At 43.9% G+C, this 70,086-nt stretch overlaps 5 protein-coding genes across 7 annotated transcripts; 2 read left to right on the top strand and 3 right to left on the bottom strand.

Annotated features, from left to right (window-relative positions):
* Positions 1-15,528: 15,528 nt before the first annotated feature.
* Positions 15,529-29,794, bottom strand: uba6 (ubiquitin like modifier activating enzyme 6). Its single transcript, XM_056279989.1, has 32 exons — positions 29,781-29,794; positions 29,107-29,192; positions 28,769-28,863; positions 28,560-28,588; positions 28,290-28,384; positions 27,621-27,732; positions 27,162-27,242; positions 26,922-27,044; positions 26,219-26,342; positions 25,265-25,368; positions 25,012-25,074; positions 24,845-24,921; positions 24,509-24,575; positions 24,279-24,422; positions 23,953-24,099; positions 23,779-23,859; positions 22,785-22,862; positions 22,244-22,425; positions 21,852-21,957; positions 21,607-21,696; positions 21,395-21,475; positions 21,162-21,290; positions 20,353-20,404; positions 20,170-20,233; positions 20,012-20,081; positions 19,828-19,899; positions 19,150-19,273; positions 18,789-18,982; positions 18,145-18,272; positions 17,977-18,064; positions 17,716-17,810; positions 15,529-17,302 (listed from the first exon to the last, which is right to left on the bottom strand). Exons 2-32 carry the CDS (start codon positions 29,145-29,147, stop codon positions 17,155-17,157), a joined length of 3,084 nt encoding a protein of 1,027 aa, XP_056135964.1. The 5' UTR covers positions 29,148-29,192; positions 29,781-29,794; the 3' UTR covers positions 15,529-17,154.
* A 955-nt stretch (positions 29,795-30,749) lies between these two features.
* On the top strand, positions 30,750-36,893 carry grhprb (glyoxylate reductase/hydroxypyruvate reductase b). The gene is made up of 9 exons (XM_056280266.1): positions 30,750-30,991; positions 31,382-31,515; positions 31,610-31,682; positions 31,853-31,969; positions 33,068-33,156; positions 33,257-33,361; positions 33,570-33,705; positions 33,833-33,963; positions 34,169-36,893. Exons 1-9 carry the CDS (start codon positions 30,819-30,821, stop codon positions 34,288-34,290), a joined length of 1,080 nt encoding a protein of 359 aa, XP_056136241.1. The 5' UTR covers positions 30,750-30,818; the 3' UTR covers positions 34,291-36,893.
* Positions 36,894-39,067: 2,174 nt separating this feature from the next.
* Positions 39,068-44,095, bottom strand: LOC130113295 (zinc finger and BTB domain-containing protein 5). The gene is made up of 4 exons (XM_056280875.1): positions 43,606-44,095; positions 42,800-43,013; positions 41,716-42,525; positions 39,068-40,803 (listed from the first exon to the last, which is right to left on the bottom strand). Exons 2-4 carry the CDS (start codon positions 43,007-43,009, stop codon positions 39,646-39,648), a joined length of 2,178 nt encoding a protein of 725 aa, XP_056136850.1. The 5' UTR covers positions 43,010-43,013; positions 43,606-44,095; the 3' UTR covers positions 39,068-39,645.
* Positions 44,096-44,236: 141 nt separating this feature from the next.
* polr1e (RNA polymerase I subunit E) lies at positions 44,237-52,946 on the top strand. Of its 2 annotated transcripts, none has more exons than XM_056280786.1 (13): positions 44,237-44,308; positions 44,668-44,870; positions 45,370-45,473; positions 45,605-45,681; positions 45,797-45,882; positions 49,470-49,525; positions 49,666-49,810; positions 50,249-50,356; positions 50,958-51,054; positions 51,150-51,280; positions 51,379-51,460; positions 51,635-51,766; positions 52,260-52,946. In XM_056280786.1, the coding sequence occupies exons 2-13, from the start codon at positions 44,807-44,809 to the stop codon at positions 52,426-52,428; spliced, it is 1,251 nt and encodes a 416-aa protein (XP_056136761.1). In that variant the 5' UTR covers positions 44,237-44,308; positions 44,668-44,806; the 3' UTR covers positions 52,429-52,946. The 2 variants fall into 2 exon arrangements, with proteins under 2 accessions (XP_056136761.1, XP_056136762.1); XM_056280787.1 differs by having other exon boundaries at positions 44,249-44,323.
* Positions 52,947-53,817: 871 nt separating this feature from the next.
* On the bottom strand, positions 53,818-61,444 carry fbxo10 (F-box protein 10). Of its 2 annotated transcripts, none has more exons than XM_056280807.1 (11): positions 61,355-61,444; positions 60,054-60,694; positions 58,578-59,402; positions 57,918-58,067; positions 56,909-57,045; positions 56,546-56,616; positions 56,231-56,383; positions 55,742-56,068; positions 55,105-55,415; positions 54,746-54,933; positions 53,818-54,231 (listed from the first exon to the last, which is right to left on the bottom strand). In XM_056280807.1, the coding sequence occupies exons 2-11, from the start codon at positions 60,636-60,638 to the stop codon at positions 54,048-54,050; spliced, it is 2,931 nt and encodes a 976-aa protein (XP_056136782.1). In that variant the 5' UTR covers positions 60,639-60,694; positions 61,355-61,444; the 3' UTR covers positions 53,818-54,047. The 2 variants fall into 2 exon arrangements, with proteins under 2 accessions (XP_056136782.1, XP_056136783.1); XM_056280808.1 differs by having other exon boundaries at positions 55,105-55,412.
* Positions 61,445-70,086: the final 8,642 nt, after the last annotated feature.

Below are 70,086 nucleotides of genomic sequence, written 5' to 3'. Positions count from 1 at the left end.
TCAAAAAACAGAATAAACTGAAACAAATATAGAATATACTATATTTCTTAATCAATTCACACAGAAAGGTATGTCAATAGTCATAGATTGTCATAACCTTTTTGTGTGAAATGATTAAGAAATATCATATATTCTATATTTGTTTGATTGTTTTTTGGAAAAACTTGAAAATATGACTTAGGCCATTATTCCAAGGTGACGATATATATGTATATGTGTGTATGTATATATGTATGTATACATGTATGTGTGTGATGTTCTCTCTGTAATGTTTTGAATTGTATTTAAATAATTGTTAAAAAAAACATTACAGCACAAACGTTAAGTTTTTACGGCACAAACGCAGTAATAACGAATGATAATATTTTTATTCACGTTCTGCAAGTACGTCTTTGCTTGTTTTTTTATTTTACTTTTTTGTTGTTTGCAATTACATTTAGCGTTAGCTGACTAATTTGCAGATGAATCATATAACCGGGATAGGGTGCAGCATCCCTCGGAATAAATATTGCCGTAACTAGCGAGAACTATGAAGCCACCATCTTGTATCTTGAAAGGCCACGACGCCATCTTGGGCCTCGTGGCCTTTAGCTTAAGTAATGCCCGATTTTGGTCTTCCCATGGCTCAGTTTGCCAATTGTGGCGACGATTGACAATAAAATCTAGTAACTTTTTATTATATACTGGACAAAATCGAAGACATACTTGAATCTACCAACTCTTATATAACAAATGTGTGTCGGCCATGTGACGGACTGGCAGCATCCCCGCGACCCTAAGGATACGCGGTTTGGATAAGAAATTAATTGATGAAAAATACAAACCTTTGCTCTGGTCTCTGCATACAGCGCTGGAACAGCCTTTTCAGTTAAATGTATTCGACTCGGTAGTGTTTAAAGCATTCGGCGAAAACCTTAATTTTCGACTACACTGTTTGGGCAACGGCCCTTGCAGCAAATAAACCCAGCTATAGACTTACTAACACTGGTAGCCCTCCCGGGAAGCTTTGCTTTAAACATCGCATTTATTGCAGGCTGACTTTCAGCTGTGGTCACGTTAACCGTTTTCTCCACAAGATCCGGATGACGATGTTGACGACGAGCTAGGTGGCTGCGATGCCTTTGACTCGCTTCCTCCCGCGGTCCGCCAAGGGCCCCGTTTCTTCTTCTTCTTCGTCACCACAAGTTTAACCTCACTCATTTGATGAGCGCCACCACGAGGAGCCATGAAGTAGTGACTCTGGTAAGTCAAATTAGTGGGGGAATCAGTTTATAGCGCCTGCATATTTTAATAAGAAATATCAATATTTGGCGCCAGTGTATCGATAACGTATCGCAAGAGGAAGTAATACAATATATTCCCGTATCGATATTTTGTCCCTACCCCAATTCGGAGAGTAAGAGTTCGGGGGATCCTTTACTTTGCTTCAAAACAGTCGCAAAGCGCTCGGCAAGCCCTGCTGATAATTACCAGTCATATTGTGCTTCAGAAAAACCAAACTATTACACATAGGTCCTTTAATAACTGGGAATCAAAACAGAGAATTAGTCAAGTCAAACTTATTCATAGAGCACATCCAAGTACAACCCACATTGACCAAAGTGCTGTCAGGTAGCTAAAACACAAATACAAGAAACCTCGACATAAGAGAGCAAGGCACATAGCTCATAGGCACGAATAAACAACACATGGACATAGGTACAAGCCAGAAATCAGCCACATCAGGGGGATTCAAACGCTAGAGAATAAAAGTAAGTTTTGAGCCGGGATTTACGTCGATGGAGGTAGCAGGGGAATGCTGTGTTCAACAGCCCAGGCCGGGCTGCAACCGCAAAGACACGGTCACGACAGCCAGGAGTCCCATTTAGGGCTTTATAAATAAACAGGAGAACCTTAAAATCATGTCTGAAGCTTAAAATGAAATGTGAAAACTGTCAACCATTACTTTGTCAATTTCAGAGTGAAACATTATAGCCTGGAAATGCTGTATAAATGACGGAATTGTTACAAAATCAGCCTGATAAGCTGTTAAAAATTGCTGTGTGGGTGTGTCAGGTGTTGAATGGAGGAGCAGATATCTTTTGCTATATTGCTGCCGGGTGAAAGAACATCAACAGTCTGTAAATGACAGCCTCGGACAAGGCAAACATTTTTTATTGTTTTTACAAACAGTAATTTTACACAAAATAGGTTCGTAATTTGTGTAAAATCATTGTTACTATACAGTAAAAATAGTGAGCCATATTCTTATCTGTTTTTAAGCTCAGCAAGTCTTCTGCCCCTGTTCATACGTTTTTAAAATTTCTATTCATGTTCCCCCCATGACAAAAACCCCACTGTTTCAAAAGAACACTGTCATTCTGCCCCCACTCGATTGCAGTAGTAAACCGAGTCACTGACGATGGAAAGCAGTCATTGGTTGGAGAGGGTGCTTGTAACTGAGGCCAAGTAGTCATTGGTTGAGTACAGAAACAATGGCAAGTGGTCTTACTTTCACATTTAACTCATTCTGTAGGCTGTATTTCAGAGCTGAGTACCAATTTACATGATTATTCCCACAAAAATCAGTATTATCAAGTTTTCACAGTTCAGTAAATGTAAACAACCCAGAATATTAGTAAAGAGCTTTTCGGGTTTGCTACACTACAGTCTGGTAGGGGTGGGTTGAGAAAATGATGGTCAGATAATATTTTAGAAATGGTCATGTTGATTTAACAACTTAAGACTGAGCTTTTCTTTGGGACCTTGCATCATTGTGAATAAGATACTAAAATGTATTAACATTTAATGTAATTACCATTCCTTGCTTGTTCAGGGGTCGACATCACGTGGCATCTAGGGCTGCTTCCACCTCGCGAGTCTAGCAGGAAAAACAAAAGTGCCTCCATCAGAGTGACTATTAAATAAATTGTCCGTGAAAAAGCAAATTCAAAGGCCGTTTTGTGAAAGTCTCAAAATGTAACGTAATTTGAGCTCCACTTACCATGAAAGTATTGGTCTGGCAAACTGCACTCTCCGTAGAATGATTCTGAACAAACAAAATGAACAAAATTAAACTTATTAAAGACAGTGGCCTTCTGCACTACATTAATGCAAACTGTGCAAAGAATTTCTGCCAGGAAACTTATGGTGGGCTGATGTTCAAAAGAGTTACATGTTGCAGAATCAATCAATAGGGAGAGGGTGGGGGAAAAACATTAACACTAGGGTTGGCATCAATAAGATAATTTCAGTATTGATAATCGTTACGTTTTTGCCAATAATCGGAAAAAAAAAATCGCTTTGCAGAAACTGTCAGTTTACATTCCAAACACAGACCGAAAATGACAGCATAAATGGGGTAAAAATAAATACATAACTCAAATGGCAAGGTACGTTTAAAACGTTTAAAAGCGTTTACTCAAGAACTACACTGCTCAAAAAAAAAAAAAAGGGAACACCTAAAAACACAATATAGACCTCGATGAATGAAATATTTCAGCTGGAAATCTTTATTTATTAGACAGAGGAATGTGTTTAGAGCAAAATAACCTAAGAATGATCAATGGAAATCAAAATCATTAGCCCATTAAGGTCTGGATTCAGAATCATACTCAAAATCAAAGTGGAAAATGAGAACATAGGCTGATCCAACTTCTGTGGAAATTCTTCAAGACGATTCAAAATGAGGCTCAGTAGTGTGTGTGGCCTCCACGTGCCTGTATGCACTCCCTACAACGTCTGGGCATGCTCCTGATGAGACGACGGATGGTCTCCTGAAGGATCTCCTCCCGGACCTGGATCAGGGCATCGGTCAACTCCTGGACAGTCTGTGGTGCGACATCGCGTTGGCGGATGGTACGAGACATGATGTCCCAGAGGTGCTCGATTGGATTCAGGTCTGGGGAACGTGCAGGCCAGTCCATAGCATCAATGCCCTCGACATACAGGAACTGCTGACACACTCTGGCCACATGAGGACGAGCATTGTCATGCATGAGCAGGAACCCAGGGCCCACTGCACCAGCATATGGTCTGACAATGGGTCTGAGGATCTCATCCCGGTACCTAATGGCAGTCATGGTACCTCTGGCTAGCACGTAGAGGTCTGTGCGGCCCTCCAAGGATATGCCTCCCCAGACCATCACTGACCCACCACCAAACCGGTCATGCTGGAGGATGTTGCAGGCAGCAGAACATTCTCCACAGCGTCTCCAGACTCTCTCATGTCTGTCACATGTGTTCAGTGTGAACCTGCTCTCATCTGTGAAGAGCACAGGGCGCCAATGGCGAATCTGCCAACCAAGATGTTCTCTGGCAAAGGTCAATCGGGCTGCACGGTGTTGGGCTGTGAGCACAGGCCCCAATTGTGGACGTCGGGCCCTCAAACCATCCTCATGCATTCTGTTTCTCACTGTTTGAGCAGAAACCTGCACATTAGTGGCCTGTTGAAGGTCGTTTTGTAGGGCTCCGGCAGTGCTCCTCCTGTTCCTCCTTGCACAAAGGACCAGAAAGCGGTTCTGCTGCGGGGTTGTTGTCCTCCTGCGGCCCCCTCCACGTCTCCTGGTGTACTGGCCTGTCTCCTGGTACCTCCTCCATGCTCTAGACACTGTGCTGGGAGACACATCAAATCTTCTTGCCACAGCACGCATTGACGTGCCATCCTGGATGAGCTGCACTACCTGAGCAACTTCTGTAGGTTGCAGATACCGCCTCATGCCACCTCTAGTGGTGAGGGCACTAGCAAAATGAAAAACTAACCAAAGATCGGCCAGAAAAGATGAGGACAGGCAAATGGTCTGTGGCCACCACCTGCAAATCCATTCCTTTTATAGGGGTTGTCTTGCATATTGTCTAATTTCCACCAGGTGGAAATTAGACAATTTACCAACAGGTGAAATTGATTCACAAATCAGTGTTGCTTCCTAACTGGACAGGTTGATATCTCAAAAGTGGGATTGACTTGGAGCTACATTGCATTGCTTATGTGTTCCCTTTATTTTTTTGAGCAGTGTAGTTGCTTAAACACCTGCTTTGAGTTGCCTTGATGCTGAAATGTGCTATACAAATAAACTTGCCTTGCCTTAAACAGCCTCATTTAGGTTATGAAAATAATAAATTTTTTTTAAACCTTTTAGGACATTCCTATCCGTCACACATTGTCTCGCAATATCTTAAGTTTTCCCCGCATTTGGACTGTTTGCATCTGGTCACCCTATTTGTACACAATATTGTAGCGAATTCGGGGGACAATGCAACCACAGGAATTGCCGCGGCCGGGAAGCGAACCCGTATCGCCCGCACCGCAGGAGACATCGCTAACCGCTCGACTAAAGGGTCAGACCCGCCAGCCAGGGGCCAGCGTGTCTACTTATCCATGCACGTTACAATATATACTCACTGGCCACTTTATTAGGTACACCTTGCTAGTACTAAGTTGGACCCCCTTTTGCCTTCAGAACTGCCTTAATCCTTCGTGGCATAGATTCAACAAGGTACTGGAAACATTCCTCAGAGAGTTTGGTCCATATTGACATGATAGCATCACGCAGTTGCTGCAGATTTGTTGGCTGCACATCCATGATGCGAATCTCCCGGTCCACCACATCCCAAAGGTGCTCTATGTGATTGAGATCTGGTGACTGTGGAGGCCATTTGAGTACAGTGAACTCATTGTCATGTTCAAGAAACCAGTCTGAGATGATTCGAGCTTTATGCCATGGCGCGTTATCCTGCTGGAAGTAGCCATCAGAAGATGGGAACACTGTGGTCATAAAGGGATGGACATGGTCAGCAACAATACTCAGGTGGGCTGTGGCGTTGACACGATGCTCAGTTGGTACTAAGGGGCCCAAAGTGTGCCAAGAAAATATCCCCCACACCATTACACCACCACCACCAGCCTGAACCGTTGATACAAGGCAGGATGGATCCATGCTTTCATGTTGTTGACGCCAAATTCTGACCCTACCATCCAAATGTCGCAGCAGAAATCGAGACTCATCAGACCAGGCAACGTTTTTCCAATCTTCTATTGTCCAATTTTGGTGAGCCTGTGCGAATTGTAGCCTCAGTTTCCTGTTCTTAGCTGACAGGAGTGGCACCCGGTGTGGTCTTCTGCTGCTGTAGCCCATCTGCCTCAAGGTTCGACGTGTTGTGCGTTCAGAGATGCTCTTCTGCATACCTCGGTTGTAATGAGTGGTTATTTGAGTTACTGTTGCCTTTCTATCAGCTCAAACCAGTCTGGCCATTCTCCTCTGACCTCTGGCATCAACAAGGCATTTTCGCCCACAGAACTGCTGCTCACTGGATATTTTCTCTTTTTCGGACCATTCTCTGTAAACCCTAGAGATGGTTGTGCGTGAAAATCCCAGTAGATCAGCAGTTTCTGTAATACTCAGACCAGCCCGTCTGGCACCAACAACCATGCCACGTTCAAAGTCACTTAAATCCCCTTTCTTCCCCATTCTGATGCTCGGTTTGAACTGCAGCAGATCGTCTTGACCATGTCTACATGCCTAAATGCATTGAGTTGCTGCCATGTGATTGGCTGATTAGAAATTTGCGTTAGCGAGCAGTTGGACAGGTGTGCCTAATAAAGTGGCCGGTGAGTGTATATGTGTGTATGTATATATGTATGTATACATGTATGTGTGTGATGTTCTCTCTGTAATGTTTTGAATTGTATTTAAATAATTTTGTTAAAAAAAACATTACAGCACAAACGATAGTTTTTACGGCACAAACGCAGTAATAACGAATATTTTTATCCACGTTCTGCAAGTACGTCTTTGCTTGTTTTGTTTTTTTAAACTTTTTTGTTGTTTGCGATTACATTTAGCGTTAGCTGACTAATTTGCAGATTAATCATATAACCGGGATAGGGTGCAGCATCCCTCGGAGTAAATATTGCCCTAACTAGTGAGAACTATGAAGCCACCATCTTGTATCTTGAAAGGCCACGACGCCATCTTGGGCCAACTTGGGCCTCGTGGCCTTTAGCTTAAGTAATGCCCGATTTTGGTCTTCCCATGGCTCAGTTTGCCAATTGTGGCGACGATTGACAATAAAATCTAGTAACTTTTTATTATATACTGGACAAAATCGAAGACATACTTGAATCTACCAACTCTTATATAACATGTGTCGGCCATGTGACGGACTGGCAGCATCTCCGCGACCCTAAGGATACGCGGTTTGGATAAGAAATTAATTGATGAAAAATACAAACCTTTGCTCTGGTCTCTGCATACAGCGCTGGAACAGCCTTTTCAGTTAAATGTATTCGACTCGGTAGTGTTTAAAGCATTCGGCGAAAACCTTAATTTTCGACTACACTGTTTGGGCAACGGCCCTTGCAGCAAATAAACCCAGCTATAGACTTACTAACACTGGTAGCCCTCCCGGGAAGCTTTGCTTTAAACATCGCATTTATTGCAGGCTGACTTTCAGCTGTGGTCACGTTAATGCGATGCCTTTGACTCGCTTCCTCCCGCGGTCCGCCGAGGGCCCCGTTTCTTCTTCTTCTTCGTCACCACAAGTTTAACCTCACTCATTTGATGAGCGCCACCACGAGGAGCCATGAAGTAGTGACTCTGGTAAGTCAAATTAGTGGGGGAATCAGTTTATAGCGCCTGCATATTTTAATAAGAAATATCAATATTTGGCGCCAGTGTATCGAAAAACGTATCGCAAGAGGAAGTAATACAATATATTCCCGTATCGATATTTTGTCCCTACCCCAATTCGGAGAGTAAGAGTTCGGGGGATCCTTTACTTTGCTTCAAAACAGTCGCAAAGCGCTCGGCAAGCCCTGCTGATAATTACCAGTCATATTGTGCTTCAGAAAAACCAAACTATTACACATAGGTCCTTTAATAACTGGGAATCAAAACAGAGAATTAGTCAAGTCAAACTTATTCATAGAGCACATCCAAGTACAACCCACATTGACCAAAGTGCTGTCAGGTAGCTAAAACACAAATACAAGAAACCTCGACATAAGAGAGCAAGGCACATAGCTCATAGGCACGAATAAACAACACATGGACATAGGTACAAGCCAGAAATCAGCCACATCAGGGGGATTCAAACGCTAGAGAATAAAAGTAAGTTTTGAGCCGGGATTTAAGTCGATGGAGGTAGCAGGGGAATGCTGTGTTCAACAGCCCAGGCCGGGCTGCAACCGCAAAGACACGGTCACGACCAGAGTCCCATTTAGGGCTTTATAAATAAACAGGAGAACCTTAAAATCATGTCTGAAGCTTAAAATGAAATGTGAAAACTGTCAACCATTACTTTGTCAATTTCAGTGTGAAACATTATAGCCTGGAAATGCTGTAATTGTTACAAAATCAGCCTGATAAGCTGTTAAAAATTGCTGTGTGCGTGTGGGTGTGTCAGGTGTTGAATGGAGGCGCAGATATCTTTTGCTGTATTGCTGCTGGGTGAAAGAACATCAACAGTCTGTAAATGACAGCCTCGGACAAGGCAAACATTTTTTATTGTTTTTACAAACAGTAATTTTACACAAAATAGGTTCGTATTTTGTGTAAAATCATTGTTACTATACAGTAAAAATAGTGAGCCATATTCGTATCTGTTTTTAAGCTCAGCAAGTCTTCTGCCCCTGTTCATACGTTTTTAAAATTTCTATTCATGTTCCCCCCATGACAAAAACCCCACTGTTTCAAAAGAACACGGTTTACTACTGCAATCGAGTGGGGGCAGAATGACAGAGTCATTGACGATGGAAAGCGGTCATTGGTTGGAGAGTGTGCTTGTAACTGAAGTCAAGTAGTCATTGGTTGAGTAAAGAAACAATGGCAAGTGGTCTTATTTTCACATTTAACTCATTCTGTAGGCTGTACTTCAGAGCCGAGTACCAATTTACATGATTATTCCCACAAAAATCAGTATTATCAAGTTTTCACAGTTCAGTAAATGTAAACAACCCAGAACATTAGGAAAGAGTTTTTCGGGTTTGCTACACTACAGTCTGGTAGGGGTGGGTTGAGAAAATGATGGTCAGATAATATTTTAGAAATGGTCATGTTGATTTAACAGCTTAAGACTGAGATTTTCTTTGGGACCTTGCATCATTGTGAATAAGATACTAAAATGTATTAACATTTAATGTAATTACCATTCCTTGCTTGTTCAGGGGTCGACATCACGTGGCATCTAGGGCTGCTTCCACCTCGCGAGTCTAGCAGGAAAAACAAAAGTGCCTCCATCAGAGTGACTATTAAATAAATTGTCCGTGAAAAAGCAAATTCAAAGGCCGTTTTGTGAAAGTCTCAAAATGTAACGTACTTTGAGCTCCACTTACCATAAAAGTATTGGTCTGGCAAACTGCACTCTCCGTAGAATGATTCTGAACGAACAAAATGAACAAAATTAAACTTATTAAAGACAGTGGCCTTCTGCACTACATTAATGCAAACTGTGCAAAGAATTTCTGCAAGGAAACTTATGGTGGGCTGATGTTCAAAAGAGTTACATGTTACAGAATCAATCAATAGGGAGAGGGTGGGGGAAAAACATTAACACTAGGGTTGGCATCAATATGATAATTTCGCTATTGATAATCGTTACGTTTTTGCCAATAATCGGAAAAAAATCGCTTTGCAGAAACTGTCAGTTTACGTTCCAAACACAGACCGGAAATGACAGCATAAATGGGGTAAAAACAAATATATAACTCAAATGGCAAGGTACGTTTAAAACGTTTAAAGGCGTTTATTCAAGAACTAGTTGCTTAAACACCTGCTTTGAGTTGCCTTGATGCTGAAATGTGCTATACAAATGAACTTGCCTTGACTTAAACAGCCTCATTTAGGTTATGAAAATAATATTTCTTTTTTTTAAAAACCTTTTAGGACATTCCTATCCGTCACACACACTGTCTCGCAAAATCTTACTTTTTTCCCCGCATTTGGACTGTTTGCATCCCGTCACCCTATTTGTACACAATATTGTAGCGAAATCGGGGGACAACGCAACCACAGGAACTGCCGCAGCCGGGAAGCAAACCCGTATCGCCCGCGCCGCAGGAGGCGTGGCTAACCGCTCGACTAAAGAGTCAGACCCGCCAGCCAGGGGCCAGCGTGTCTACTTATCCATGCGCGTTACAATATAGACGCAAATACGCAGTAGCGCGTTTTGCTCAAGCAACGTGGAATGACAGCCAAAGAGAGCGATAGATAATTTGGTTGCAACCGTGTGATCAGCTGATGTTTTTATTAATATTAAAGAACATTTTAGTTGTGTTACGTGTTCTTTCCTCTAACTTTTTTTTTTCAAACGATATCACTAAAAAATGTTTAGGCTCAACCATCCAGCTAGGGTCGGTCGAGTAACCGGAAACTAACTTATTTTTATTTCGCCTTAGCAGGGACCCACCTTGTAATAGCGAATAGGGTATTCACTATTACACGGTGCTTAGCCATAGCTAAGAAAATGGCGACTGCACAGCAAAACTAGCTCTGGTCCAGGACGTTATTGAGTTTTTTTTTTTACTGAGACTAGAAACGCATACTACGGGGGAAAAAAACTCAATAACGTCCTGGACCAGAGCAAAATCGATAGCTAGCTAACCAGCGTCTCACCTTAATTAACTTAGCTAAGTTAGGTAACGATAACCAACTATTAAACGTATAGTAGCTATCCATCACGCTACAAACTGAGCTAGCTAGATGGATGAAAAGTAGCTAACGTTAGCTAGCTAGCTAATAGGAAAGCTTCGATTTCGTAGCCATCATGACATAACCACTGAACTTTTAGTGAGCGGGCAAACTGGCCAGCTAACGTTAGCTAGCTAAAAGTGGCTAAACTAACCAGGTAAGCTCGCTAGCTTGCTAACATTAACTAAAGAAGTTGGCTGGCGTCTTACCCGCTTGGAAGCGTCACAGGAGGACGAATGGCGGGACTCAGCTGGTTGCTGTGACGTACGGACACTTGAACTTGAGCGAGGCGTGTCATAGCTACATGAACGAACCTCATTGGCCGAATACTAGGTTGGTTTGATTGGATTGGATGTGCCGGCAGCGCAATGGGCAGTCAAGTAGCTCGGGTCAAATGAGACGATTAATTAATATCAATTAGTTTTAGCCTAATTAAACAAATTAAGCCCTACATTCATTTTCTACCACCAGTGCTACTTCAAGTATTAAATGCGCAGTCCACGTCTCGCTGAACATCTGCATATGGAAACATCCATATTTTAAGTATATCTCATATCAACATATCAACCTGCCAAAATAATGGAAATACTAGTTTTCCATGGAAAATAAAAAAAAGCTGCTGCTGAGCAAAACTTCTGCTCTGTTCTGAACCTGAACATTTTCAGATATTTATAAATCCCACCCAGACTGATATTTTAGGTCCAAAAAAGAGGACATGTCTGGGAAAGAGAGCGTATGGTGAGCCTATTATACATTATAAATTTTCTTAAAAAGAGCCTGTCAAATCATCATTGGTGAAATATCAGTGCTGATTCAATGTCTCATTTTCAACACAAAGAGACATTTAGTGATTCAACAATGACTGATAATGATTCAATGTTGATTTTCCATCATCAGCCAAAATGATGGAGTTGACCATAATTCAACGTTGATTCAATGCCACTTTGCTATCTGGGAAGCTGGGAAGTGACCTCTTCAGTCTCAACTGACTGCAGGTATCCCCACCCTTACAAGCAACACAGTGACATAATGACCGAAAACATTATGCCACTAAAGCACATTGTAAAGTACTTTTAGTTACCACTGTGTATGAAAATGTGCTATACAAATAAACTTACATTGCCTTGCCTTTATCTATGCTAGCATCACATTTGACCAGTCCAGGTAGCCTAACTTTACTACTCACCCACTTCATTTTGTTTTCAGGAGAGAATTTGAGGAGGATGATGCACTTACTCTGGCTCAACTAAAGGCAGGAGTCCAGTGCAAATGGAGCTGATCCTGGCTGAAGCTAGGATAATGGATAATGTGTTACCACTGTCACAGTTTTTAAGAAAACAGAGAAACAGCTTGTATAGAAAAATGTAGCATGCATCATGGGAAGGGGCCTGGGTGAGAAACATTGATTATTTTCTTAATTTTCAGGCAAAAAAAAAAAGTTGGGCCATCACCAGTTTGAACCCGTGATTAATCTTCATCGGGCTGGTTGAAAGTGTGCTAGCCAGTGAAATGTGGGGTTGGAATGTAAACCTGCATTTACATGGCCCTCCATGGCACATGACTGAATACTAATGCCTTAAAATACTACTACGACCAAGATGGTCATTATGACCATTTTGGATTTTCAAAGTTTAATAACATTGTGGGGAAAAAAGATACAAACATGCTGCTCCCCGAATCACCCTAAAATTGCATATATTTGCATTTAAAATGAGTTTTAGATCAATTGTACAAAAAAGGCTATGATAAGAGCTACCTAAAACGAACATGAGCCCCTAAAGCCTTGTAGCTCCTCTCCATTAATTTGTTCATGCTATACTTGCTGCCGAGATGTTGTTGGCTCCATTTGCAATGTTGGTCATATTTTGAAGTGTTTGCATATAGAAGCGTAGGATTTTGAGATTTACAATGCATCCAGAAAGTATTCACACCCCTTCACTTTCCCCACATTTTGTGATGTTACAGCCTTATTCCAAAATGGATTAAATTCCTTTTTTTCTCATCAATCTACATACAATACCCCATAATGACAAAGTGAAGAAGGTTTTGTAGAAATTTTTGCAAATTTATTAAAAATAAAAAACGGAAATATTGCATGTACATACCTGAGTATTCACACCCTTTACTCAGTACTTGGTTGAGGCGCCTTTGGCAGCGATTACAGCCTCAAGTCTTCTTGGGTATGAAGCTACAAGCTTGGCACACCTATATTTGGGGTATTTCTCCCATTCTTCTCTGCAGATCCTCTCAAGCTCTGTAAGGTTAGATGGGGAGCATCGCTGCACAGCTATTTTCAGGTCTTTCCAGAAATTTTCAATGGGGTTCAAGTCTCGGCTCTGGCTGGGCAACTCAAGGACATTCACAGACTTCTCCCGAAGCCACTCCTTCGTTGTCTTGGCTGTGTGCTTAGGGTCGTTGTCGTGTCGAAAGGTAAACCTTCACCCCAGTCTGAGGTCCTGAGCGCTCTGGAGCAGGTTTACATCAAGGATCTCTCTGTACTTTGCTCCATTCATCTTTCCCTCGATTCTGACTAGTCTCCCAGTTCCTGCCGCTGAAGAACATCCCCACAGCATGATGCTGCCACCACCATGCTTCACTGTAGGGATGGTATTAGCAAGGTGATGAGAGGTGCCTGGTTTCCTCCAGACGTGACGTTTGGCATTCAGGCTAAAGAGTTCAATCTTGGTTTCATCAGACCAGAGAATCTTGTTTCTCGTGGTCTGAGAGTCCTTTAGGTGCTTTCTGGCAAACTCTAAGTGGGCTGTCATCTGCCTTTTACAGAGCAGAGGCTTCCATCTGGCCACTCTACCATAAAGGCCTGATTGGTGGAGTGCTGCAGATATGGTTGTCCTTCTGGAAGGTTCTCCCATCTCCACAGAGGAACACTGGAGCTCTGTCAGAGTGACCATCGGGTTCTTGGTCACCTCCCTGACCAAGGCCCTTCTCCCCCGATTGCTCAGTTTGGCTGGGCGGCCAGCTCTAGGAAGAGTCCTGGTGGATCCAAACTTCTTCCATTTATGAATGATGGAGACCACTGTGCTCTTCAGGACCTTCAAAGCTGTAGACATTTTTTTGTACCCTTCCCCAGATCTGTGCCTCGATACAATCCTGTCTCAGAGGTCCACAGACAATTCCTTTGACTTCATGGCTTGGTTTCTGCTCTGACATGCACTGTCAACAGTGGGACCTTATATAGACAGGTGTGCGCCTTTCCAAATCATGTCCAATCCATTGAATTTACTACAGGTGGACTCCAATCAAGATGTAGAAACATCTCAAGGATGATCAGTGGAAACAGGATGAACCTGAGCTCAATTTTGAGTGTCATAGCAAAGGGTGTGAATACTTATGTACATGCAATATTTCAGTTTTTTATTTTTAATAAATTTGCAAAAATTTCTACAAAACATTTTTCACTTTGTTATTATGGGGTATTGTGTGTAGATTGATGAGAAAAAAAGGAATTTAATCCATTTTGGAATAAGGCTGTAACATAACAAAATGTGGGGAAAGTGAAGGGGTGTGAATACTTTCTGGATGCACTGTAACTGATGGCTTGAATGGAAAATCTATCCTGAAAAACCCTAAACCTTTAGATCTATGTTTGCACAGCCAAAGACATTCAAAGTGTCAAGTGCACTTAGACTATGGTGTCTTAGGTCATTGAGCTAAGGGAGAACATTACACACTTGCCTTCCATTACGATCCTGTATACTGTAGCTGTTCTGAGTTACTATACCTGTAACTCTGCTATGTTGCGATGCTTGGACAGGCTGCTGCTCTGCCACATTTTGAAATCCGTGTCCATCATCGAGAAATGTATGGTTGATTGTGCGGTTGGGCGGCACAGTAGCCCAGTGGTTAGCACTGTTGTCATACAGCAAGAAGGCCCTGGGTTTGAATCCCGGGGTTGTCCAATCTGGGGGTCATCCAGGTCGTCCTCTATGTGGAGTTTGCATGTTCTCCCTGTGTCTGCGGTGGGTTTTTCCCCAGGTGCTACAGTTTCCCCCACCATCATCAAAAAGACATGCATGTTAGGGTTCATACTCCTGTCTATGTCCCTGACCGAGATATGGCAAGACAAAACCGGAGTTGGTCCTCAGGTGTTGCATGGCAGCTGACCACTGCTCCTAGCTACACAGCTAGGATGGGTTAAATGCAGAGCATGAATTTCCACTCAGTAATTAATAACGTAAATCAAAACACAAAAAAAAAAAATCAAAAATCCTAAACATTTATTAGAACTAGTACGGGCAGTAGCAGAGCAGGACCTACTTTACGACTCCCCTAAAACAATACTGAATGATGAATATAGGGGACAACAACAGATCAAACTAGAAATGAATTGCAGCGGTCTTTTCCGTTGCCAACCAACACACGGGGATCATTGGTTCGAATCCCCGTGTTACCTCCGGCTTGGTCGGGCGTCCCTACAGACACAATTGAACGTGTCTGCGCGTTGGAAGCCGGATATGGGTATGGTTCCTGGTTGCTGCACTAGCGCCTCCTCTGGTCAGTCGGGGCACTTGTTCAGGTGGGAGGGGGAACTGGGGGAATAGCGTGATCCTCCCATGCACTATGTCCCCCTGGCTTAACTCCACACCGTCAGATGAAAAGAAGTGTCTGGCGACTCCACATGTATCGGAGGAGGCATGTGGTAGTCTGCAGCCCTCCCCGGATCGGCAGAGGAGATGGAGCAGAGATCGGGACCGCTCGGAAGAGTGGGGTAATTGGCCAAGTACAATTGGAAGAAAATGGGGGGGGGGTGTCTGGGTTGGGCTTTTTTTCCTCCGAGAAAATGACTTTTGCTGTATTTCTTACACTTTGTTTTTATGAAGTCACAAAGCCATTTGTCTTAAGGATATCCTGAAAGCTTACATTTTATTAGATTATTCATTGAATTGTCCTTCACAACAAGAACATGGATCATCAGACACGTCATCATCTTTTTAGTTAGAACATCATTCATTGCACATGAACTATTGTCAGCATGGTACACTTTGTGCAAAATAAACTGGCCAGCTCTGGGTCTAGGGGAAAGAATGAATGTGGCTGACAGCCATTTTAAGACATCGGTCATCGAGACTTCTAGATGCTCGATTTAAATGTGAACTCTACGGCAAAAAATTGCTCCTTAAGGTGGATCAGTAACTTCCATACTAGAGGGTTTTTTTCCCAAATGGACCAAAGATGGTGGCAGTCCCCTTTTACCTCACTAAACACTGTTAAATCAGATTCTTTTGGGAATCTCCCACTCAAACAAAAAGGAAGAGAAGCAACTTTGGCAACTCAAGAAGCAACTCGAGTTGACGTGATTCTGTTTCTTTAACTAACCAGTGCATCATAACTCAGAGCTCAAAGCAGGCTCAATTTCACATAAAAATAACATTGACGAACTAACAAATAAATATGTTTAATGGACAGACATCCCTTAAAGTCAAACACTGTAAATTCAAATAATTTTTTTAATGCTTTAGAAAAAAAAGTGTGATTTCAACTGTGTGTGATGTCAACTGTTGCTACAGATGTTTTGTTTATGTAAAACCGCAATTTTTTTTTCCTTTGCGAAAGACGTAAAATCCAGGCCAGTCAGTCTATTCAAGTATGTTCCTACTGTTCTCCCCCTCCCCAACTGTGATAAGAGAGTCTTTCCTAGCAATCACCAAAATCTTCCATACCGCAGTTACAACTAGCAGCTTAGGCTACCTGTGGGTCTGATCTGTAACGTCAAATGCTTTGGTAATAATCTTCTACAGTGGAAACAAAAGCTTGTCTTATGAGGCAGTCAAAGTGGTCATAATGAGCAAAATCCTGTCAAAACACAATGTTAATTTCTTTAATGGATTTGCCATTGTCCACCGTTAACACTTTGAAAATGTGCCACAAAATAGCTTGGCCCTTTTTTGAGAGGGGAGAGATCCACCAGCAAGCCAATCTCAAGGAGAGGTTCTTCCTGCTCATAAGTCAATATGGGGAAGAGGAGTTGAGGTGATCCTTACAAACTAGAACCCCTCCGCTCCCAGTTTAGACCCTTCTCAAACCATATTACAGGGTTACAAAAGAAATAAATGGGCTCTGAGTTTGGGGGGTGGGGGGTGGTGTTATCTTGCAATCTGTAAACATAGCTTTCACTCTGAGACTCAAAAACACAACAAAATCATTAATTAAGGCATTGGCACCTGCAGAGCTGTGCATTAAACCAGAGTAGAAAACAGAACAGAATGTATGTACACAGGTAAGTGCTACGTGAGTCGCCTAGTGGTCCAAAGGGCTGGGGCTCAGGTGAGAACAGCTGGGCCCAGCGTTGGTCTTCCTTGCTCCATGAAGTTACTGGGACCTCGTGCTCAGGGCCAAGAGATTTCTTCATGATGTGACATGACTAGCGCAAAGATCCTGGCCCAGGCCCAAAGTTTTAGGGGTGAAACAGGATACATGGGAGACGGCAAATAAGGACACAGGAGGTTTGCAGATGATGACGTATGGGAAGATGTCAGGGCAGTCCTCCGTCTGCGTCACGGCTGAAGTAGTACCTGATGGGGGGACCAGGCAGGTCTTCCTCTCCGTCTGTCTCGGGAGAAAACGACACGGTCAGGTCCACATAGCGGCGATCCACCGACGGCTTGATCAGCTTGTGCATCCTGCAGGGTCAGATGAGGAAGGGATTTAATGCACTTGGTCCGACCCACAGTAGGAGTGAATCATTTCAAAGCAATTTAGGAGAAGAGGAGAACTGGCTTGTATGTACTTGGAATCAAATTTGGGAATCATCCCAGTATATTAAAGTGAGTTAAGTTTTGGGATCGAGGGTAGGGCAGCAGAGCAGCCAGGGTGAGGAAGTCCTTCAGCCAGCAGGCCCAGGCTCACTCCCCCATGGGGAAAGTTCCCTTGAGCAAGAAACTAAACTGCCTTCTAGCTATTGCAGGCACTGTTCTACACCGGAGCTTGCATGGTGACCTCGTCGCAGCAAAGGAAGAATTTAAAACAATTCATTTTGAACAGAGAGGAGAGGAAAATCAAGACAGGAAATTGTTTCCACAATAATAGCGCTTACGTCAGCTTGAGTCTTTTGCTGTGCCCGGGCATTACAGGAACATAGAGCATCTTCACACCGTGGACCACCATGATGGGTTCAACTCCATAGTTCTCCTAAAAAAAATGCAACAAGATTATTGATGGCACAACATAATATAACATTTTGTTATTACTTTTCTTCCCTTTAAGTTTTAATTTATTCCTTATACTTTGATCTTCAAAAACACCTTGGAACTGTACTGATAAGTTCTCTATTATTATTATTACTACACTTTCTCACCCTCACAGCACTGATAAAGTCAGAAAGAGTGAAGTCATCATGGCCATAGACAGTCCAATGGTCCCAAATGGAGAAGGAGATGTTTTCCCTGGGCAGGGGATCACAGAGGAGTCAGTAAATTGCATAAATGTGTGCGTCTGTCTTTTTGTACATATGTGGCCCCCGTACCTGATGTATGTCCTTTTGACAGGGGCAGTCTCAGTGAGCACCACTACAGGGATGGCCAGGTTAAAGAAGCAGTTTTTGAACGATTCAAACTCGTAGCCTCCCACCACCTTAATCAGCTCTAGTGCCACCTACGTGAGTCAAAGAACAAAATTGAACATTCACACCATCAAACACACAACCATACATGTACACACAGAAAAATGTTGCACATAAAGTGTAAAATATGACTATGGAATTAATTTCACCACTGAGTTTCTGCTGCTTGAAATACCCAATTATTGTGTTAATTATTATGTTAATGATTGGGTCAATCATTCTTTCTGGAAAACATTCCAACATACCATAAAATGAAGACAGGAATTATTTCATTGTTAGTTTTCCACAGAACTGCTGTACTGATATATTTTCTATTTATTAAGACTTCTGAAACATCTGAAAGTTTCAGTCACATGGAAAATACCTTGTTTCATTGAGACTGAGAAATCCAGTGATAATGTTTTGTGTATTGTCAAGCATGTATGGATGTGATTGGGAGAGAATCTTTTTTTTCTCTCATCTCAATTTCTGTAAATCTAATTTTTAGGACTGACTTTCTGTAAGAAACAGGCAATGGGAAATGTGTACTAATTTTGGTCTGTTCTCACCAGTCCAGCAACAGCAGCCGTTGCTGTGGCAATAGCAGGTATGATCTTGCCAGCAATGCGTTTTATCTTGAGACGATCAGCGGCCTCAATGGAGTACATATGGGCTCTAAGAACTGACGCTGCAGCCACAAAGTCCATGTGGCCATTACTGTCATCATCCTTCTCAAACTGCAGCGGGGACATCTGTAACCTCTCTACAGCGCGTACACACACACACACACACACACACACACACACACACACACACACACACACACACACACACACACACACACACACACGTCAGGCTATAGTTAACATGAGCTCCATAAAGAAGTGTTCCAGTGAGTGTTGGTCACTTTGTTTGTTTGTTTGGATGTACCTGGTGTAACACTGTTAGCAGAGATGGCTTCCTCTAGCTGAATGATGGCATCCCTCTCTTCCTCACTGCTCAACGCCATCTTCATATGATTAGGTTTCCGTGCCGTCTCGTCTGTCTCAATATGCTGGCGGGCACAAATAGAGACACACACCAACAACACTTTTGACTTCCTTTTTTTTTGTGGCTTTTTTCCCATTTTTCTCCCCAATCGTATTTGTCCAATTACCCTATTTTCCAAGCCACCCCGGTCGCTGCTCCACCCCCTCTGCCGATCCGAGAAGGGCCACAGACTACCACATGCCTCCTCCGATACATGCGGAGTCGCCAGCCGTTTCTTTTCATCTGACAGTGAGGAGTTTCACCAGAGGGACGTAGCGCGTGGGAGGATCATATCATTCCCCCCAGTTCCCCCTCCCCCCCGAACAGGCACCCTGACCGACCAGAGGAGGCACTAGTGCAGCGACCAGGACACATACCCACATCCGGCTTCCCACACACAGACACAGCCGGAGGTAACACAGGGGATTCGACCTGGCGAGCCCTGTGTTGGTAGGCAACAGAACAGACCGCTACGCTACCCGGATGAGTACTTTTGACTTTCTTAAAGATGTGACCATTACTCACAGATTTTTTGGTCATAGATGTACTAAATTAAAATCACAGATCAAAGAAACCTACTTTCTCTGAAGGCTGGTATTCTGGAATCTTGACATCACAGAGAATTTTATCCACTGATTCTTCTGATAGATCCTGGGGAGGGAAAAAAACCCATTAACTCTCCCAAAATATTATGTGTGTGTGTGTGTGTGTGTGTGTGTGTGTGTGTGTGTGTGTACACATGTTCATTCTGCCTGTGGCCTACCTTTTCTGAGAAAGGGATGTTATAGATCATTGCCAACAGACGGGCCATACTGACAATGAAAGTGAAGTGCCTGATAGGGTTAAAAGAGGGCATGACAATGTTTAATCAGTAACAGGAAAGTAGATTGAACAAAGGTATAAAAAGGACAGCTCACTCACAAAGAGTCTTTCAAGTCGAATTCTATGGTCGATGGAGGTCTTTTTGGCGACTGCCAAAACAAACCTAAGGAGAACAAATATTTCATGTAAACCCTGTGCCTGTATGTGAATTTTACTGTTATCAATATTAAAACTTGGGATTTTTAGTCTATTGATAGGAATGTGTTTGTGACACAAACTTACTTCCATCCTTTAACCGTGTGTCCAGGGGGAAAGAGTGCAACAGTTGTTGGGCCTACATCAGAACATTAACAGAATGAGATTACTTTTAGGGGACTGTGTACTCAAAGTGCATGCACGCATAAAGAACAGACATAGAATCTTCCCTGTTTGGTGAAAATATCAATGAAAAGAGAGACCCCCTTGGCTCTCAACAGCAGTCAAACAGGTGAGTTCAGTACTGCTGGTTTTCTAGTCTGCCTGGTGGCGCAGTCCTGAAGATCATCGTTTTTGTCGGTCTTGCTTAAATGTATGGTAACATGTGTGGTTACATGTGGTGGTTGCAGTGATGCTTGAGCCCTTCAAATCCCATATATATATCCAAATGAAATAGTCACTGCTAATGCTACGTCGGCACCTTCCTCACTGAATAAACAAATAAAACATGGTTGCACCTGAGTTTAGCTCTTGAGGTTGTAATATCTGTTGATAAAGGTTTTCGGCAAGTTTGATCTCATCTCTTCTTCTGCATTTGGCTACAAAGCTGAAGAAGTAAAACACTTTGTGCCACTCATTTTTCCTGGGAACGTCCTACTTGACAATGGCCATTTAAATGAATAACTACGAAAGGGCTAATAATTTGCATATTAGTGGATTATTTGCTAAACATACCAGAGACAAAAAGTATCGATGTAAAGTAAATCTGGATTTTAATGTTAATAATGTTCATCACCATGTCCTAAAACTGACTGGGTGGCCCGATACCCGGCAGAGCTGTACAAGGGGTACCTAAGGACCAGAGTTAAGAGCCCCTGGTTTGGGTAATTCATTACCTTTGTCTTGAAATACTTCTCGAATTTTAGACGGGCCAGAGCGACACAATGTTCCCATTGGCTAGGCCGCCTGCTTAGCAGCTTAATGACCTGGAATGCTCCCTCCAGACTCTCCCTCGCCTGCATTCTCTAAACAGACACAAAGATATTTAGCTAGGAGTGTCTTTTATTTTTTAGTGTAACATTACATAGGTGACAGAGATTTACTTCTAGTCATTATCATCAACAATTACCTGTAGCACAGCTTCAGCTGAGGAATGGGTCTGCCAGAACAAGTTGTACATGGATGGCTTGTGGACAAACATACTTTCAAACTACAAACACAAACATGCACACAGAGGAAACTGGTCACTGTCGGAACACCATGAGAACAGACTCATTCTGAATGCTGAAAATAGAACAAGAAATAGAAGATGGTGTGATGCTGGAGTCTTAGGTACTACACCTTGTCCCTGGCCCACTGGATGGTGTGCTCTATGACTGAGGGGAAGGACTTTAAGGTGCAGAATGGGATCTCCTCTTCTGGGGGGTCCCTCTGGACATTCAAGGACAATTTTTTTTAAAAACAGAATATTTGTAGTGACATGTGTGTAGCAGTAGCTGTGATACTGTGACTAAAACACAACCATTAGAGACCAAGCCAGAACAAAGAGAGACGGTCACATAACTACCCTACCAAAACAGACTCACATGGCTGTTGTATGACTCTGTCAAGTTTGGCACAATGATTTCTGTGTGTCCTTTGGTTCCCATGGTCCCGGAGTCAAGGAGAGCTTTCTGATTGGATACACTGCGACTGTGAGTTGACCAATTACAGACATGGCACCAGACAAGATTTCAGCAACAGGTTAAATACATATCCTGAAGACATAAATACAAATATTATATCCAAACCTCGACAAAAATGATAAGACCATGTAAAGGCACAACAGTGTGTTCCCATCTCAGTAACCTGTACACTTATGGTTTCATTACTGTAAACCCTGCTGACCTATGAACTCCGATACACATATATAGAATGTTCCAGAGTTCCCTCATGTCAAGGGTCAAGCTTAGAAAGCCACAAACTCCTCACTACTAACCTGTCCACGTATCTACGGGCCTCCACGTTGTCTAGTGCCGTGACCACCACGTTCAAGCGGGAGTAGAAGGAGTCGCTGTACATGGCCTCAGTGGCGGGACACACCTTGTTAAGGTGAGCGTCCACCTGCAGCTCTGGGTTGATATCCATTGTGGCCACAGCTGCTGTGGTACTCTTAGGTTTCTGAATATGAGAAAGAAAGAAGGAGAGGGGGAATAGTCAGGCAGAAACATCTCAAGCCTCTGGGGTCATATGGCTCGCCTACCCAGACTGGAATTTAACTTTTTTCCCCCCTTCCTCCTGTTTTTTGAGACAGTTTGAGAAAGTGTCTTTGAGGTAAGATGCACTGAAAAACCTCAAACCTCAAAAACAACACAATACATCTGTATGTAGGGGAGAAGTAAATCATCCCCTGTTGTAAGGGCAATAAACTGGATGGAGGAAAAAGATCAACAGGGAAGGAAAAAAAGATGGGGTGGGGGTGCAAAAGAATAATGATGATGATGAAGGGGTTATCTGCCCCTATCTTGCAATCTGTTCACCTGTATATGATGTGGTCTGAAGAGAAACTGACGGTTAAGGTTGGACTTCTCAATGAGGTCTGGGTCTGTTACGCACACCTGAAAACAGACATGCACAAAATTACAAAAGACAAGGTTATGGCAAGCCATCCCTTTAATCACCAAAGCTTTCACGTCAAAATCTGATTTTGAATAGCTGCAACTAAAATAGATCTGGGACACTGAGTGAGACACCTGCATTTCCTTTGCTACTTATCAACATGTCTGTTGCAAAAAATGTTATAATTCTGATTTCGTATGAGATTTCTTTTTTTTAGAATCTGTCATTCCTGAAATTGCTAAATTCAGATATGAGCATTTTCATATATTTGCAAAAGGCAAAGGGTATTTCATCAGTATCAAACCAATGCAAATATGTCAATACCTTAACACGCAGCTTGATCTCTCATTAAGACTGGTTAGTAAGCGTCAACTAGCTGCTCACAGTTTGACGAGTTAGAATCATGCATAGAGAGATTTGTGGACTTGACACTTTGACACATAATTTTGATGAGTCACAAATTAATAGAGATCTGGAATCAAGTTTGATTAGTCATGTTCTCTTCACTAATATCGCTGACTAGAATCACAAATTGTCAAAATCGCATTACGGATATGTTGATTACAATTATGGCTAGTAATGGTTATCTACAATTTGAATTCACTCAAATGTTTTGATGTTTAACAGTTTGCTGTAGAGGCTTATCAATTTGAAAATCCAGTATAACCAAAGTTCAAAAGAGACAGATACAATAAAGAAAGAAAGAAAGAAAGAAAGAAAGAAAGAAAGAAAGAAAGAAAGAAAGAAAGAAAGAAAGAAAGAAAGAAAGAAAGAAAGAAAAGCTAAGGTTAGCAGTCAGAATAAAAAATGAACCTAAAGAAAGCAAAATAGAGAGAAAACTGAGACAGACCAACAGGCAGACATAGGGAAGGAGTAGGAAAAAAGGAGGCAATGGGGAAAATAAAGATCCCCCACCTCTCCTGAACTCCTGGACAATCCCACACCAAGGAGGGCAAAGTTTTTCAGCATTTCACATCCGATGGCACCGCAACCCACCTGAAGAAGAAACGCATCAGTCTATACAGATCAAACCTCAACAGAGTTCCAAACACAAGACTAGTTCATTCCTTTGCACTGTGCAGCCCTTACCATAAAGACCCTGAGCTTGTGCAGCTCCAGACACATAGACTCCCCTATGCAGGCACGTAGCCCATCGTACCGATCACTTCTTGGGGCAAACTCCTCTGCAGAGAGAGCCTGGAGCGGCCTGACCACTTCAACAGCATCCAGATAAAACTAGAACACAGAAAGTTGCAAATGATAATATTAAGCCACACTTGCAGAAACAAGCGATGGAGCTCAATATTTCTGTAAGGATAAAATAAGACAAAACCCATAACAAAATCAAACATCCGTCAGTACTATGTCATGGTCTAGTGCTTGAATTTAGTATTTTGTCTTGGGACGAGACCTACCCATTGCTGCAGGGGTGCAAACTTCCCAGTAAGCGCTTTGAGGGCCTCCTGACTGGCCAGGCCCCCTACAGCTGCTGCTAACGGGGGTAAGGCTCCTCTTGCTGTCCTGGATAGGCAGTGCACCAACTCAGGGTTTACTGGAGCCTGGGGGATGGGAGGGTAAACTCATTTGTGTGCAGCAGTGCAACATTAAAAGTGCATGTGATAAATTATGATGCAGAGTAACTCACTTGGTTCCTGAGACTTGAATTTACTTCCTCTGTGAGCTTTAGTAAAACCTCAGCATCCTGTGAACAACTGGCAACATCAAAGAAAAAATGTGTTTACTGCTCAAGTTTATAGGCACATACATATATATATATATATATATATATACACACACACATATATACACACATATATATGAGAGAGAAAGAGAGAGAGATACAAATTAATATATACGTTAAAATTATAGATTATATCAAAAAAATCTGTAAATGGAAAAAGGCATGCTTTTTTTTAATGCCAGGGATAAAAAGCCAGAGCACTGCCAGTGAGTGAAAATAAAATGTAGATGTTTTGGTTACCCAATATTAGGCAGTCTGCTTTGCTGCTCCTGGAAGGTGTCGAGGGCTAACATTGCAGCATGGATTTGTAGTGGAGCCTGATGGGTACATTTAAAACAGTTTAATGAAGAAAAAAGCTGTTGGGTTTATTAAAAGTAACTGATAAGGCATGACTGAATGAAACACACATCAGGTTTGCTGAAGTCTGGAGTGAGGACTTTTGGATCACACAGTTGTCTCTCCATTGTCTCCTGAAAAAAAAAATAGAGAGAGAGAGAGAGAGAGAGAGAGACACACACACACACACACACACACACACACACAAACACACACACACACACACACACACACACACAAAATGTTGGTTCTGGGCAATCTGTATGATTTCTATTTTTATTTGAAGCTTCAACTGCTGTGTGATTTATCTGCCAGTTTGCTTACAAAGTTATAGGTCTGAGGGGTTTTCATCAGGACGAAAAATCCTCCATGTGCATAGGGTTGCAGATCAGATGTGTCTCCAATTGCAAAACTGTCAGGGGAAAGGACTGGATAACACAAATATACGTGCGCACACACAAACACACACACACAGACATGAAAGTACAGAGAAACAGATCCCATGAGAGAAAACAATTAAAAATCATGACAAAAGGTCAATTTTGTGAGATTTGAACTGAAGTCACAAAGAACCTCAACCTGGAGTTATGTATGCCAAGGGTTTTCTGAGCACATCATCCCAGGTAGCTATACCTGGCCATAACTACTGAGAAGGAGCATGTGGCTGCTTAAACGATAAGCAGGACACACACCTGCAATTTGACCTTAAAGTGTCCTCAATGAAATCACTCAACCGTGCAAATTAAGACATAAAATAAGCTCATGGTCCATTTGTTGAGAAATTGTTTAACATTAAGGTCTTTCAGTGCATTATCATGATGCAAATGACCGGAATTTTTTATTTTTAGGCAATTTTTATTAAATAGCAACAGTAGAGACTCAGACAAGAAATTGGGAGAGGGGTATGACATGCAACAAAAGTCACCGGCTGGAATCGAACTGGTGAACAGTTGCAACCATGTGGCATGCGCTATAACCATTCAGCTGTGGAGGTGCTCCAAAAAAGAAATTATTACATTGTAATAGATTTGTTATAAATGCCCCACCCTTGTTTCTATTATCTACAACGATGAGCTTGTTATGAGTATGTATGAGCTCATAGATGTGCACTAAGCACATCTATGAGCTCACAGGTGCAAAGCATAGCAAGCAAATAAAAGGTAATGTACATTGTACGGTACCTGTACCTTGTAATGTGACAAACTAAAAGTAAATACTGTGTAAACTTGTGCCCAAAGTGGAATAAGCATGTTAATTAATTGTACTGCACGCCTATACCTGAAACCTGCCGTGCCGTGCCATTGAGTTCCACCATGCCATTAATCTCTCTGAAGAGGACACTCTCGCCTGTCTGCAAACCATGGGTGCGGTTGTCCATGCAAGTCACTACTCCGGGGTTGTCCTGGAAGGTCAAAGGTCAAATCACAATAGTTTGGCACAGAAAGTAGTTCCTGTTACCACAGAATATTTGCCAGAACGCCATTTCCTGACTTTAAATATTGGGAGCAGAAGTCAGGGATTGCAAAACTGGAAAATTCAAAGTAAGGGAGACTGAAAATCCTGAAGATTGGCAGCAAATGGAAAAATGATGTGATAACTGGAATCTTGCTGGTTCAGTCCCCTGGACCATCAAATAATGTAACCATCAACAATCATGGATCTTGTCAATTTGCAACTTTGAGCAACCCTCTGAACCTCCGTCTACTCGTTTTTTATGAACCAATCTGAATTTAAAGCATCAGTAAAATTCTAATCTCCACCAAACACTAAACAGACAGCAGTGTGACTTACAGTTAAACAAGATTAAGTACAGAAAATTATGGACTGGCGGTGATAAAGGCACTAAAGTGCTCGAGTCACATAGAAAATCAGACGACATTGTCGACCCAATGGAAATGTTTGAACCCATTTGGTTTGTTAATTATTGGTCTTTATTCTAGGACCTATAGAGATGCAGAAATTCAAAAAGTCCTCCAATTACCTGAGTGATGCTTTGGATGAAAAGCTCCTTGGGCTCTTCCCCCGTGGGGTCTGTCACTTCAAAATTCTCCCCAAAATCACAGAATACCCGCACACAGATACCATAGGCATCACAGCCAATGAACTGTCAGGAAGAGAAAACACATTAACTGGACTGATGTTGAGTCATTTACTTACTGATTTTCAAATGTACATATAGTATGTTTTTAGTTCTGCATAATTTCAGGGTATATACACTTACTTTGATGGGAGGCTTTTGTGAGTGGCAGAACTCATTCACTTTTTTCTGTAAACCTAGTCTGGCTTGGGTCAGAATCACACACTGGAGGAGAGATCACAGCACCACACAATCAATCAAATGTTCTTTGAGCAAGGCTCCAGCATTGTAAAGTGGCATGATCTCTTATACTGAGGTTAACTGTAGTCTAGAGATAAAGGAAGTCAAGCAAAGGTTTCAACTGTTTCATTAACTGAGAACAAAACAATTAAGTAAGTTAATGTGCACACAATATAGTGGCCTCAGTCTTTATGTTGAACGTGACAATATTTTAAGTGAGGCATCGCCATAATTTGTAAAAGCCTAACCCAAAAGCCTAACAATAAATTTGTTTATGTTCATTGGAGCTGTTTACATGGCCTACAAGAGGAAGGTCAGCACTGGACTCATACAAAGGGGACACCAGCCAGTACAGTCCCTTACCTGGTACTTTCGGAGGAAGCTGAGGTCAGTCTTGTCATCCAGAGTAGAGAGAGATGTATTCACGTGTACATAGGGATTCAACTCTGCTACCCGAGGGTACACTGCCTCCACCCTGAGGTAGTGGGAAAATGAACATATTAAGTGAGTATTTGTTTGTGTGTACATGTAACAGGGAAATACTGTTTCATCTTAGTGTGTGTAAGCAAGTAAAACTTTATTTCCTTTGAGTGTGATTGTGTCTTAGAGATTGTGATTGTGAAAGAAAGCCTAGAGATATCAGTCTGGAGACAAAACTCTAAATGATGAAATCAGTAGTCAATAAGGTACAGCATTTTAAACAAACTTAAAACTTGGAGAGAAAAAAAGCAATCAAAAGCACATAAAGAGGATTGACCACCAGCTTGGCTGTAGTGAACAATTCAGCTTTCCTAATGTGACTTGTTACATTATTTCTTAGACAAAAAAACCTTTCCACACTCAAAATATCAAGGTAGCAAAAAAAAAAAAACACATTTCCAAGGTTTTACAGAAATGTATTCTTTCTTTTTGGTTTCCTCAACATGGTTTATCATTATACTTGCATAAATCAATACAGAAAACCTATTAAGAGCTGCTAGAACAATCACAAGTCAGAGGGCATTACTTGTCCAGCTCCCTGGTCTGTTTTACCTCGTCCTGCAATTTAACACATCTTCTTGGCGTATGAAAAAGTTGGAGCCCAGATCCCCAGTTTCACACTGCTTGGTATCATGGAGGGTAACTGCCTGTATAAAAAAAACACACACACACACACACGCGCGCACACACACACACACACACACACACACACACACAGTACAAACTTACATATGTCACTCTGGTCATAACAGCCCATAAATTAAAACACATCAAACACTGAAAACTGAAAATGACACGACGACATTTTGTGTGAATACTTACCTTTACACCAGCTAGGACAATATTCTTGGCTGTGAAACAATAGAAAACACTACATTTTAGACACCTTATGCATGTCCAAGTCAGCTGCAAAACAGGTCAATTGAGATGGCTACATGTCAGATCGTGGTTGGTACTGTATGTCAATCAAAATGTTACTTTGTTAAATCATTTCACAATGCTGAGGTACAATACCATAGTAGTGTACCAACCTATCTCTATTCCCAAGCCTCCCAATCCACTGAGAAAGACTGAGGACTGGGCCATCTGTTGCATAGCACTGTCTCCCAGTACATAGCGCTGGCGGCTAAAAAGAGGAAGAGGGAGAGACAGTGAATATGCAAGAAAGTGACAGTGAGAGATCAAAAGGGAAACTGAGGGCTCCAACTTGTGTCCAAGTGTGATGGCTATATGGCGTACAATCTTGGGACTTCCTCTACAAAAACCGCTGTGCATAATTACACCACAACCCCACCACCCATTGTAATGTGTTCTTGTGAGTGGCTGATTAGCAATATAATGACTTGCTATAAAAGACGTATAGACTTGCCTGTACAGAGAGTCGTCAATCTCCATCGAGTCAGCAGCCATTGCGGTAGGGGAAGGGGGGGTAGTCGCTGGTCCGAGAGATATTGACTACAATTTAAAGTGTGGAAAGACAACAAAAAGGAGGCGATAGCCTGACTCATAACACTTTTCGGTTGTTACTTCTAACAATAACCGAATGCAACCAAGGTCTGGTAGTTTAAAAAAAAGAAGTAGATAACAAAACAAAAGCAATACACTGTTGTAAATAAACCGGCTAACGATTTTAGCAGTCATCTAACGTTAGTTATTATAAAATTGCCATTTTTGTGAAAAATTATGATCCAATACCCCTCAGCAATATGCCTAGCCAATTAGCATGTATAAGTCGTATTGATTCCGGTACTACAGCCAGGAAATAGTTTTCTACACCCAGAAGGCTACCTAGACGCAAGCTACTTCATTACGGGCCTACAATACTAATGCAAGCATAGCGTTAGCAACTATAGCTAGCTAACTTAGTAGCACAGCTGTGTGGCGCCGGTTTAGAGCGGAAACACTGTCATAAACTTCCTAAAAGTGATGACATATTTGCCATCAGCAACCTGAGATCTACAGAGATAGTCAAGTTAAAGAGTGTTTTAAGACCGATATGAAATGCGTTGTATAAAGACTTTGCACATTTGTTTCGGCGGCTACCTGTCAGTGTGCGGCGAGGAGCTACAGCGAATGAATGATTCTGAGTGGTTGAAAACATGGAACACTTCCGGGTTATTTTGATCATGTGATTAAACGCGTCACATAGGGGGCGGAGCAGACTGTACATCTTTATCATAGTCAAACAAGAAAAGGCATTGGTTTCTAAATACAATCTAACTCAACAGTAACCGTATCGTTTATTTATAATTGAATAGGTTTCTTATGTAGTGATGTCCCCCCCCCTCACTTTTTATTGAAACGTAAACACGAACAGTTTCTGTATGAGCCGCAATGTGTTTTGATAAAAAGTGGCAGGAAAAAAGTTATAGGAGGCCTCTCTCACGTGCGTTTGACCAATAAGAGAAGGAACTGCAAGCATGTGCTTTTAACATCAGGATTTGTTTCAAGAGTCTTAATTTATTTGTTACACAAAATTAGATAGAAATACTTTTTTTTCTACCTAGTGGAGATTCAACGTATTCCTTGCTGAGGTTTTTAGTATCAATGAGTGTCTGCGTTAACTTTATGAATTAAGTGTTGCATGATTTAAAAAAAAACAAAAAACAGTCCAGATGGGCTCAATCTTAATTTGCTTAAACTAGATCCTGCAACCTGGACAGAGTTAAGTTTTCACTGAGAAACTTTCCTAATCAAAGTTTAACTCAGTGAAACATTTACACCGTAAAGACCCTCTGTCAAGCTGACGTGTGAGCTTGATCCAGTTAAAAACAAGTGGAGTGCTAGCTTTGAAACCCATTCCATTTTAAGTCTGTGAATGTCAGCGTGTCTATGTTTGTCTGTCTGTTAGTATAATTCAAGTTTAAATGGAAGCCACGAAGATTTGGTTTGGTGGAGTATCGCTCAACTTCAGACCCTCAGACACCCTCCCTCGGTTCATATTGGTCAAAAAGCACACACTGGTACCTCCCCCCGAACTATAGCTAAACATACACTCACAACTCTAAGTTCCAAAGTGCCACTTTTTTCGCTGTTGGTCATCTCTCGGACACCTGCCCACAGGCTTACTCTCTTTTAGCAATGTGGTGCGGTCGTGTGGCCCTGCGTCAGCTCCAACGGGTTGCTGTTGCTCCATTAAATGTTACCGGGGGTCTAACAGCTGCTATGCAGAAGGCGATGTCAACGCTGCCAAGAGTGTACGTCACCCGGCAGATCCCACCTGAGGGACTGAGAATCCTCCGTGAATCAGGACAGTGAGTCATCTTTTACCGTAAGACCAAGCAAAATCAATTATGTGTCTATGATTGAGAACAAGCCTTCCTAAGAAATTTATCGAGTGCAGGCGCTGACTGGGCTGTTGTGGCATTATGCAGTTTGAACGTCTGGTGAGCAAAAGTTCATCATTTACTCTGAGTAAATAGGACAACTTATGTTTGCACTTAGACCAGCCAGATAAGACTGAGGTAAACTAGAAGGGGTATCCCCAGCAATAATGTTGAGTACTTATCTCACTATCCTTTTGGACATGAAGGCCTATAGATAGGATGTCCCTATTTAGGGTGATTTCACTGTATTTCCAATATTTCATGAATGTTGTCCTAATTATTGTGGAGCTCTCAGTGATGTCTTCTGATTTTCCCCAGAGTGCAGTTTGAGCTGTGGGACTCTGATGATATCCCCGTGCCAAGGAAAGAGCTGCTTCAAAAGGTCAAAGGGGTAGATGCCCTGCTCTGCGTGCTCACAGAGAAGATCGATGCAGAACTATTGGACGCTGCAGGTCAGATGACTGTTTATTCCTGCTGAAAACTGACTGATTCAAATTCAGAAGAAAAAAAAAGCCTCTGACATATATTTTGTGTGAACATCTGTAGGTCCAAACCTGAAGGTCGTGAGCACCATGTCAGTGGGCTTTGACCATCTCTCTTTGGAGGAGCTGAAGAAAAGGTTTAATTGATGCCAGTTTCTCTACTGTTTTTACTCAGTGAAGTGTTACATCTGGTGATGGTTTTAGATGGTGATACTTTATTAGTCAGTCTTCCTCAGTGAGCATCATCAAAACCTTGGCAAACAGTGTTACAGGGAAAATGTATCATTCAACGTGTGTGTGTTTTCAGGGGAATACGTGTGGGGTACACTCCAGATGTTCTGACTGATGCTGTGGCAGAGCTCACGGTGGCCCTGCTGCTCACCACCTCCAGGAGGCTCGTCGAGGCCACGCATGAAGCCAAGACGTAATACCACACCCAGCAAATGCAGATACAGGATATATGCAGATACTATATACAGGAATGCATTCGTGCAGGCATACATATACACCGGCATGGATATAATAATAATAATAATAATGATAAATCAATCTTATATAGCGCTTTTCTAGTACTCAAAGTCACTTTACAATAAATGGAGTGAAACAAGACAACAGATGAACGTAACACAGACATACAGGGGTGGATGGGAAGGGGGGCTACGAGAGGGAGAAGCGGCAGCCACAGACGACGCCAGCAGTACTCTCCGACTTGGGCAGATATAAAGGGAAAGAAAAACAAACATCATAAATCACATAAATCACAGATGCAGGCAAGCGCTCAGTCCCCAGCCTGCCCCAGACCGGGGTTGTATGAGCGGCTGGAGGGGCACGAGAAAGCAATGGAGAAAATGTGTGTCTTGAGACGGGATTGGAAGAGTGGGAGGGATTCTGAGTCTCTAATGATTTGGGGAAGTGAGTTCCAGAGCCTGGGAGCTGCTCTGGAGAAGGCTCGGTCACCAAAGCCGCGGAGGTTGGACCTGGGGGTAGAGAGAAGGGAGGCTGAGGTGGATCTGAAGGACAGAGAGGGTTGGTAGGGGGAGAGGAGATCGGTGAGGTATGGGGGAGCCAGTTTGTGAAGGGCTTTATAAGTAAGAACCAGGAGTTTGTAATTGATCCGGTGGGGGATGGGTAGCCAGTGGAGGTCTTTTAGGATTAGGGTGATGTGGTGCCAGGATTTGGTGAAAGTTAAAAGTCGGGCGGATGCGTTCTGGACCAATTGGAGTCTCTTGATAGAGCTAGCACTGATGCCATAGAGGAGTGGGTTGCAGTAATCGAGGCGGGAGGAGACAACACGTGCACTTATGCACACCAACAGATACATTCTTATAATACATGCTTATATATAGGTGCTCTTAACATAAAATCTGAGGATAAATATTCAAGTGTAACATACCTGTTATGGGTTATGCATGCCTACAATATGTGACTGTCTTCTTCTGTTCTCATTTCGGCGGCTTGTCTCTGTATCTGTCATACTCTGCTTTTCATCCTTTCTCGTTTCCTCTGTCCCATACTGTTTCAGTGGTGGCTGGGGCACATGGAGAACAATGTGGCTGTGTGGGTATGAGCTAGCCAATAGCACTGTTGGTATCTTTGGCTTGGGGAGGATCGGTAAGCACAACTGTAACACGCACACACACATTCATTAGCATGCACATGTGAATTTGTCAGGATTGGGACTTCAGTTAATGTTATGTGTTTTTTCACTAAGGGGTGGCCATTGCTGAACGTCTGGCACCCTTCAAAGTGAAGAGGTTCATTTACACAGATGTAGAACCCAGACCTGAGCTGGCTGGTATCATTAATGCAGAATACGGTAAGGACTGGACTCCTCCGTGACTCATGCCGGGGTCACTATGTTATATATGCAATTACTCCCACTGGGGCTATTGGGATATTGGCTGTTATCCTATAGACCATCTCTGCTAGCCTCCATTTGAACAAAGTAGGAATTATTGCTTGGTAAAATCTCTGTCCTCCCAATTTAAATTTGCCTTCTGCCATGGTCCCGTCTCTTATTCCAGTTTCTATGGATGAAATGGCCAAGCAGTCAGACTTCCTGGCTATCTGCTGTGCTCTCACACCAGAGACCAAGGGAATCTGCAACAAGGATCTCTTCTCCAAGATGAAGAAAACATCCATCTTCATCAACAGTAGCAGGTCTGCAACTCCCCCCCCCCCATACACAAACACACAAGATCCCTTGTCAATAACCATAAAGCAAAACATGATTTGCATGCATCTGCAAGCACTGTATGCTTCTGGTCTCTCTCTGTTGAATGAATAGAGGGGGTGTGGTAAACCAGGAAGACCTGTATGAAGCTCTGTCCACTGGACAGATTGCAGCAGCTGGCTTAGATGTCACTGTCCCAGAGCCCTTGCCTACCAGCCACCCCCTGTTCACCCTCAAGAATTGCGGTGAGTCAGCCAAACCGCATCAGTCTCAGGCCAGGTGATGCTCTCAGATCAGGTGAAATCAGTGTTTCTCATGGATTTTGGGAGGAAATTCAGATTATAAAAAGCTCCAGTTAGGTGATGTGTTAAACAGCCCTCTCAGAACATCTCGGGAGCTTGTATAATTCTCACGAGATAATGGGCTTCTTTTCATTTCCTCTCTCTCCAGTGATTCTGCCCCATATTGCTAGTGCCTCCTACTCAACCCGCAACGCCATGTCTGCCCTGGCAGCCAACAACCTGCTGCTTGGCCTGAGGGGGGAGCCCATGGTCAAAGGGCTGAAGCTCTGAGAAGCAACGGATTTCCACCAACTACTGGCTAAATAACTGGGCCAATAATTTTATAGTCTTTATCCTTTCCATAGATGACTGAGATAAAACAAGGTGTTCTCATTTTATAACGGCGTGACTCTTTGTTGCCCTTTACCTTAGCTTTTCAGTCAACCCCAAACTGCAGCATCTGCTTATCATGCATCCCTGCACATTTTAATAAAAGTGTCACAAACAAGAAACAAATTTATTTTCAATTAATTCTATACAACAGATGGCACACAGTACATCCTTCATCACCTTTGACATAACAGACAAACATTTACAATCTCCCATAGTTCCATTATATTAGGTATACATTAACAACAATGAAAAAAAGAAACTCTTCAATTTTGGCATATTAACAAAAGGCTAGCTTTTCAAGCTCAGGGGTGTAAGGCAATGACTTCATAATCAGTGTATGCCTTTTTATATTCGTAGATTTTGGCATGATTCGAACGAGTCAGTGCATTTTTCAAAGATCCCCATCTAAAAGACAGTAACATGACAGGTTTTACTAGGCCACGGTGTGTTTGTGTGTGACAGGCCACTTTGGATGAGCGCCGGCCTTGGCGAATCTCTCCTCGTCGTCTATACCCCCCTCCCCGTCTCTGCAGCTCATTATCAAGGAGCACGACAGCGATGGCTCGCTCTTGATAATGGAGCTTTTCCTTTCCTGCGTGTGTAGGAAGGTGACAGTAGAGAACACACAAGATGCAAAGATAAGATTTGAGATCTAACTGTCGGGGGGGGGGGGGGGGGGCATTTAAATACCTAGGACATGCCAAACGGGCTCTCAAAGTGACATACGTCATTGGTTCACTTGAAAAGGAAACCATACCAAGGCTCGTGTTTACAGTGAAAACATCCTAATGGTCTTTGCACGAGGCAAAAAAACCAATCTCTTTTGAACCGTCTCAAATAGAACGGTGAGACTAACAGTGTAAAAACTCAACAATAAGGTGCCATCTAGAAACGTCCACAACAACACTGCGACTCTTAACTCAGTGACCATGTGAGCGACAAACTACCGCAAGGAAAACAAAATTCCACAACAAACAAACAAAAAAAAGCAAACATACAAGCAAACAATTATTCTTTAAGTCCATTAAAAAGATAAAGTTTACAGAGCTGCACCAACGCTGGTCCCGTTACCCAAACTCTCCACACACTTCTGCAACTACTGGCCTTGTCAAAAACGTTCTTCTTCTTTTGTGGTGGTTTGCCGCTGACGTAACAGCATGGGTGACTGTTTAATTCTGAACGGCTCTCTGGTGTTCAGAGTACTCATGGAGCGTTGCTACGGGTGACGGTAAGGCGAGCAAACACGATAAGCCTCAGGACAGCAACCCGGGCTCTGAACTTCAATTCCTTACAGACACAAGGCAATCTGGTTTTTCGGCATGAAAGCATCCCCCCCCCCTTTGTACCTGGCCAATCACCCCGCTCTCTGAGTCGTCCCGGTCGCTGCTCCACCCCCTCTGCTGATCCGGGGAGGAGTGCAGACTACCACATGTCTCCTCCGATACACGTGGAGTCGCCAGCCGCTTCTTTTCACCCGACAGTGAGTTTTCCCAGGGGGACGTAGCGCGTGGGAGGATCATGCTACCCCCCCCCAAACAGACCGACCAGAGGAGGCGCTAGTGAAGCGACCAGGACACACACCCACATCCGGCTTCCCACCTGCAGACACGCCCGACCAAGCCGGCGCTAAACACGGGGATTCGAACCGGCGATCCCCCGTGTCGGTAGGCAACGGAATAGACCGCTACGCTACCCGAATGCCCAGGCTTGAAAGCATTTCTAACGAGATAAACAGTCAAGTATCAGCAACAGCTCACAATTGGGTGAAGCTGAAAGTGTTCTCCATCCAGCTCTTCACATTTTAGCAAATTAAGCCTGGCCCTGAAAACTCTCTGGAAAAGCGTAAAGAAGTAAATACGTTTCAAAAACACCGAAAAGAGGAAAAAAAAAGTGAAACATTTTTTTTGCTATTCTAGGACATCAGAATTTGCAAAATTCTGGACTTTCTCCGTCTTGCGGTTACATAATTTACACGTGTGTTGGGGGAGGCCCGCGGGGCGCGTTAAACGGTAAAGATACTTCCGGCGCCACAAGCCGACTCCGGTTTGACTTCCTGTCCGGAACGCTGAGAGGCGCGCACCTCACGGCAACACACGTTATTCATAAACTCACAACGTGACTCGGTCTAGCAACTGGGTAAATGTGTAGGCGGATAATTGAAATACGGCAAAAGCGACACAGTTTAACATTCCAGTGACAATATTTGCTTTGTTTCGGGTCATCGTGAATAATAGTGATTTGTCCTAGTGCTTTTGCTATGCGTTAAGACAGTGTTTCTCAACAGGGGGTCCGCGGACCCCTAGTGGTCCGTGGTGTAATTGCAAGGGGTCCGTGAAAATAAAATATCTTTAAAAAAAAGATCCTATGACATTTACAGAAATAGGATTATTTTACTCAAATGTGACTGAGACCTTTATCTACCTAAACTATAAAGGGTAATAGGGCTTTTTTCTCTAATTACATCTGTTTCACAAGTGTAATTTATTGTATTTTAATAAGAGATCTCGCTCCCGTTTGCATTGTTAAAAGTTACTGCATAAAATTCTGTTGTTACATATATCTGAAAGTTACTGAATACATATTCTGTTTTGTTACATATATCTGAAAGTTACTGAATACATATTCTGTTTTGTTACATATATCTGAAAGTTACTGCATAAGAATTCTGTTTTGTTAACTATATCTAAGTTACAACTGAAAGCTCGTATTTTTGCCCCAAAGAGTGAATAAATGCTATAATGCAATTTAAAATGCAGTTTCTACTGTTTCTATCAAATTGCAACCCCCCTCCCCCAAGATCAGGTGGAGGGGTCGTCAGGGTAGATCAAAAATACGCAGGGGGTCCAGGACCCCAAAAAGGTTGAGAACCACTGTGTTAAGATATATGTAGAAAGCACTGATACCAACTACTGTAGCCAACCTTCACACAACGTTTAGTTTATGACGCCTTACTCGCTTGTTTATTTATTTCTCCTCAGAGAAAACTGATAAAGCCATGAGTAATGTGCAATATTTACATGTCTAAAACCCCCCTTGACAAGTTTTGTACCTAAAAATATGACGCGAGCTTTGTTCAACCGTGTTGCGCTGTACAATAGCAGGGTGACACCCCTGTACAGTAGCAGGGTGACACCCCTGTACAGTAGCAGGGTGACACGGCTGAAGCAAGCACACTCGTTTCTCCTTTCAAACATACTCACACACTCGCAAACCAAAATGAACAAAGTTACACGGGCGTACTCGATCCCACAGCCATCCGTTCAGATTCACTCGCAATGCCTTTTGAAAACATGGGTTTCATGCAGTGTCAATGATTGTACAAGATGCCAGCAATAAGTTAACGGCTATACTGGTTTCTTATTTATCTCAGCTCAACAAAAAAAACACAAAACCCCCCCCAAAAAACACAGCAGTGTTAATTCAAAAGCTGCTCAGACTGTTTCCATCTTGTTAAGGTCTATTGAGGCTGAACCAACATGTACAATGTCCACATTAGATAAACTCCAATAGTATTTTCATTGTGTATTGGTTATCGTATACCCCTGCCTACCCACTTTCTCCTTCACCAACGTCATGGAATTTGAAAATACACGGGGCACACATCATTTTAGGGGCCGACGGGCCTGCAGAAAGCCCTAAAAGTAAAACATGTATGCCCAGCTATGTGTGGGCAAACTTGGGGAAAAGCTAATTGATATAGTAAGACAAATCTTTGCAAGACATGACATTTTCTTGCAAAATTTTGTACTTTTTGTGAAATACACCACAGGCTTGTGGTACTTTTCACAGCACTACGACATGTATGCAGTAGCCTCTTAGATGAAAACATCCCAGAGCTGAACACAATGCTTAAAGTATATCCTGAATGTCTTCATGCATGCTCAATAGGTAAGAAAATCACAGGAAGTTGAATCAGTTCATCTGGGCACAACGTTTATTGACAGATACATTTCATCACTCATCTAAGTGACCTCTTCAGTCTCAACTGACTGCAGCTATCCCCACCCTTATAAACAACACAATGGCATTACGACCGAAAACAATTATCGCAAATTGGATTCAGTTGTAATGTATTGTTTATAAGGGTGGGGATACCTGCAGTCAGTTGAGACTGAAGAGGTCACTTAGATGAGTGATGAAACGTATCTCTCAATAAACGTTGTGCCCAGATGAACTGATTCAACTTTCTGTGATATATCCTAAATGTTATGTTAGCATTGTGCTAGCTCAACACGAGCATCCGTGCCTACAGGGTGAGACTACCTTAGAGCTGACACTGCGAAATCCTTAATTGTGAAGGCAAAATAAAAATGCTGTGTTGTGCAGATCTCGAAACAAGCGCAGTTTAAAGGTCAAGAAATGTAACGTTGATTAAAGTGCACTAACAGGAACGACAGTTCCAGTTTCTGTCACGAGGTGTGACGACTGCAACGGAATGGCACTGTTAAGGTTTCTGTTCGAGCTTCTGTAAACAACTTTAAAATGATATGTTTTGTTAAGATGTAGTTATACACCCATCACCCAATAAAATCATAAGACACATCACAAATGTATTCTTTTATAGTGCAGAGTCTAGTTTAGGCCTGTATACTAACCTGTAATATGACTTTCTGCATAAAGATCTGTATCACTTCTGTTTATTTCTCTACTCAGTGGAGCGATCAGGCTGGCTGCATTGACGCAACATCCAGTAAGCAAATGATGACAAGTTTTGCATAGACTTCCATTCTAACAAACATGAGGATTAGGGTTTATATTTTTTTTAGGTTTTATGACGTTTAGATTGATCAGTCTGGAACTGGCCGACTCGAACTTCCTTTATGAACGGCACATTTACAATTGCATATAAGTCAGATCAGTCAAATATCAATTGTAATAACTGCCTGATTGTTGAAATTATAAACATAATTGTTGCACCCCTTATATATATCTTAGTTCACTTTCCACTGTCACTCACATAGACAGCAACAATCTTAAGAGGAAAGCGCATGAATCACACTGTCTCTACAGAACATAGAAACATTAAAAGCACACACATATAGCAACAGCGCATACACAACTGTAGACGCCTGAAGTTAATGGCTTCCTGCGAGGAAAAGACTTGGAGCATTCACATCAGCAGCTCAGATGCCGAAAAGACTTGTTTGATGCACGGAATGGGTGGGAGGTAGGAGAACCACTGGTACCTTCATTCCATAACATGATTTTACCTGACAAGCCAGTGAGCAGACTGTACTTTGATGTGGCCCTCTCCTACAACAAGACATTGGGCATGTTGCTGTTTTGCCAGCGCAGGCAGGTGGTCTTGGAATGCTTGTACAGATGGGAGGACTGGCTAAAGCGCTTGCCGCATTTGAGGCAGGCGTAGGGTTTCTCCCCTGTGTGAACACGGATGTGCTTCTTGCAATCTGTCAGAGTGAGGAAGGTTTTGCAACAGATTTTGCAGGCATATTTTCGGGCACCTTCAACGACCAAGACATTGTGCTCCGAAAGAGCTTTCTTACACTTGGAAAGCACATCTGCTGAGGCTCGGGTCAGCTGAGGAGGAAGGGACGTGGGCCTGCTGCCGTTTACCTCATAGTTGCCGCTCTCGTTGAGAATCAGCGGACCCCCCATACTTGATGAGGAAGAGGCAGGGTCTTGGAGCATAGCATTCCCCCCTCCTCCTCTTCCTAGGGCCATTTTAGGGGCAATACGTCGATAGCCTGGGTAACCGAGAGAGGCAGCAGCAGCTCCCCCCCCCCCTCTTGAAGCTCGTGCCAAGGAGTGAAGCCCCAGACTGGAGCGCTGGAAATCCAGACTGAAGGGATCCATTCCTCCACCACTTCCGCCACCTCCTTGGGGGGTTCCCAAGCCATCGTGCAAGGGACGGATGAAGAGCGAGTCAGCTTGGAGGGTGTCTCCAAAATCTCCATGAGTCTCACTGTTGAGTGAGCCTGGATGCAGAAGAGAAGAGGCAGAACCAGACGTCCCAATGGCTTCCTGTCCAAGAAGGAAGCGATGTGATACTGTATCGCCAGTGGTTGTGTTTGGGAGGTTGTCATCCTTGGAAACTAACCCTGCCTCGTCACCTCCAAAACACTTAGAACTGAGGAAATTAGAAATACTGAAGCCAGACTTGCTATTCAAGCCGCTGCTAGACCCAAACCCACCTCCACCCCCTTCAGACCCATGAACATCTCCCATGGTAGTCTTGAGCAGAACTTGGGAGCTGGGCTGCTGCGGGTTATCAGAGCTGGGCAGGGCATCAGAAACAAAGCTACGGTCGCTGCTCTCTGGGCTCAGCTCCACTTTATCTTCCTCCTCATGGCAAACAGGCTCTGCTGGGTCGCTGCCTTCGGCTTGAGATGTCACATCACTGGTTTCATCAGCAGGTTCTGGAGAGCTCATTGGTTCTTGTTTAACCACCACCTTATTTAAAGCAAATAAAGAGTTCCATCTCAGCACCAATGACCAAGGAAATACAGCCAAATTATAGTTTACTTCAATAAGTACACACACACAACCAAAAACAAAATACATTTTTTTTAGGCTAATGACTACATTGGCAGTTAAGTCCAAACAATTAAGTAGCAAAGGTGCATACAATTAATGTTAAATTTAATTTGAGCTGAATGATTTGATGGCGTATATGTGTGTGTGTCCATGCATGTGAGTAAGTAGATTAGGTCAGTGGCTTTCAAAGTGATCCTCGAGGACCCACAGCTGGTTTTCTATTCTGACAAGTAGTTAATTATATTCATCAGTTATTTATTTTTTTATTTTTATTTTATTACTTTATTGATCCCCATAGGGAAATTCTTTCTCTGCATTTAACCCATCCTGGCAGTGTAGCTAGGAGCAGTGGGCAGCCGCTGTGCAGCGCCTGGGGACCAACTCCAGTTTGTCTTGCCATGCCTCGGTCAGGGGCACAGACAGGAGTATTAACCCTAACATGCATGTCTTTTTGATGGTGGGGGAAACCCATGCAGACACAGGGAGAACTTTCAAACTCCACACAGAAAGGACCTCGGATGACCCCCTCAAGGTTGGACAAACCTGGGGTTCGAACCTAGGACCTTCTCGCTGTGAGGCAAAAGCGCTAACCACTGCGCCGCCAATATACTTGCCGTTATGTCAGGTATTCTGGCCATCTGATCGGGGGGAATTTTAGACCTGGCACAACAGGTGAACTTAATTTACTACCTGGGAGAATAGAATGCAAGGAGCACTGGTGGTACTCAAGGACCAGTTTGAAAACCACTGTATAAGATGATAAACAACTTTGATGACTAGGAGGGTTTACTACTTTACTACATTCAGCAAATCAAGCCTGAACTTTACCTTCTGCTCTTGTGTGTCCTCCTCCTCCAATCCTGACTTGACCTTTGCCCCCTCTCGGCCATCTTGTGGATCACCATCTTCTATGTACTCCTCCTTCCCCACTCCCCCTTGCATCCTTCCTGATTTATCCTTTTTGCAGTGTCCACTGTCTGACTGGCTTGGCATCTGAGGATCATCTTGAGACACCCCCACTAATCCAACAATGGCAACATCCAATTTCGATTCATCCCCCATCTTGTGGGAGTCCGGGGAAAGTAGCGTCCCTTCTTCCCTCTCCCCGTTAACCCTTTCCTCTCCTAACAAAACCCGTGGAGCGGCCGAAGGGCGTGGCCTCTGCCTAGGTCTGTCATCTGACAAAGCCACAGCAAGGCAGGGCTTGCGCTTGTGTAAGCGTCTTACAGGGAAAGAGCCCCTCTGTTCAACCACTCCACCACCAACCACATTGCCAACTCTGTCCTCCTCCATTCCGCCAAGTGCAGAACTTACCAGACTTAGCCCCAACTGCTGCAGTAGAAAGGAGCGCTGCATCCTAGATGTAGCTGCATTAGCAGAGGCTGTGAGCTCTGCCGGTTGTTGCTGCTGCCTGTGCCTCTGCTGGTCCGGCTGTGGGTGGTGATGGGTGGGTCTGTCAGCTGAGGGGGATATGGGCAGGGTGCGGGTGGTCAGGTAATGTTTGCAGGCCTTAACTACATTGTTAAGGTGCAGGTGGGAGGCAGCTAGGAGGACATCCATCACATTGCTCTCCCCTAGCATCAGCGTTGAGGTATACATCATGTCCACCAGGGCAGCAAACGCCTCTGCCGTCACCACCTGGATATACACAAATGGGTGTTTGATCAATCAGCAACACCGATGGCAGTAAAACAAGAGTAATGATCTTATAACACATGACGAATGATCAGAGTGATCATTTTAGTTTCCACTGAATAATGATATCAATACCCCCCATCCATCTCCCCATATGTCATCTTTGTATTCATCTGACAGTATAATTTTCACCCTCTTATTCACTGTGAAAGTTTCAACTAATGAATATCCTCCTCTATGGTGTCTTCATAGTCATCTTAATTACGGTCATGCACACCTCGCTGTCCAGCTGGATCATATTCATACTAGCATCTCCCTCAGCAACGGTGAACAAGGCTCGGAAGTGGGTGCTGCAGGCGGCCAGCACCGAGCGGTGGGCCTTAAAGTGCCGGCTGCCCACCACAATGACACAATCGCACAGCTGGCCATGGACACGCTGGTAGTTCAGCTGCTGGAAGATCTGCTCAAAGTGACCTGGGAAGTCCATAGTCCTAAACAAACAGGGACAGGGGGAAATGGGGAGCAATGGGGTGGACAGAGTTTGGCATTTGGCAGAGACAAGATGGAGTGAAAGTAGAAAGGCTATATGGAGGGATATCAAGATAATAACAATAATAATAATCATTACACGGGAACGTTATAAGTAGACTGAGATATAAAATAAGGAGAAGGATCAAATGGGATTAAAGGGGCTATATTTGACAGTGAGGCGATGCAGGCGATCACCCTTCACTTTTAGCTGAGGAGTTTGTGCTGTAAACGAGCAGCATTTCCACACGACGGGTAACGCCTATCCTGATTTAAGCTGATCAAATTGTCCACAAACACCACGTTGTTTTCAGCCGTGTTATGAAAGCACGAAACCGGCAGGCTAATTAACAAGCTCGCGCCACATCTGCGCGAGCTGCGGCGCACTGACATCCGATGGTTGCCACTTAGCTAGCCAAGCGGAGGGGCAGCTAGCGATAAGCCGGTGACTTTTTATTAGTTTTACAATAGCGGCGAAGAAAGGCCGTGCATTCACCGCCTCGGCGATATCGCGACGACCCTTCCGTTGAGACGAAATCGTTGTGGCGGCTCTACCTTGGGTTTCCCTAAGTGATGGAGGCACGGGAAGTCTTGCATGAGCAGAACAGGGCCCCTGGCTAGCCAAAGCAGCTACCCGTTAGCCGTGAGTTAGCGAGACGGCACTCTGGCGAAAAACGTCCCCTTGCTTAATCGACGGTCAACACACGGCGAGATAAACCAACGTCCGCGTTACTCGACCCCGACGCTCGTCCTCTTTGGCCAGACGTCAAGTTTACTCTGCTCCGGGTCCACCGCCATCCGCAACGTGATGCGCAATGTGTACAATCGTCCATGGGGTGGAGACGGGGGGTTTTGAGGTACGGGCGGGTGGTCGCCCTGCTGGAGGAAAACCCGTTCTCACAGCCAAACCGTCCGTTGCCCGGGAGACGTCTGATAAGGGTACATCGAGCGTGGCTGCATGTAAAGCGGAGTAAGCGTTGCTGCTGGTGGTTTAAATAACACGTGTCTAGAAACGAATCCACGCTCAGACTGCGTTTGACGCCAGACTCGCAGGGTGTCGCTGTGTGATATTCAAAACAAAGTGGTGGTGGTGGTGGTGGTGGTGGTGGGGGGGCTGCAGAAAGACACCCGGGATGAAATAAAAAAAAAACATGGTTATTGTAACGTAGCATCAACAGACAGAAGAGAAAAGCAGCGTGCATTATAAGTGTGCAAAGGGAAGCCACGGAGAGGTTAAAGGAAGCACCGAATAGCAAAGGTATACAAATGAGAGGTAAAGACATATTTTATGAGATCATCAGGAGCCGACCGTTTCAAATGAGCGTCTCAATACTGAAATATGTAGGCTTGGTGTCTTGACGCATGCTCAATAATCCAGCTAAGGAAATGACAGAACGTTGAATCAGTTTATCCGGACACAACGTTTGTTTGAGAGAAACGTTACATCGCTCATCCAAATGACTTAAGAGGTCTCTTAGACGAGTGGTGAAACGTTTCTCTAATAAACGTTGCGTGCAGATGGACTGATTCAATTTTCTGTGACGCAGGCTTAAATGCATACGAGTAAATAAGTAAACGGTATTTCCCAGTTAAGTTTTACAACCGCCAAACGAACAGGAAGAAGAAGTAAGAAGTGGAGGAAGAAATCGACGAAGAAGAACACGCACGCACACGCGCACATAAATATGCAAGCCTACTCCTTGCCTCGTGGCGGCACTGTAGTCCAAATACGTGACTAAACGGCTTGACAACAACAATGGCTGCTGCCTGCACGTTGGTGTGCTGTAAGGAGGAGAGCGAAACAGATAAAGCGGTTGTCGGTAAGTATCCAAATGTAATCAATTGACATTTATTGAAAATCAAATTTGAATAAAGCACGTCTGTATAGACACTGGCTGATCTATAGGATTTCCCCTTCAATCATCAATTTTTATGCCAAACACGTGTGTTCCCTTAGCGAGCCACCGTTAGCCTGAGATGCATTGCCTCATTAGACTGAGAGGAATTGTTTATTTTCTCTTGAAATTTATAACAGATTCAAAGTATGGCATTGTTTAGTCTTGGGTGTTTATAAGAAAAATAGCTATGACCTTGGTTAGGATAGGATAGGATAGGTTTAGGGGCTAACCAAACCTTTATTTGCTCTTCATAATGTTGTAAGTTCACACATCAGTTGATGTGTTGACAAAGACATCAGTGTTCTCAATTGATACACACACACACACACACACACACACATATATATATATATATATATATATATATATATATATATATATATATATATATTTTTTTTTTTACAATTTCTCATTCCTACAGTTCAGTTTTCAAATGGCAACCTGGAAAGCCCAGGCCAGCTGGACTACACCTTCTACAAGAACATAGATGAGAGAAACCCCAGGAAAAAAGCCAGACGGACGTTGGTGAGAAATGCACATCCTCACTGTTGCATCCAGGCTATACAAGGCAGCGCTGGGATCCATAGTAAATATACTGCATTGTTTTCTGTTTTGCCATTACTGCGCTTTACTAAGTGATGTCTATGTTTCTCTAGGTTGCAGAATCAGAGAGGCTATCATACGCTGGACATAATTTTGGAACTGGGTCCTTGAAATGCAACAATCTTTGCAAGTAGGAACATTTTGCATATTGGGAGTATGCTATCTACAATTTCATTTTATTTTATTAAAGAAAAGGGATTGGCCATAGCCTTTGAGTTAGGTTGAGAAGAATGTCTTGTCTGCAGGTATTACGTGGGGGTGCTGAACAAACGGACCATGCAGATGGAGCTGCACAGTGCTCAGCTCTTCAAACTGCAACCTATTATACCAGGTAAAGAAACAACACGGGTTTGAATACACAAAAGCACACCATCAACTGAAATCTGTTTTCAGAAACGTCAGTTTACCGTTTTTGTCTCTGACCACCATCCTTGTTCAATGATGTCTGGCGTAGTGCTCAACACTGCTTTTGTTAAAATGAGACATTTTTTTTTAATATATATATATTTGTTACCATGTGACTTTATAACCTCAGGGCTGTATTGCCCAAATTCCATCAGCATGTCTCCTGCCCCACTAGGGGACAAAACACCCTGGACCATCTCTATACAAACATCAAGGGCTCATACAAAGCTACTCCCTGCCCTCATCTGGGGCATTCTGACCACCTCTGCCTGTTCCTGGTCCCAGCCTACAAACCCCTAATAAAACGGGTCAAGCCAGCAGTAAAGACAATCACTGTCTGGCCAGAAGGAGCAGTCTCTTAACTCCAGGACTGTTTTGAAAACACAGACTGGAGTATTTTTGCACATTCAGCTACCCATGTGTGACGGTCGGAATTATTGCCGCTGCCTTGTAGGGGTAACAAAGTGCTTAATCTGGGGAGGACTGAGTGGGACAGGATCTAGGTCCTCCACACCCAATGCTTATGGCTTCAATATTCAGGTGAGTGAACAAGTGGTGCGCTGTTTAGCAGCCTGGACCAACGGTAGCTTCTTAGACTGTGTAAAGTAGGCTCCAGGGTACTTATAGAGTCCTAAAGGGCCGACTGAAGTGTGTGCAAGGTAAGTACCGAACTGACCTGATACCACCCCCCTACTTTACAAAGATCTAGCTAAACAGGTGAAGCGCCCCTACCCCCAGAAGTAAGTATCCCAATACACTGGTAAATTAAATAGAAAAATTGCAGTCTTTTCTCTCTGATGTTTACTTTATAACAACACAGGGCGTTTAGGAAAATTATTAAAATAAAACTTGGTAACAGTATGACTTCATTTAAACACTTGGCCACTAATACAAAAACCCATGAATGAAATCCATACAGTACCCTTTACCATTGGCCATTAATGAACCATACCCTTTCCATTTAACATTCACATTTAAATGTGAGAAACAACCAGCCCATAATGTAGCCCTATTATGACAACTGAAATGGCCCCTTTTAAACAGGCCAGAGGAAACTTCCTTTAGAATACAGATTATCTCTAGACAGGCATTTAACATTCAAATGACATGTCACTCAAAATCACGGTTTCCACATCCCGCTAAAAGCATTTGGCTTCAGCAATAACAGGTAAGTAAAATCCGTGTCCAGCCTATCTGTGCATCGCCATGCAGCTCCAACTAATAGCAAAAGTTAACAGTATTTCAATGCAATACTCGCGCTCGCACTAGCAAAGAAAACGAAAACACCTACGTAATCACATTACTGGTGTCCAAAGTGTCACCGCATATGACCACTTGATAAGGTTTTAACATTAATCTGGTTTGCACAGCAGTAGAGCTCATCCGCCACGACCGCTCCGTCTACGCTGCTCGTAGTACTCTCCCTCTCTGGCTCCTTTCGCTTTTTTCGTACGCGTTCATGTGTCTTAATGGTGCAGTCAATATTTGTACCCGCTACACATGGTTCCCATATAGACATTAATGAACAGCCTTCTGCCATACTAGCCTACATTAACTTTTGCACTGAGAGTGTCACAACAAAAAAATCAGTCTGCACCTTTCCAAACCAGAAACCCTGGATGACCAGTGAGGTCCGGCTGTGAGGCCTACAGCGCAGCCAGATCCAACCTCAAAAAGGGCATCAGAACAGCCAAACATAAATATTCCCTACGAATAGAGGACCACTTTCACAATAACTCTGATCCTCGGCGAATGTGGCAAGGCATTCAGTCTATCACAGACTACAAAAGCTCTAATCGCGGTCCCACTGTCCATGATGCCTCCCTGCCAGACAAGCTAAATCATTTCTATGCCCGCTTCGACAAGGACAATACTGACCCAGCCACAAAAATCCCCAGCCACCCAGAAAACCAGGTGCTCACTCTATCAGTCGCAGAGGTCAGAGAATCACTGCGCAGAGTGAACACACGGAAGGCTGCCGGACCAGATGGCATACCGGGTTGGGTCTACCGGGAATGTGCCGACCAGCTGGCCGAGGTCTTCACACCTGTATTTAACCTCTCACTGTCCCAATCTATCATTCCTGTCTCCAAGAAACCAACATCCACATGTCTGAATGACTACCGACCCATAGCACTCACCCCCATTGCCATGAAGTGCTTTGAAAGACTGGTTGTGGCTCACATCAAAAACATTATCCCCCCCACATTCGACCCACATCAGTTCGCCTACCGTCCCAAAAGGTCTACTGAGGATGCCATTGCCACTGCCCTGCACATTGCTCTGACCCACCTTGAACTTAACAACACATACATCCGGATGTTGTTTATAGATTACAGCTCTGCCTTCAACACTATCATCCCCGCCAAACTAACCACCAAACTCCTCTCCCTTGGCCTCAACTCCTCCCTCTGTAACTGGACCCTGGACTTCCTGACCAACAGACCTCAGTCTGTTAGGTTAGGTGACCACTCCTCCTCCACCCTGACCCTCAGCACAGGTGCCCCTCAAGGCTGTGTTCTGAGCCCCCTCCTTTTCTCCCTCTTTACCCACGACTGCCTGCCAACTCACCCTTCAAATGTTATAGTTAAGTTTGCAGATGACACCACAGTCATTGGCCGTATCACGAACAATGACGAGACGGCCTACAGAGACAAGATTGAGCACCTCACATCATGGTGTACTACCAACAATCTTGTCCTTAATGTGCTGAAGACAAAGGAGCTGATTGTGGACTTCAGGAGGTCTAGAAGCTGCAGCCACTCCCCCATTCACATCAATGGGGTGGAAGTGCAGCGTTGTTTCCAGCTTTAAATTCCTTGGAGTCCACATCAGTGAGGACCTTTCGTGGACGTTAAACACCCAGGCCCTTGTGAAAAAGGCCCAACAACGCCTGCATTTCCTGAGGAGGCTGAGGAGCGCCCGTCTACCCCCCAGAATTCTCACCAACTTCTACCACTGCACCATAGAGAGCATCCTGACCAGCTGCATCTCAGTGTGGTACGGCAGCTGCACCTCAGTAGACCAGAAAGCTCTGCAGCGGATCGTCAAGGCGGCCCAGCATATCACCGGTACCCAGCTCCCAGCCATAAAAGACATTTATCACAAACGCTGCCTTCGAAGGGGTCTCAGCATCAGCAGAGATCCCACCCACCCCAACCATGGACTGTTCTCCCCCCCTGCGCTCTGGGAGGCGCTACAGGAGCCTCAGAGCCCGCACTACCAGGCTCAAATACAGCTTCTTTCCACAAGCTGTTGCCCACCTGAACCTGGCTACCCACTGAATGTCTGTAGATATTTTTAAATATTTTGTACTCCAGCTCGCTTTTAACTTATTTTTAGCTTTTGGTCTTCATGTGTGTATATCTTATATTGTGTTTGCTGTGTTTGTCTGTGTCTGTCATGCACTGTTTGGTGAAGCCACAGCCCTCATTTCATTTTTAACATGTGCCTGCACATTGTTTTTAATGACAATAAATTGAATTGAATTGAATTATAACCTTAATTTACCAGGGGAGAAAACAGAGACAGACACATCTCAGGATGTTGGTCAGACCTATAGACAAAAGGTAAGGATTTCCATTATCTGCTTCCCTGTCAGATAATCATTCACCATTCTCTAGATATCAATTTCTGTAAACAAGCTACCATAGCAAATACTGCAATGGTATATTCTGTATGACTGTATCATGGAGTTTTTTTTTCTTAGGTCGACTCTCTGATAGAGGCTTTTGGCACCGTTAAGCAAAAAAGAGCGCTGAGTTCACGCAGACTGAATCAGGTGGGAAGTGATACCCTGCATCACATGGTCTCAAAGACGGCCAATGACATGATTGACCAAAAGGGCCTGGAAGGTAATCCTCATGTTACCTGGGTTAGATTGTAATAGGCTTAAGTAGTAGTAGTAGCAGTAGACCTTTATTTGTCCTCAAGGGGCAATTAGTTAAGTCCTTACTTAATTTTCCTCGACCTCTCTTGTAGATGTAAGCTAGAGGTAAACAAAAACAGGGAGGACAATGTTAAGTGAAACATAACTGATGCCTTGTTAACTGTCCCTGTCAGAGCTAATATTCTCCACTGGCTGCTGCAGTACCTGACTCAAGATTCTCATTGTATTGATTTTCTTGTTTCTTTTTCTCTTCCATTCTGTTCATCTCATGCCTTCTCATTCTTCATCATCTTCTTCTTTTTCTATATGTGGGAACTTGTTCTTGTTTTTTTTTTTACCATCCATCTGTTTGTCATCATTCCCCCTGTTTTTGCTACATACCATATCTTCTTGCTTTTGACAGTCTTGCAACAGGAGGTGGCTCAGACACAGTCTCAGGATGTGGCCGTCTACCTGCCTCCTTGCCATCCAAATGCAGAAAGACCTGAGGATGTGTACCTATTTGATGATCGTATCCTTTATGTGTGTGTGTGTGTGTGTGTGTGTGTGTGTGTGTGTAAAATAACATATGCTTGCTTTTTAAAAAAAAATATGGTGATGCTGGTTGCGTGACTTGGGTCCTGGGCTGTTCCGGTGGCATCTAGACACTGCTTGGCATCCTGCATATCATATTCTTCATAAATTTTGTAATTCCATCATAATTCTGTTATACTCTTTCAGTGTTGTATTCTGTAAATTGTGTAATCACAACATCCATTGCACGTTGTCCGTCTTGAAAGAGAGATCCCTCCTCTTTTGCTCTCCCTGAGGTTTCTTCCTATTTTTTCTCCCTGTTAAAGGTTTTTTTTTGTGTTTTTTTTTTTAAGGGAGCTGTTCCTTATCCGATGTGAGGGTCTAAGGACAGGATGTTGTGTTGCTGTAAAGCCCCTTGAGGCACATTTGTAATTTGTGATATTGGGCTATACAAATAAAATTGACTTGACTTGCTGAAGGTGGCAGATGAAAGAATTTGTCTGGCTGGAACAGATGGTACAGGTGTGACGACTATGCATCTTTTCAGAGTCATAGATCTGTGATACCGTGTGGGTCTTTATCCTTATCGGTATCCATAGTCCTGTCTCCAGTGGAGTTTGAGGCTTTGGGGGAGGGTGGTTCCAAGATGGCTGCACTCACTCCCAAGGAGCTACAGAAGATGAGAGATGATGGAGGGTACAGCCCACACACGCTCGTTTACAATTTTATATCATCGCACATTTCCCTCTGATGATGTTTCCTCAGCTTTTTTTATTTGGTCTTTCCTCCAGGTGTTTGAGTGTGGTGAAGCAGGTTGAAATACTTCCAAGTGACGATAAAGCCAAAGAGAAGACGGTACGCTGTGCCTATTACCTCTACCTGCTCCTCAAGCTGGTGCAAGAGAGACGCATCTCCCGTAAATGTGAGGAATATACCATTACATTTGTCAAACGTGTTCCTTACCACTCGTCGTTTGGTATCAAACCATCATTGTGATTTCGTCAATGTCAACTTTTTCAGTTTTTCAGAAGCATGGTTGCCCTCCTGTTATCCAAAACAAACTGATGAATACATTCACAGTGGACATGTTCAACGATGGCAAGTATGTTAGCAGTAATCTATGTACTTTTTCCACGTTCAGCTTGCTTTCTTTTACTGCATACTGCAATACATTCACTTTAGATGTTTTTGATGCACCTTATATGTGGCTTTTTGACCAGATGAACTGACACTTCCTTGCATATTAATGCACATCAATCCGCATGTTTGACTCTAGACTCCTGAATATTGTGTCAGCATCGATGTGTGCGAAGGTAGCATCACACGGCCTGGCCCTGCTGCTGCATGTGGGTCATATGACTGCTGACCTAACGTTGCTGCACCGGGACCTGGGAATTACAGAGCCCAGGTAAGGCGGCGAAGGTTCATTGTGTTAATTAACTTCAAGGCACGACAAACGACTTGCTGCAACATTGACATCCCTCTGCCATTTTATAAAACAAACAATGCACACAAGACACCTTGACCTGCAACATTTTCACCTGTAGTTGGTATTCAGGAAGGCTTTGAGTCATCTTCCAACCATGTAGATCAGTGTTTCCCAACCCAGTCCTCAAGGACCCCCTATCCTGGAGATTTTCTTTGCAACCCTGAATAGGTACCTCTTTGTAATTATTCAGTCAATCAGCAATGAATGTCAGATTTTGCACACCTTGCATAATTAAGTGCTATGAGATGATTGGTGAGTTAGTACAAGCAGGGCTACCTATGCAGGGTTATAATGAAAATCTGTAGGATGGGGGTCCTTGAGGACTGGGTTGGGAAACACTGGTGTAGATCATGAGGCACAAGAGCAGAAAGTTGCCACTGTAAGTGATCTATGCCTTTGTGTTTTCCTTCAGGATGCTTGAGGTCGCCAAGGCAATGGGGCTCACCATAAGCAAGAACAGCCACAGAAAAGCTAATGACGCCGTCCTGACAGACGGGCACAGGCGGGCCTCCCTCATTCTCCCGCTTGTCAAATACGAGCAGTACATGGAACGCAAGAGGCTGAAGAAGAAAATGCGTTAGAGGCTAGCACAGTTGGAAAAGACCGAGGTGGGGTGGAAGGACAATACTGAAAGCTGGAAAAAAAAAAGTCTGTTTATTTGACAAAAAATAAAGGAACTTCCAAGTTAAATTTTGTACCACTGCTGTGTGCACATTATTCAAAATACAAACGCCTATGTGATAAGATGTAAACAAACGCTACACAATTGAATACATTCAAACTGAAAAACGTATTGATGTTTGTAGACACGGCATATTGTATAATTCAGTATAATGTGAGAAGGAATATTTTTCCAGCTATAGCTGGATTTTTACCAGGTCAGTCTTTGTATGCATGTGGGGTTGGGGGGGGGGGGCTTTGGGTTCGTGCTTGTTGATTATGCACATCTAGCACTTGATCCTTACATGAAAAAATAACAGTTGACCCTCTATATGAAATATAAAAAATAAGGTCAAAAAGGGGAAAACTATTCACATTTTCAAAAATGTCAATCATGTCCAGGTCAGTTTGCTTGATGTCAAGCACACAAACCCAGTCGAGAAAAGGCCTAAAGTTATGGTTGTGTTTTTTTTTTTTTTTTGCATATACATTATAAAAACCCCTAAGCTTTCGGGATTCTGTTATTAGAAGAATCGAGCAAGGAGTGCCTTCAATGCCTTAACTGGTGGTGTTAACAAATCAAGTCGACCACTAAACTGCTGAACTTCAGTGCCTACTGAACAGGAAGTCTACTGCAGCCAGCAGGAATGATGTCTTAATCTGAACGTTGGAGCCACGTGATGAATACAGCTGCAGTAAACAAAATGTGAAGAGATCGACATCTGAATGCAGAACCACAGAAATGCTTGGATGGTGTCTGAGCAAACCAAAGAGTTCAGCCACTTTATGGAGTTTAGAAGAGTTGAGTCCTCTGTCTTCTGTCCTTCATATTTTAGTGAACTGGTTAAGTGGGTGCTGGACTGTAAAAAACAGATTACAGGGACGTATAGCGGTCTATTCCGTTGCCTACCAACATGGGGGGATCGCCAGTTCGAATCCCCATGTTACCTCCGGCTTGGGCGGGCGTCCCTATAGACACGTGTCTGCGGGTGGGAAGCCGGATGTGGGTATGTGTCCTGGTCACTGCACTTAGTGCAGTCGAGGCACCTGTTCAGGGAGGAGGGGGAACTGGGGGGGGGGTAGCTCGATCCTCCCATGCACTACGTCCCCCCTGGCGAAACTCCTCACTGTCAGGTGAAAAGAAGCGGCTGGCGACTCCACATGTATTGGAGGAGACGTGGTAGTCTGCAGCCCTCCCTGGATCGGCAGAGGGGGTGGAGCAGTGACCGGGATGGCTCGGAAGAGTGGGGTAATTTGCTAAAAATTCGATTGGGGGGGGGGGGGGGGATGTGTTTACAGTTTCACAAAAATTGTGCCACTGTAATGTGATGTGTAGAATTGATTCAGCAGTGGTAATTCCATGTTGTGCGTGACAGCTCGGAATTTCTTGGCTCAACCCAAACAGGATGACATAGTTTCGGAAAGTTCTTGAGAAAATCCTTTAAAAAAACTCCTCCAAATGTAAACACCGGTTCAAGCATGACCGGATGCTGACCCTCGGTGAAGTCACTGGTAGGGATTTCCAAGTCTTTGCAATAATTTACAGGATGGAGCAGAACATACTGCCATTGCTGTGGCATCCGCTCTCCACAGCGGCGCTGATCCGGCTGGTCATGGAGTTGTTGAGCCGGGACGGGTATTGAGAAGAGGAGGCGCCAAAAGGGGGTTCAATAAGCGGGCGGGGCGGAGGGTTTTCCAGAACCCACGGAAGGGCAGGTGAACAGCTGGGAAATGAAGGAGAAAAAAATATAGACGGCTGAATTAGATAAACCTTGACACACATGGGGATAAAACTAAGGCCAGATTAAGAACTGTTGCAGTGTCTGCACTATTGAGACACAACTATGCATGCCACACCTGTGCATGAAAGAGGGCACACTATGTTGGGGCTTTTCGAAAAAAAGAAAAAAAAAGGCTCTCTTGCATGGTGAGGAAGGTCTGGTGTGAAATTTTAAGCCAGGTGTGAGAAAATCACAACTACCGAAGTAGGTTCAGAAAATTTTGCTTTCTAATATTTTTCATCTTTTAGGTACCTGGTCAAAAAGCACCGTGGGTCTCTCTACTTAGATTTATCAACATGCAAAAGAGCATGCGAGACTTTTTTATTTTGTTTGCCTTATTCACTACAGGAAGTATTTTTGTTGAAGGAATTTATACAGGTGAAAGTAGAGAAAAAAGAAGTGCGAGGTAGGGTGCAGACACCCTGCTGGCAGTGGATGTTGGTAGTTGGTTTGCTACCTGTTAGTGTGTCTGAGGATGCTGTTATTCCGCAGCGAACAGTTCTCATTTCCAGGGTCAATGTGTAGCAGTGGTTTTGTGTATCCAGGGTGGCCTTGGAAAAGGATGTTGTCGTGGATGGCTCCTTTTACTTGTCCTAGAATGGCAACGCCACAACTTCGTGCTGGTTGGACACGGTTCCACAGTACCTAATGCACCAAAATAATAATAGAAAAACACATTTGTAAAATTCTGAAATGAGCAGTATTTCGGTAAGAAACCGGGGTGTCTGATATAACGTGTAGTGTCATGAAGTTAGTCATAACTTTGTCAATTTGCTGGATATTTGTTTTAAGTGTTCATGTCAAGCTCCAACTCACCTTGACATCTGCACTGCCCGAGACCTGAATCCCGTATCCACGGTTACCAACCACATCATTCTCCCCAATCTGTCCATCCCCATTAAAACAGACACCGTGACCTCCATTTTTGTAGATGCCATTACCACGGATCTCCACCCAGCAATCCTTGTCCACAGTGACACCATCGCGAGTATTATCGAGGATGCAGTTTGTAACCAGCCGGGTCAGCTGACTGCTCTGTAGCACGGCGATACCAGTGCCACGGTTACAGTTTATAAGGTTGGCGATGACGTTCAGTGGCTCGCTGCTCTTGACGTACAGACCTACTGCTAGACATATATGGAAGGAAAGAGAAAGATGAAGTGAAAAAGAACAGCGGCGAGGAGCCATCCGAATCTGGCCATTTATGTGATGAGGAATATCAGGTACATAACTGCACCTTAAAAGTATTGGTTCACGTTTGTTCTTGGGAGCTTCCAGTTTTTGGAAAGGGTGATATGTAATGGTTTTAGAATGCTGAAACTATTGCCGTTTTGGGCTGTGTTGAAGCCCAACACAGTCCAAAGTGGTAAGTTTCTCTATACCAAAGCAATCAGGGAAGTTCTTCGAACTTAAGAGTCTCTTTGATACTAAGTGATGCCGAGACTCTTATTACCTCCATTGTGGCTCATGCAGTTGCTCTCCACCAGGGCCACACTGATGGACCGCCGGGCGGTGTATCTCTCGTCCTCGCTGTCCAGATCACTCTCCCATGCAAACAGCTCTCCTTCCTCATTCAAGTTCTCCTGACCTCGTCCCTCTCTCCTTTCTCCTCCGCCTCCTCCTGCACCGCCCCCTCCCAGGCCAGCCTGATTCTCCTCTCTATTCTCAGGGTCCTTCCGGCAGAACACGGCCAGCCCATACATACGGTTGTGAGTGATGTAGTTATGCAGTAGCTGTGGTAGGCTGGAGGACAATACCCACACGCCACAGCCATTGTTACCTAAATGAACCAGAAAAGGGCAAGGACTTCGGTGTGGGTAAAATATAAAGAGACCATGGGCAGAGACCGAATCAAGGGCAGAGACTGAACCAAGGGCACGAGTTAAAGAAACAAAAGTAATGAACATGAGCTCAATGGAGCATTCAGGATGTGATCACTCACAGTAGATGTGGTTTCCCTCGATAAGTCCACGGCCCCTCTCACCCACCACCACTCCGTCTGAGTAGCCGTGGCAGATGTAATTGTTTCTCAGGACAGGATCCCCTCCTCTACGGATGTCTGTACCTCCCCACTGGTTCTCTCGGATCACATTCTCTGGAGTAGGGGCAGCAGAGTGCATATTTTGCGGTGTAAAAGTGCATCTAGCTCTTTTGTATTTAATAGGTGGCAAATTGGTAAAGGGAGATCTTAAAGTGTGCACTAACTCATGGCTATGACGATAGTGTGTAATAGATAACAACACATCCATTTACACACCTACTATCATCCCTCTGCCATTTTCATTTACGGCAATCCCCGCCGCCTGGCCCCGGAAGATGTGATTCCCACTAAGAGAGAAAGTGAGACACTCACTTTATGCGCTGGGAGAGAGCAAATATCAAAACTACGAGTTCTTCGACACAATTGCTCTATGGCTTCGATATGAAGCATTCTGAGGGGGGGGGGTGTTGTTTGACTTTAGAGGCAAACAATTGAATCTCTGGTTTTTAAACTCGTTGACCTATAGAATACCAGCAGTGTTGTGAACAGTGGCTACACTTTGCTGGATGGTTCAGTACAGTATGGAATATGGACGCTATATAAATGTAGTCCATTTTACGGTATGGCGGTCTCACCTACCTTACCACAGGATTTCCACTGAAGAGAATGTAGACACCCGCCTCCTTGTTGTTATAGATCTGGTTGCTCCGGATGGAGCCCTTCCCATTGCCAAGGACAACAACGCCTGAACGCAAACCACTGTGTATTCTGTTGCACTGTGGAAGGAGAAGGGCAGATGACAGGAAATATGTCCATCAATCTATAAACGGTTGCATCCAGCTGCAACTTGGTCTGCGTGTGCCCAGTTTAGATCTGATACTCAAACCCTTCGCGACAGAAACAGGGAGACTTAGTGATTTCTGCGAGGATGAAAGGATGATAACCTTGCGTTACTTAAATCCAATTGAAAATGTTCATTTTTTTGTTTTATTGCCCTTTTTATAACGACCTGAGGAGGCAGCTGTTTAGTGAACAAGAAACCAGTGATTCACTTTCCCTTTGATGATGGACAAAGGCTTTATTTTTTGCTTTCTGAAGATGTCCATGGGAGCTCAATACATCAAAAGAGCATGGAAAAGAGGAACGGTTCTTCATTTACATGCTGATTTAACATTTGCTTTCGATATACAGAAGGTTCATCTCCACTAGAAATTACGATGTGGAGAACGGACCTGTGTTGGACATAGGCCTGTTGTTGGTCGATTGTTTTGTTTTTAAAAAAAATATTTTTAATTGGATGTTTATAGTAACCCCTTTGTTGTGATCATTATGTCTAGTGTCTTGTAAGCCCATGGGGCCTGGGCACCAAAAATGGTGTATGACACTAAAATAAAAATCAATCAACCATGCATCTTGAGATCTACTCATCATCCTAACGTTATAGCATCATTCACATCAGGTGTGAGCCCTCCATACATCAGCAAAAAGCGTGTGGCACATTTCCTATAAAATCAATAAGTCAATAACCTCCAACATCAGAGTCCAATCAGATTTAATCAAATTAGTCACATGAATAGGATCCATTGTGCCAATTCGTTTTGTGGGTTAAGTTTCTATGCACATTAGGAGATAGTGGCGCGGCAGTTACCAGGATGATGGGGTTGGCCCCTTTGCGTATGTCCAGCCCTGCTTCCCCATTGGAGTGGATGTTGTTTTCCGCAATGAGCCCCTGAGCAGAGAGACGAAGGAATACACCCGATGCACGGCATTCACTCACCTCATTATGCAGCATCACTATCTGAAGGGGGCAAGAGAAGAGGAAGCTGAAAAATCAGATCAAAATAGAAAGTACATTTCCTCGGCACAATAGTAAATTGAACTTTAACCGACTCTGGGATATCCCAAACATTAGTTTCTCTGGGTATAGAGATAAGTTTTAAACATTCAATACAGTGGCTGAACATTTTCACATTTGAAGTGAGTTGCAGTTAAGAATCTTGAATTTTGCAGAGAATGAGCGAATGAATAAATAAGATGATGAAAAATGGTGGCAAAACGAACGTACGTGCATGTGCATTCAGCTAGCCCACTGAAAGAAACATTTTTGGTTAGATTAGTGCATTTCCATGTTTTGATAGGCATTACTCAAAGGCAAACCACATAAGATATGATGGACTACCTGCTGACTCCCATCAACATCTTAACTATGAGGGAATGCAAGTGTCAAATCCAAATGCAATGGGATCTGTCCATGTGACTTTACACATCTCTGCATTGTATGAAAATAGTAATTTTGATGCTATCTTACTGTGGCATTCTGGATACAGCGAACAGCATAATTCAGCCCACGGAACACATTCCCCTCCAGTCGAGCCTGTCCATAATTACACACATGCACACCACCTTTCCCCTCGCGGAAGAGGCACCGCCTGAAGATGCAGCCCTGGATGGATGTAGCCAACATTTTTGCCTCAGGGTCCCTCTCTAGCTCCTGCTGAAGGGAGAGAAGGTCAGGTGTCACAGAGGGGGGATCAAGAGAGGAGGCTGGGGGCAGTGAGCCATCAGGCTGGGGCTTGAAATGGTGGGCTAGGCCATGATTGTCAAAAGGAAGTTTGTAATCTAAGCTAAATGAGGGGCTGATGTCGCTCATCATTTCTCCTTTTTGGTTCTCCTCTCCTTCACTGTGCTCACCCTGACTCAAGCTGTGCTCAATCACTGTGTCCTGATGCAATACGTCCATTCGAGTCCTCTTTTGCCATTCATTTTTGTTCCAGTCCTCCACAGTGACATTTGCACCAGGAGGTTGGGGTCGGGCAGTTTTCCCAGCCTGACAGCCCCCGGGAGGACCACTATTCCCTGGCAAGCCCCAGGATGCGAACATTCGGGCCAGGGCAGCCAGGTGTTTGCAAGCCCAGTTCCTCTCTGGCACCAGGGGCCCCTCAATAGTGACAGATGCTGCGTCACTTCCAGAGAAGTCACAGCTGTCTAGTAAACTGAGGGCAACACCCTGGAACTGGGCTGAGCTGCCATGTGAAAAGGAGCAGAAGCGAGCTTGGCAGGTTCCTGGCCCTCTGACCTGCAGCTGGGCTCCCTCAAAGTTACAGTTATCCAGCTGGACATGACCCCATGACGTCTGGAGCAACAAAACAAGAGAGAAAAGGGCAGTCATACAGAGATACCCAAAAAGAGATGAAAGTTGAGATATAGTTGAAGAACTATAATTATAGGCTGTAGTTTTGCACACACAGTGTCAAGTAATTCCACCAAGATTATTTTTAAGATTATCTAAGCATCCGGAAAAAACGTTTATAGAGAGAAGCAGCTAGAGCAAGAGGTCTGAGCAACAAATCAGTTTAGAATCAACAATGCAATATGCACGAGTGCAATAGTCACATTGCAAAGGATGCCGTTTATGGCAAATAGGGCCCATCAGTTAAGTTAGGCTAAAATGCTTTCTGCTTGATAAAAAACAAAATCTATCAAAGTCTGCTTTTTTATGACTACCATTGAAGAAAAATATTGTAGTGTATCTGACAAATAATATATGATTAAGTCTACTTGATGACTTCTTGGACAACTGCCATACCCCCCCCCCAAAAAATCACCCCAATTATTGTTAGAGTGGTCAGTTCTTTGCAGATGGGTATATGAAATTTAAAAATGGCATATATCTTATTAAATTATGTAAGTCCTTTTCATTCTTTAATATTGCAGTACATATCACAATGTCGATTTTCTTCAATAACATTCAGACCTGCTTACGACCACAACGATGTGCTCTCACCTTGTAGACTATAGTGGAGAACCAGGCTGGCATGAACACAAGATTACACAGCCGAGCCGTAGGGCACTGCTGCTCCATACATACCAGCAGTGACACCTCCCCCAGCTGACCCAGCCCGTACAGCTCCACAGGCACCTTTAGTGACACTTCAGCCTGCTCCTCATACACCCCTGGGTGGAGAACCACACGGTCATACGGACCTGCAACTTCCAGGGCCCCCCAAAGGGTCTCAAACTCACACCCAGGTCCGACATGCCAATCTCTACGGTCTTTCCTTCGCCTGAAAAGGTGGAGGCAGGTGGAGGACTGGACCTCGGAGCCATTCTGAGTCCACGTGCGGCTGGCGAGCGCATGCTGCTTCAGGGCCTCCCTCCACGAAGAGGGCTCCTGGTCGGGTCGATTGGGCCAGTTGGGGTGTCGGAACTCAGCGTGTCCCAGACAGAGCTGTTTCCAGCGTGTGTTATCCAGCGAGAGAATGAGTTCTCTCCAGGTACGGCACACCAGGCAGCAGCGGCCTAGTTCAGGAAGAGGAAGGTAGGCCAGGATCACTCTCCACAGCTCCATAGGAAGGGTGCTCACCTCCATTGCAGCGGAGTTCACCTCACCCTATGGGAGAAGACGGAGGGAGAGTGCCTGGAGGACTGGGAGGAAAAGGAAACAGGCTAGAAACTATCGCCAAGTAGAGCTGGGCATTGACTCAATATGACCATTTATCGTCTTTCGGTGGTATGGTACCAGGATAACATTGGGATGTTGTTGTATTGTGATACACATTTCTTGTTGTCTACATCAACGGTAACGAGGTCTGAAATATTTGATGGAGTGTTGTTTGAAAACTAGTTTTGGTTAGACATTGTGCTTTACATCACCACACAGTCCATTGTGATGGACATCAGCTGGATTCTTTCACATGGTATCAGCACGTGTGATCGGATACTGTGGTACACACCGACAAGGTGTAGAATTCCCTATAACCATCGTGGATAACACCGTCCACGTCACCCAGGACAACGGAACGGAAACCCCTAAGAACGAGTGTGTTAAGAAGAAAGTAAGAACGAATAACCTAATTTGGGGAGAGACCGCAAAACAGACGATGACTAAGCCTGCCCCGTTCCCCAATCCTGAAACCGTGGCACGCTCGTGAGATGTGCCGCAGATAGCCCACCGCACTACGCGGCGCGCCGCTATTCTGACCGCCGGAATATCCGCCTGGGCGATAAGTGCCGTCAGGGATCTGCGGCAGCGGGCATGCCAACGCAACTACCGCCCCGGATAAGTGTGCACCCCGGCGGTCTCACCTTGTAGCCAGCTGCCTTGGAAAAACACATCCTCGTTTGCTATGGAGAGCGACGACGCGGGGGCGACAGCGACTTTTCCCTGTTGTTTTGGGGGGGGGGGGTGGTGGTGGCGGGGGGAGATCGATGACACTCTCCATCACCCGAGCGTTCAAGATCGGAGAGAAGAATTACGGCACTTTACGACAAGGGGCGCATGGAGACCAGACGCCCCTGAGGCGGGGCCGGCTGCTCGGCCCGGTGACAGGAAATCTAAACGGGGCGAGTCGGGGCAGCGAGCGAGAGAGAGGAGGAGGAGGAATAAAGGCGGGCGAGAAACGTTCTGTTCGGCTTATTTTCTGTTGCTGTTGTTGTTGTTGTTGTTGCGGAAGCTGCGTAGACGACGTGTAGCAAAACCCGCTCTTTTAGATGTGCGTCGAGCGCCGCCGATTGCAGAACTACGGAGAACCCGCACAGTTAAAGGCGGCGGTATACTGAGAGGCATGTGGTGGTTAAAACAAAACAAGTTCACAGATCAACGTGCTGCTCTCAGAGGGGTTTTTTTTTGTTTTGTTTTGTTTTTTTGGCTACGCATTTATTTAAACGGAAGAACGTTAATAAAGTCGCTCCGGTTCCCGCTTTGCGAGAGCGCGGTTTGCTGGACTTACGTCTGTGTAACCGGTTATTTTCTTGCCCGGTGCGGGATTCGATACGGGGTGTACTGCACCACAAGGCGACGTCACTAACCGCTCGGCTAAAGGGTCAAACCCGTTAGCTAGGGGCTAACGTGTCTTATTAGTAGTTTACATCTGTATTAAATTACTAGAAGAACCCCGCTACAATGTAGCGGTTTGCTTATCCACCCGTTTGAATCTCCCTCCTCTTCATCCTGCCAGCTAACCGCCTTCCCCCTGCCCCTAAACCCCCCCCACTCCAACTCCTTCCCCCCCAAATGCTCAGAATCATCTGAAATGCCGAGAAAAGTGGTTTTTAGCCATTTTTAGAAAATGCCTATTTTGCATAATTGTGCATAATGATGCATAATTATTTTAATTTTCTGCCATTTTTCTAGTCCTCTCTGGAACAATACCTACCACCTCCAAAAAAAAAAAAATCAGGATCATAAGTGCGTTTTTGCAAAAATGCATTTATTTTGCATAATGCCAAAACATTTCTAAGTCCCAGAAAAAAAATGTATATAGGTGAAAAAAATCAAAGATGCTCAGAATCATCTGAAATGCCCGGAAAGGTGGTTTTTTAGCCATTTTTAGAAAAATGCATATTTTGCATATTTATGCATAATTATGCTTAATTTTAATTTTCTGGGGTTTTCCCCGTACTCTCTGAGACAATACCTACCACCTCCAAAAATAATTAGGATCATAAGTGCTTTAGTTTTCGGTCCCGCTATCTACACTAACTAACACACACACACACACACACACACACACACACACACACACTAACACTACATACCCACACACATTCCGAAAATATATGTGTAGATAGATGTACCTCACTCCAATTCCTCCTACGTGGCATTTAATAGCTGATAGCGAAGGATTTACTGAGGAATTGCTAAAATAGGATGATATATGGGCTCTTATTGGTTTTCATTCGTCTTGGAGTCTCCATGAGCATCCTGCCCCAGTTGAAACGAAACGGGTTAGTCAAACTGTCCCGTCCACGGTGCGCGCGCACACTCAGAAGTCCTCAGACTGATTATTTGCATTTTCAGTCATTAAATCCACAGAGCATGTAGAGCAAGCAGAAGCCTACCTTCAAAAACATTCCAAGTTTAGGTCAATTATACAGTAAACCTACCTTTGTGTAGGCCTATTTATATATATTTATTTACCACTAAGTCTTTAATCCATCCATTATCCAAACCGGTTATCCTGCTCTCAGGGTCGCGGGGATGCTGGAGCCTATCCCAGCAGGCATTGAGCGGCAGGCGGGGATAGGCCGCCAGGCCATCACTCACTCACACCCTAGGGATAATTTAGTACGGCCGATTCACCTGACCCACAGGTCTTTGGACTGTGGGAGGACACCGGAGCACCCGGAGACACCCACTCAGACACGGGGAGAACGTGCAAACGCCACACAGAGGACGACCCCCCAGAGCTGGACCACCCCGGGGCTCGAACCCAGGACCTTCTTGCTGTGAGGCGACCGCGCTAACCACTGTACCACCGTGCCGCCCCTAAGTATTTAAACTAGACTAAACGACTTCTACTGAAATGGGGAGTTTACTTTGCGTATTTACGTATCGCGTCCGCACCAGTCTTAAATTTTGATCATTAAAAGTATTATACCGTGCATGGATAAGTAGACACGTTGGCCACCGCTGCCACCAATGTAACCGGTTATTTTCTTGCCCGGTGCGGGATTCGATATGGGGTGTACTGCACCACAAGGCGACATCACTAACCGCTCGGCTAAAGGGTCGGACCCATTAGCTAGGGGCTAGTCTCACTTAAGTCGTTGATATTTCATCTCTGACCAAGACGCAGTTTGTAGTCAGATTGCGGCTGCTTGGGGGGAGAACAGGCCACGGCACGAGAGAGATGGTCTGTGTGAAAGTGTCACGCCGGGAGCAGGAGCTGGGGACCCAAACGCAGAGACAGGCTGGGGTACAGCGACGCTTTAATGAAGGAATCGAACGTACAACAACTGGAGCGGGTGAGAAAGGCAGAGCCGGGAACAGAAACGGAAAGACCGGCGAGCCTTCAAAATAAAACAGGAAACCCGGATAACAGAAAGCAGATGATGAATCATGCCAAGGTTCAGCCGACCTGTTTGACATCCAGCGAGTCGATATGCTAGGATAAAGTTGTGTACCTCTAGATACCATAACACCATAACCAAGTTGTCTCTTAGTTAAATTGTGAATGTGCTGTTTTTTTTTGTTTTTTTTGTTTTTTTGTTTCGCAAAATAGTCCCTGACTCTTTTCTGATAATTTCTCATAAAACCAGAAGATGGCAGCACAGTGTCATATAACAGAGCGGGGTAAAACACACACACACACACACACACACACACACACACACACACACACACACACACACACACACACATGCATATGCATATATATATTAACATTTGTTCTATTATATCCCTGGCAAAGACAAAACAACATGTTGGGGTCAAGTCTGATTTTACAGCCACCATGAGTTACAACTAGTCACAGTATACACAGATGAGCCAAAACATTAAAACCACCTGCCTAATATTGTGTAGGTCCCCCTCGTGCCGCCAAAACAGCTCTGACCCATCGAAGCATGGACTCCACAAGACCTCTGAAGGTATCCTCTGTTATCTAGCACCAAGACATTAGCAGCAGATCCTTTAAGTCCTGTAAATTGCGAGGTGGGGCCTCCATGGATCGGACTTGGTTTTCCAGCATCTATCACAGATGCTGGGTTGGATTGAGATCTGGGGAATTTGGAGACCAATGTAATACTTTCAATGCCTTGTCATGTTCCTCAAACCATTCCTGAACAATTTTTGCAGTGTGGCAGGGTGCATTATCCTGCTGAAGGAGGCCACTGCCATCAGGGAATGCCGTTGCCATGAAGGAGTCATCATGGGCACTCTGACTGGTCTGCGGCTACACAGCACCATACGCAGCAAGCTGTGACGCATTGTGTTCTGACACCTGGCTATCATAGCCACCATTAAATTTTTCAGCAATGTGAGCTACAGTAGCTCTTCTGTGGGATTGGACCAGACAGGCCAGCTTTTGCTCCCCACACTTATCAATGAGCTTTGGGCGCCCATGACCCTGTCGCCAGTTCCCCGGTTGTCCTTCCTCGGACCACTTTTGGTAGATAATGACCACTGCTTACAGGGAACGACCCACAAGACCTGTCGTTTTGGAGATGCTCTGACCCAGTGAAACAGCCCAAGATATACCCCCTGGCCAGACTATACCTGGGGTTAAAGTGGGCTAGCCTTAGCCTGTTTTATATTATGGGCTAGTCCAGTTTATACCCCGGGGTATTATTTAGGCAAGGCTATTTCATACCCCCCTAGGCCAGATTATACCCCCCCCACTCAGATTCACAAAATAATCAAGGATACAATATTCAATTTTGATTTTATTTCACATGCTGATGACACAACCTTATAAACTATCATACAACAGTTAGTGCCAACCATCTGGAACTGTGATGAATCTTGAATAAAATGGAGGCTATAAAACAAATAATAAAATAAAATAAAAATAAAAAGGCTATATCAGTGAGTCATATTAATCAATAAAAGGTGCTGATTTTCAAGAACAAGGGCGATGTGCAGAGCTGTAGCAACTACAGAGGTATAAAGTTGATCAGCCACAGCATGAAGATATGGGAAAGAGGAATAGAAACTAGGTTAAGAGGAGAGGTGACGATTAGCGATCAGAAGTACGGTTTCATGCCTCGAAAGATCACCACAGATGCGACGTTTGCTTTGAGAATGTTGATTAAGAAGTATAGAAAAGGCCAGAAGGAGTTACATTGTGTCTTTCTAGATTTAGAGAAAGCATATGACAAGGTGCCGAGAGAGGAGGTGTGGTATCGTATGAGGAAGTCGGGAGTTGCAGAGAAGTATGTAGGAGTGGTGCAGGATATATATGTGGGAAATATGACAATGGTGAGGTGTGCGGTTGGAATGACAGATGGGTTCAAGGTGGAGTTGGAATTACATCAAGGATCGGCTCTGAGCCCTTTCTTGTTTGCAATGGTGATGGACAGGTTGACGGACAAGATCTGGCAGGAGTCTCCGTGGACTATGATGTTTGCGGATTGTGATCTGTAGCGAGAGAAGGGTGCAGGTTGAGGAGAGCCTGGACAGGTGGAGGTATGCACTGGAGAGAAGAGGAATGAAGGCAGTATGGGGCAGGACGGAATACCTATGCATGAATGAGAGGGAGGACAGTGGAATGATGAGGATGCAAGGAGTGGAGTTGACGAAGGCATATGAGTTGAAATACTTCGGATCAACTGTCAAAAGTAATGGGGAGAGAGGTGAAGAAGAGAGTGCAGGCATGTTGGAGTGGGTGGAGAAGAGTGTCAGGAGTGATTTGCGACAGAAGGGTACCAGCAAGAGTTAAAGGGAAAGTTTACAAGATGGTTGTGAGACCAGCTATGTTATATGGTTTGGAGACAGTGGCACTGACGAAAAGACAGGAGGCGGAGCTGGAGGTGGCAGAGTTGAAGATGCTAAGATTTGCATTGGGAGTGACAAAGGAGGACAGTATTAGGAACGATTATATTAGAAGGACCGCTCAGGTTGGACGGTTTTGGGACAAAGCAAGAGAGGCAAGATTGAGATGGCTTGGACATGTGTGGAGGAGAGATGCTGAATATGGAGCTGCCAGGGAAGAGGAAAAGAGGAAAGCCAAAGAGGAGGTTTATGGATGTGGTGAGGGAGGACATGCAGGTGGCTGGTGTGACAAAGGTAGATGCAGAGGACAGGAAGAAATGGAAACAGATGATCCCCTGTGGCGACCCCTAACGGGAGCAGCTGAAAGCAGTAGTAGATTAATCAATAAAGGGTGCCAGAGCCCTTGGTTCTCTCTTTTATGCTCTTGCAATTGTAACCTATGTTTGTAGAAGTACCCAAAGTGCCCTCCTGTAGCAGGATTGTCATGACAGGCCTTCAGAATGTTGGGCACATGGGTTTTGACAAGAGCCTCCTTTTCTCCATGGAAAGAGAGTTCCACTATCAGCACGAAATGGATTTGCTGTTTGAGGAAACCGAGACTTTGCATTCACACACTTGGCAGGATCCAGGTCATAGAGATGCTGAGGAGACTTATGGACAGAGCTGGTGTAGAAGTTCAAATCTGGTTGTACAGGTTATATTCATGATGGATTTTTGTTTGAAAAAAAGAGAAGAATAAAATTGAATAATGCACATGTAGGCACCCAAAACTTCACACTTCCCCTTGTCCTTCCTTCCTTCTTTATTTTCTTCCTTCTTTTTGTTATTCCTATGAAAACATATTTCATCATTGTAATTATTTAATCACACGTATAACGGTTATTGGGGCAAATTGCCACATGGCCATTCCTGTCTATAGTTATTAAAAATTTGAAATTAAAGTATTCACTGTAGCGCTACCTAGCGGTGCAGTTCCATGAGTAGTGAGGAGCATGAACAAGCGGAGGTGTACTACATATATGTAAACTTTCAAATCTCTATCACCCTCCTAGCCTTTTAGCTTTCGGTTAACTAACACCTGCTTTTAGCCCTTTTAGCTAAGCTAATAAATATTTTAGCTTAAAAACATCAGAAATTACAGCAAAAATTTGCTTTTTAACATATATATGTTCACTAGGAACCTTCCTAACCTTGATCTACCAATCTAAAGGAGATTTGTATGCATTAACATAGTTTGATCGAAGAGTGATCAAGAGGTCGAGAGAGAGATGTCTACTCACCATGCTGCTGAAATTACAGCATGTCAAGAGCCAAATGACTTCAGAACATTGAGTTGCACATACAACTGTAGAGTTTTGAAATAGCGCCCACTGTAACCCGGGGGCTGGGGTATAATCTGGACTAGAGGGGTATAGTCTGGCCGAGCCCAAAGTATACCCCGGGGTATAAAATAGCCCAGGCTGGTTTATACCCCGGGGTATATTTTAGGCTAGGCCAGACTATACCCGGGTATAGTTTGGCGGGGGGTTAATCTGGCCTGCTACACTCCGGTCGTCTAGCCATCACAATTTGGCCCTTGTCAGAGTCACTCAGATACTTACGCTTGCCCATTTTTCCTGCGTGCAACACATCAACTTCAACAACTGACTGTTCACTTGCTGCCCAATATAGCCCATCTCATGACAGATGCCTTGTAATGAGATAATCAGTGTTATTCACTGACCTGTCAGTGGTTTTAATGTTCTGGCTGATTGGTGTATATCTGTATTCTGTGCATCTCAATAAACCAGTATTATCTGACGCCATCCTGAAAAGTCCACCAAACAGCTCTTTAAATAACTGCATTAAATGATGCAATAACATTTTCCTGCCAAGTCACACTGATGCAAAAACAAAGTAAAAGGAAAAATCTGATTTAACTTCCTAGGATTTTCTTAGAATTTCAGCTCTGCAGTTCTTATGATAATTTTCAATGGTTTTGGCATTTTTGTGTTTCGTTAAATGTCATCTCTTTTCAAAAGGCAAGCAGGACAATTCAGCAACAGTAATGTGATAACAGCAAAATATTCTGTAACAAGTTCAAGTTCAAAGTTTGTCACATACATAGTGTCATACTAGTACAGCTAGTTTTTGTTATACTAGTTGCACTAGTATACTACAATACCAGTTTTACAACTAGTATTGTGGTGAAATGCTGGGTGGCAATCTCCAATGACTGCACATGGCATGGCAAAGCAGGAGAAGATCAGAATAAGGAAATCGATCCATCCATTATCTGAACCGCTTATCCTGCTCTCAGGGTCGTGGGGATGTTGGAGCCTATTCCAGCAGTCATTGGGCGGCAGGCGGGGAGACACCCTGGACAGGCCGCCAGGCCATCACAGCCCCCCCCCCCCCCACACACACACAGGTGAATTGGCCGTGCTAAATTGTCCCTAGGTATGAATGGGGCTATACAAAAATCGTCATCTTAATTATGTAAAATTAAAGCAAACTATAAACGGGTGCAAGATTTCAGCTTGGCTCTAAGGAAGAGAATACTACTGTTAAGTGGCTAACCAAAATCACTTGTGTTTTTTCCAGATCAACTAAATCATGGTAAAATGATATCACCCCATTTTAATACACATCCAAAAGTGTATTCAAAAAAGTTTCGAAATGCATTGCAAGATTAGGATATGTTTTGAAATGGAAAAATTTTTTTGCAGCAAGGGCAAGGATTGTAAATGATAATCGCCTGAGACAGACTGGGGCAAGGATGTCCAGGTCCTGTATTGCTCTGTACTGACCCATATCACTTTAATGGAAATCCCAGGGTTATAGGCAACCACTGAGCAGCAATTGTACAAGTAAATGTTTCACAAGCAAACAAGTATATAAGCATACGTTTGGCAACTATTGGAGAGGTGTCATCCATCATGGATAAAAAAAGCATCAGGTCACTGTTCTTACAAGTCACACTTCTCTCATCGCTATCTCATTATTTTTCTCACTCTCTTTGTCTCTCTGTCTCTGTTAGGTTCACACCATGCTGTAATGAGTCTTCTTAGTTTGTTGCAGTTCTCATACAAATTCATTTACAGTGGATGGTCAACACAAGGCGTGCACGATTCTTCTGTCAAGTCAGTCAACAGAACAAAATATCATTAATTAATATGTACTGGGAAAACAGGTAACATAAATATTCATCGATGAGTTCGTCAGTCGTGTCTATGCCAGGTGGGGACTGTCAAAACTATGAAAAGTACTCCCACCTTTCTAAAGGTTCCTCAGAATCAGAATTGTGTTTATTGGCCATGTAGGTTTGCACATACGTGGAATCTGACTCTAGTTTCGTGGCTCTCTCAGTGTACTTAACATAGAATAACAACATGACAACACAACAATCTTCAGCTATATACATAAGGATTGACTTATACAGGCGAAATACGAGGTGATAAAGTGCAATGGCGCAGAAATCAACTCCCAGTTCCCCATCTATATTGAGTTGAGAAAACAACTGCCACTCAACTCTGAGATGCAACCCGGCTGCTTCCAGCTACTCTAGCCACATCCTCAGTTCCTCAAATGGTCAAACCAATAAATCTAATTCAGTCCATGACCT

The sequence above is a fragment of the Lampris incognitus genome, chromosome 5 (assembly GCF_029633865.1).
Source record: "Lampris incognitus isolate fLamInc1 chromosome 5, fLamInc1.hap2, whole genome shotgun sequence".
Taxonomy (NCBI): domain Eukaryota; kingdom Metazoa; phylum Chordata; class Actinopteri; order Lampriformes; family Lampridae; genus Lampris; species Lampris incognitus.
Note: the sequence above shows the minus strand (reverse complement) of the source record. Positions and strands in the feature narration are given on the sequence as shown.

Coding starts and splice junctions, on each gene's coding strand:
- grhprb (XM_056280266.1), top strand. CDS start 30,819: ATGTGGTGCGGTCGTGTGGCCCTGCGTCAGCTCCAACGGGTTGCTGTT. Junction 31,970..33,067: donor GCCACGCATGAAGCCAAGAC/GTAATACCACAC, acceptor ATACTGTTTCAG/TGGTGGCTGGGGCACATGGA. Junction 33,706..33,832: donor ATCTTCATCAACAGTAGCAG/GTCTGCAACTCC, acceptor TTGAATGAATAG/AGGGGGTGTGGTAAACCAGG.
- polr1e (XM_056280786.1), top strand. CDS start 44,807: ATGGCTGCTGCCTGCACGTTGGTGTGCTGTAAGGAGGAGAGCGAAACA. Junction 44,871..45,369: donor AACAGATAAAGCGGTTGTCG/GTAAGTATCCAA, acceptor TCATTCCTACAG/TTCAGTTTTCAAATGGCAAC. Junction 45,682..45,796: donor AAATGCAACAATCTTTGCAA/GTAGGAACATTT, acceptor TCTTGTCTGCAG/GTATTACGTGGGGGTGCTGA.
- uba6 (XM_056279989.1), bottom strand. CDS start 29,147: ATGGCTGCTGACTCGATGGAGATTGACGACTCTCTGTACAG. Junction 27,243..27,620: donor GCTTCCTCCGAAAGTACCAG/GTAAGGGACTGT, acceptor TCTCTCCTCCAG/TGTGTGATTCTGACCCAAGC. Junction 21,476..21,606: donor TCCAGTGGGCCAGGGACAAG/GTGTAGTACCTA, acceptor TTGTGTTTGTAG/TTTGAAAGTATGTTTGTCCA.
- fbxo10 (XM_056280807.1), bottom strand. CDS start 60,638: ATGGAGGTGAGCACCCTTCCTATGGAGCTGTGGAGAGTGATCCTGGCC. Junction 56,384..56,545: donor TGGCAGAGGGATGATAGTAG/GTGTGTAAATGG, acceptor CCCCTACTCCAG/AGAATGTGATCCGAGAGAAC. Junction 54,934..55,104: donor CGGGCAGTGCAGATGTCAAG/GTGAGTTGGAGC, acceptor TTGGTGCATTAG/GTACTGTGGAACCGTGTCCA.
- LOC130113295 (XM_056280875.1), bottom strand. CDS start 43,009: ATGGACTTCCCAGGTCACTTTGAGCAGATCTTCCAGCAGCTGAACTAC. Junction 42,526..42,799: donor TGATCCAGCTGGACAGCGAG/GTGTGCATGACC, acceptor GTGTATATCCAG/GTGGTGACGGCAGAGGCGTT. Junction 40,804..41,715: donor AGGACACACAAGAGCAGAAG/GTAAAGTTCAGG, acceptor GCTTTAAATAAG/GTGGTGGTTAAACAAGAACC.